At 39.2% G+C, this 72,089-nt stretch overlaps 1 protein-coding gene across 1 annotated transcript; it reads right to left on the reverse strand.

The window, feature by feature from the left end:
* Positions 1-1,098: 1,098 nt before the first annotated feature.
* Positions 1,099-48,083, reverse strand: vwa1 (von Willebrand factor A domain containing 1). Its single transcript, XM_002938850.4, has 6 exons — positions 47,548-48,083; positions 17,929-18,492; positions 13,834-14,112; positions 13,022-13,294; positions 3,933-4,199; positions 1,099-2,009 (listed from the first exon to the last, which is right to left on the reverse strand). Exons 1-6 carry the CDS (start codon positions 47,618-47,620, stop codon positions 1,975-1,977), a joined length of 1,491 nt encoding a protein of 496 aa, XP_002938896.1. The 5' UTR covers positions 47,621-48,083; the 3' UTR covers positions 1,099-1,974.
* Positions 48,084-72,089: the final 24,006 nt, after the last annotated feature.

Consider the following 72,089-nt stretch of genomic DNA (forward strand, 5'->3'; position numbering starts at 1 on the left):
CTGCTGCTGTTCAAAGAGCTGAGGGAAAAGCTCCATTTCCATTTCATTCCCAAGATGGCAGTCAATCAACATATACAAGCTTCACACTAGAATAGTTAGTTTTTTCAAGACACCTTCATGTTGTCTTCCACATGCTATATACTGTAAAGCAGGGGGCTCAAACTCAATTTACCTGGGGGCCGCAGGAGGCAAAGTCAGGATGAGGCTGGGCCGCATAAGGGATTTCACAAAAAATTGGCTTTCAAGGGATAATGCAAGGCACGGCGGGCGGGAGCTGCTGATTGCGGAAATGACGTTATGCCATCATAACAGTTATTATAGGAAGACGTTCTGTGTGCACAATTAGCTGCTAAGGAGGTTATGATAACGTCATTTCCGCAATCAGCAGCTCCCGCCCGCCGTGCCTAGCATTATCCCTTGAATCGCAATAAAAATCGTGATCCATTCATTGCTTTTGAGAAGGCGTTGGTGCGGGCCACAAAATATTGTACCGAGGGCCGCGAGTTTGAGACCCCTGCTGTAAAGGAGTGTATTCCATACATGTTTAGTTCCACAGTTATACAGTGCCTTGTAGATTTGACAGGACACTATGTTTACCTAGCCAGGCCTACACATGGCTGACTTGTCTGGTGAAGGGGTCTGCTGAAAGGAGTGGACACACTGGCACACTGGCAGCCCAACACAGATGGCTTTGATATTTCAGCAAGGAAGTTTAGATGGCATATTGGATACTGCACTTGTGAGAGCCACACATCAGCAGAAGTAGTGCCCAAATCCTGATAAAGAGCATGTTTGTTCCCATGACCGGATCCCTGTACAAGTTTGCTTCTCCACTTGCTAAAAAACACCAGGTAGCATTTCACCAGTCACTATGCCAGTAAACTTCCACCTGTGGTTCTTCAGCTGTTAAAGTGCTACAACTTGTACCAATGTACCACCCCCACCCCGACCTGAACAGCTGTAACCAACCTACAGATGGAGCACAGTGGAACTGAAGACGGTGTACTGAACACGGCTTGTGCATATCAGAACTAATGGAGCAGCCAAACATTAATGTGGGCACAAGAACTGGGATTTACCCGCAGTGCAAAGTCGCCCTTGCTGCATCACCTTTATTAGCATCTATATCATCTTAGTGAGTACAATAGGCCATTTATAAAACAATTTTCCTCTTCATTTTGCACTGTATGCTGGAGGGGAATTTTTCTGTAACAGATTTTCAGAATTCATTACCAGGGACACTCTGCCCCTGGGCCAGTGCTTTACGTAAATCTCAATGTACACTGTGCCCATGATAAATGCTTATAAAGCTTATCACAATCAACTGTGTCATTCCTTCCAGGTATGAAGTTAGAGCAGACAGACTGTAGTCTGTCCATGGGAACAATGAAATACTAAAATACTTCTGTGCAGTTGGTCCTGTACATGGGCAATGTTCTTTTGGGACAGATTAACATAATGGATGCTTTACATTTCAATACTGGTGGTGCCAGCATGGTCAGGGAAACACAGCCTGCCAGTTTGTCCACAGCTTGTCATAAAAGAAATGACTGGTGTGCGTTCCCTCATATCACTTCCTGCAAATAAAAAGTTCTATTTCCTTCCATGAAAATACCAGTTGTTGCACCAAAGCAAAAGATGAAATGTGCTTGTTTGGAGCCTTGACAGTTACTGTGAAGCCAATGTGAGACAAACGTGATCTTCGTGGTTCCTTATTAACGTATTTTGGTGAAGATGCTCCTTAGAAATTAGAAGTTTTGCTTGCAGATATGACATTACTTGCAGTGTCAAGAGTTCCAGGTTAATTGGACCCAACTGGCATCTAGAGACAGGAAATGGGCCTGTGACACGGAGCCATGGGTTTGTTTTCTGAATGAAGAATAAAGCAGCAACTTCTTCACTTACTCCTTTTGTTAGCACCTGTGCCTTCTGATCTCTAGCTTATAGATACATTGATGCAATAGTCTCCTAACATCACTTAGTCCTTGGGTAGTCCTTTGCAGGTGTTCCTGGAAATAAAGAAAGGGCAATATAAGCACTAATGAATAGTATATTTTTTGTATACGAATCACTTGTTAAAGGTTAATCTGGTCAGCAGATTTCTGCTTGATTTGGCCACCCACTGCCTGCTTTAAAGTATACTGCTCATTGGCAATCCTCATTCCAACAAAAATCTGGAGGATTTTTGGCCAGATACTGGTTAGGTGAGCCCTCCAATAGGGTCCAATACATGGGGCAATATGCTGCTGACTTGGAGGAGGTTGGTCTGTAGCTTTTATAGGCCCATTTAGGGCCATCTTTATTGTGCTATGAACATGCAGCAGGTGTATTATATGTGTCCAGTTTTAAATGTATCCTCGGGTAACTGTATCCCTTTATACTTGTAACATAAGGATATTATGAATGTTGTCTATTGATAGGGCTATAAAGGATATTATTTCATAGATTTGACAACCACTGTTGCTTAGCCAAGAATTTTCCACCTAGTCAATAAGCAACCCAAAGCCAAGATGACTGGGCAGATAGAAATGCATTACCAAAAAATGTAAGTTTGGCAAAGCCTTAGAGGCAGGGACTGTCACTGTGCTCAAGCTGTAGTACCCCTTGGCTGGCATAGTGAGCACTGCATAGAAAGTAATTCTATCTAGCCTACCGTATTTAATTATTATTGGTTTTTAAGGCATGCATTTTATGTATGGGGTGGACATGTGGCCTCTATGATTACTTGATATGCACTAAATAAATATTTGTCAGTGCCCTACTAGTGGAGTTATATTTGCGTCTCAGTCTATGCTATGCACCAGTATGGGTATTTCAGACACAGGAATACTATTTAATAATTTTAACTTTGGGGCTGATTTTTCCTTTTCATTTGTGTTTTTGTATGCTTTCAGAAAAAGCCATAGAGGGTAGCTGAGAGTGTCAGATATAATCGCTGCTAGGTGCTCTGCCATCTCACTTTGTCAGAAACTCCAATCAGAATTCCTTGCATGAGCTTTCAGCAACAATCCAAGTGACTACTTGACTGATAATGACTTACAGCACTGTGTTCGACTGCATTATACACTGATTCTCAGCTTCATTTTCTGAAGAGAAATTAATATTTTCATACTTGAGGAGCTATAGGAAAAATCTACATATCTCTGAGACTGAAGACACCCGTGAAAAGGAGACTGCAATATGGAATCTGATGCATAATTCAAAAATGATTATCATTATTATTCCCAATCCTTCTGCTTCCATTGCACTGGTGCCAATGGTGTCTTAGGGGCCCACTGGTTGTAGTATTTGAAGAGAGGAACAAGGAAGAGGCTAAGCTGGGAAACAGACAGGAAGGCAAATGAAGAGAAAAACAAAACAGAATGGCAGGCATCAGCATAAGTAAGGTTAACTGAAGGCAGGTACTTGTATAAAAGCACAGTCAGGCAAAGGCTGAGGGAAATTAGTAAAACCAGCAGACTTAATAGATAGGCAAGAAGGTTAACTGGCAAGGCAAGGAAATGTCCAAAGGTCAGAACAAGGGGGTTAACATGTACAAAATATACAGTCCAAGCAAAGGTTCAGGGCTGGCAACTTTCGGGCAGTCAGACAGGCAAGGATACCAGAATCAGATTATAATCAGTATTAATAGTAAGAGGAAGACCTACCACAGCCTGGCCTAACAAATTGGCTTAATCCTATTATTGACATCAGTGGCTTTTTTTTAAGTTTTTATTTTGATTTTTAAGGGGAGAAGGGTAACAAGGGAAACAACAACAAAACAGAGCATGGTGAACAATGAAATGTAGTAATAAGCATACATAGTCCACAATAATCAATTTAATGACTGCAGAGAGGCAATTCTACACCAGAAATTCGCTAACATCACTACTGTTGGTTTGAAGGGGAATATTAAACACCTCCAAGTGGCAACAACCACTTTTCTAATATACCTGGTTGTGTCTTAACAGTCTTGCACAGATTCTTCCCCGCACCATTCCCATACACTGGCATAACGCAGATCTCGCTTGTAGTTCCTGCTTCTATATCGTTCAGAATCACACTTTGAGTTTGGGGCCCCACAATGACTTCTGATGAAGAGCCTGCTTGCCTCTGGCACTTTATAAGGTAACCCTGCACTTCTCCTTCAGTAGTGCTCCATGTCGCTTTTACTTTGTCGGAACCAAGCTCTTCCAAACGTAGATACCGAATGTTGTCATCTTATGGAAATAAAAACTAGCATTATTATAGCTTCATTATAATAATAGAACCATAAAAATAATAATCATAGCTTATATGAAAAGCAGACATGTAATACTGGACAGAATATTTTGGAATTCTGCTTCTGGAGTCTAATTCAGAACTGGTGTTAAATACCTCTACCTGCAAGCTAGGGGTTTTAGTCTGTAGCTGCCCTCCAATTCCCAATGTATTAGGGTAATATTTCCATTACTCAATGGTACCACAGGGTAGGATTTTTAAGGCTTTTTTGGGTTGACGTTTCCCTTTAAAAAACAGTATTTGTTTAGGGCACCACACAACACCATATAAATCATTATTGACTATTCTGTTGTTGCTCCAAGAATATCTAGAACACAAATAAACCTGTATGCCTAGTAGGTAAGATAAATTTTAATATCTAGATCTATGATATATCGTAAGAATATCTTCTCTCAGCTCAAGTTCCATTCCCACTCATTCATTGCAGGTGAACTCCCACAGGCAAGTTATAAATAACTGATAAAAGCTGAAACACATTTCTTTTTATAGTTCAGTAGTAAACTGGGACTCGGAGCTAAATCACATGAAACATTATTGTTTAGAAGCCCAAAACACGGTATAGTAGTATTTCAAGTTAAAGTGGCTGACTGATAAATCATTCCCTTACCTAACTTATGTAATGCATTTGACCCCAAGCCATGGGTAATACCTGGTATCAGCCATAAAAAATTAATAAATGTAAAAAGGTTCCCCTTGCCACAGCAAATTATACCTTAAATATGCAAAAATGCATATATTGTATAATAATTTGCAATACTGTGGCAGTTATAAGAACTCATAACTAAATCTTATACAGTTATAGAATCCATTATCTGGAAACCCGTCATCCAGAAAGCTCCGGATTACAGGATAGTCATCTCCAAGAGACTTTATTTAAATCAAATAATTCACATTTTAAAATTATTATTTCCTTTTTCTCTTTAATAATAAAACAGTACCTTGTACTTGAGCCAGTCTAAGATATAAGTCATCCTCAGTGGATGCAAAACATTCCTATTGGATTTATTAAAGTTTAAATAATTTTTTTAGCAGTCTTCATGTATGGAGAAAGTATGGAAGGATCCCTTATCCAAAACACCCAAGGTCCCGAGCATTCTGGATAATAGGTCCCATACCTGTACCCTATCATAGACAAGAGAAGTATGCGGTCTCCATACCCTTTGCTTTGTGTTGCTCTAGGGTGGCACATACAGTGTTTGGAAACATATACATAAACCTGATAAAACGTTAACCAATTAGATCATTGATCTTTATTTGGTACCCGGTACCAATCATATCAAAGGGAAGAAGGGAGGAATTAGCGTCTACAGCACATATTGATGGCTACTGGCACTTGCCTATTATTGATACTCACTAAGGGAAATATTTTATAATACGCTTAATATGTGCAAATTGCTGCAAAAATATTGCAGTGTTACACAAATTTTTTTTGTAACAGTGATTTCTCAAGATTCAGAAAAAGAAGAATCCCAAAAAATGACAAACTACACACCTAAAACCTGATGTAATGCAAGTCAATAGGAAGTGTATTTTCAGCATCATCAGCAAACTGATGATTTATCGCCTTCCTTAAAAGTGAATGAAAAAACTGATTTCATGATTTTTCACCGTAGCCTAACATGTAGAAATGTACCTATTCAACGTGTTTTATTAATTTCCTAAAAAATGTCAGCAAGCCTGCTTTTGGGATTTTACTTCAAGTGTTGCATCTCGTAACAGTTACCATAAACCTTCAGTCTGAGTCCTTTGTGTCTGTAAGCCCTGTCTACTCTAACAGAAAGTTAAAATGATTTAAGAGGATATATTGGTTATTCAGTTTTGAACTGATAGTTGTATCCTATGTTCTATGTCACTAACACTCTCTATCTTGGGATAGGTGAATTGTGATTGGTCTGTGTGTCATAATCAGTGGTGATTCTCACTAGTTATAATGCTAAGCAGTCACTGATAATCCTCTATATATTGTAGCAGCGACTATTCCTAAAAAAGGTTGCTGGAACAAAACGCATACAAATCACCACATGTGACATCCTCCCATCAACAATTAATTCGGCTTTATTGATTCTGTAATTTGTTTGCTGCTATAATTTCTAACCAGTAAGATATATATATAGAAATATATACCTCTGTATACACCCCTGTGTGCATTTCACTTGCAAAGTTACACACACAAAGTCACATACACAAACATCATTCCTATCACTGCAGGAAGGATGAATCAATAATACTGCACTTTAATATATTCCTTGGAACTTTAGCCCTTATTTTACAGGATTATTCTGCTACATCCTTCTGCTGCAGGATGAAAAATGATCTATTCTCCAGAAGCAGCAGATAATGTTCTGCTATAAATGTATCATTCCTCTCTTTTCTTACTGAGTGTTCGGCAGACACACCAGTTGTACCAGTGCAGGGCAACAGTACATTACATTGTAATTACTTTTATACATTTTAATTTTTTTGGTGTTAATGTTCCTTTAAAAGCAAACATCTTATTAGTTGCTATGGGCTACTGCTACTAGGCAAATATTATGGATTTTATTATATATGAGGGCTGCAATATAGGGTATAAATCGAACAAAACAATTAGTGGTGTAATGTAATTTTTGACAGACCCTCCCCCCCCAAAAAAAAATTACAAACATTTACTTAACCATGTGTGCCTTATTGCCCCTAGCAGCACAAGATATTTTTCCCACTCCCTTACAGCCAACAGCAAGGGGAAGGGCAGGTTGACCACGCAACTGGCTCTCACTACTGTTTATGCCACTATACACAACTTCTTGATTTAGATGGGCACAAGCTGAAGGTCTTAAAGGATGACAAAACCTTGTTTGCCGTGGCAACTGCTGCCTGGCATTGCTTGCTACAGCCAAGTCTATTATCTAACAGGCTGGTGGCTGGTTGAATCAACTTGCTTTCATTTCAACTAAAAAGGGATAAGTATTCTTTACTAACTTTATCAAAACCATTGTGTTTTTTTACTGTTGGGTTTTATTTATTTTTTTTCATAAGTAATTGTTGTTTTTGGAGCTAATTTACAAAGTTTGTGGGATCCATAGGCTTACAGCAGGTTACATTCCCTTGTAATTACCCTCAGCTTGAGGAGGGTGGGGTTTGATTAGTTCACCTTTACAGACTGCATAAATAGAACCACAGGCAGTCCAGTGAGCTGCTTACTAACAGGCTGGTGGCTGGTTGAATCAACTTGCTTTCATTTCAACTAAAAAGGGATAAGTATTCTTTACTAACTTTATCAAAACCATTGTGTTTTTTTACTGTTGGGTTTTATTTATTTTTTTTCATAAGTAATTGTTGTTTTTGGAGCTAATTTACAAAGTTTGTGGGATCCATAGGCTTACAGCAGGTTACATTCCCTTGTAATTACCCTCAGCTTGAGGAGGGTGGGGTTTGATTAGTTCACCTTTACAGACTGCATAAATAGAACCACAGGCAGTCCAGTGAGCTGCTTACTAACAGGCTGGTGGCTGGTTGAATCAACTTGCTTTCATTTCAACTAAAAAGGGATAAGTATTCTTTACTAACTTTATCAAAACCATTGTGTTTTTTTACTGTTGGGTTTTATTTATTTTTTTCATAAGTAATTGTTGTTTTTGGAGCTAATTTACAAAGTTTGTGGGATCCATAGGCTTACAGCAGGTTACATTCCCTTGTAATTACCCTCAGCTTGAGGAGGGTGGGGTTTGATTAGTTCACCTTTACAGACTGCATAAATAGAACCATAGGCACTCCAGTGGAGCTTGCTCTGGTGGTAGGTGCTCTGTAAGTGATTGCTCTTTAAGTGGGACTCTGTAAGTGGAGTTATAAACTCAGGAGTTAAACACTAAGGGAGTTAAAAATAAGGTAAAACAAGGTATTTACTACAAGTCCTTACACCTATTTTTGTTTAACTGTTCTTGTAACTGGGAGAATGAGTGGTAGCAACATTGAAGGTCTGACACAGTGCACAGCCTGCCACATGTATGCAGTTGTGGAACAACAGTTCCAAAGTGCATACCTCTGTTGTGGATGTGAGCGAATTGCCACTTTAGAGGCTCGCGTTAGAGTCCTAGAGGAACACGTCGCAACACTGCGTTCAATCAACAATCTTGAGAGGGGTCTCTTGTTAACTGAACAAGAACTAGTGGGGTCAGATAGTAGGGGGGGAGGGGAGCAGCAAAAGGATGATAGGGCAGTAAGCTGGGTGACAGTTAGAAAATCTAGTGTGGGGAAAAGGAAAAGGGAGGCTGCTCCAGGGTTTGCGCATCCCAACAGATTTGCCAGATTGTGTGAAGAAGATGGGAGTGTGAACTCTGGATTGGCGGTTCTAGGTGAGGCTGATCTCTCTAACAGCCGGGAGACCAGTTTCACTAGTAGTGGTGGGGAGGAGAGCAGAGCTAGGCCTAAACAGATGGTGGTTATAGGGGATTCGATCATTAGGAAAGTGGACAGGGTAATCTGTCAAGCGGATCGCTTCAACCGGACAGTTTGCTGTCTTCCTGGTGCCAGGGTTCGGCATGTGGTTGATCGGGTTGACACATTATTGGGAGGGGCTGGGCAAGACCCGGCTGTCTTGGTACATATCGGTACTAACGACAAAATGAACGGTAGGTGGGGGACTTTAAAGAGTGAGTTCAGGGATCTAGGCTCTAAGATTAGGCAAAGGTCCTCCAATGTCATTTTTTCGGAAATTTTGCCGGTGCCGCGTGCAAGTTTAGGGAGACAGCGGGAGCTTAGGGAGCTAAATGCGTGGCTAAAGTCTTGGTGTAGGAAGGAAGGGTTTGGGTTCCTAGAGCACTGGGCTGACTTTTCCTTGGGGTACAATCTATACAGCCCTGACGGATTGCACCTCAATGGAAGGGGGTCTGCTGTGCTAGGGGAGAGAATGGTTAAGAGGTTGGAGGAGTGTTTAAACTAGACAAGGGGGGGGTGGGTGAGCTAGAATTCCATGGGAAAATTAGTGTAGACGGGGTAGGGGGACTAGCAAAGGGTTGTGGGGGAGGAGTGAGGGGGGCATATAGTTTATCAGATAAGGAGCTTCCGTTACAAGGAAAGCAGTCTCATAATTGCCTTAGCTCTAATTCTCCCTTAGCTAATGTAAACATCAGAGGGAGAAGTAATAATCTCCGCTGCATGCTGGCTAATGCGCGTAGCTTGTCGGGTAAATTAGGGGAGCTGCAAGCTATTGCATGTATTGAAAATTATGATTTAATAGGTATCACTGAGACCTGGTGGGATGATAAATGCGACTGGGCTGTGAATTTAAATGGGTATACACTTTTTAGGAGGGACAGAGAGATTAAAAAGGGTGGAGGGGTTTGTCTTTACGTAAAGTCAGACTTAAAGCCATGTAATAAAGACATTACCAATGAAAACGTCGAATCTCTTTGGGTAGAAATTTCAGTAGGGCTGAAGGTCACAAAGAAAATGATCATTGGTGTATGTTATAAACCACCCCGTATAGATGAGGGGGATGAGGCCCAGCTATTGTTGCAAATGGAGGAGGCTTCAAAACTGGGTCAAGTTGTTGTTATGGGGGACTTTAATTATCCGGACATTGACTGGAGTAATGGGGTGGCTAAGTCAGAAAAAGCTAGTAGGTTTGTAAATATGCTAAATGACAACTTTTTATTTCAGGCAGTTCAAGAACCCACTAGGAATGACGCTATTTTGGACCTGGTGATTTCTAATAATAATGAACTTATCTCTAACATTTGTGTGGGTGAGCATTTGGGGAACAGTGATCACAACATGGTCTCCTTTGAGATAATGCTGCAGAGACAGCGCTATAAGGGAGTAACTAAAACACTCAATTTTAGACGTGCAGACTTTGCCAGTATAAGGGCATCTCTGCAATGTGTCAACTGGGAAAGGCTTTTCATGGGGTTAGACACAGAAGGAAAATGGAACATCTTTAAAACATTGCTTTGTAGGTATACGCAACAGTATATCCCCCTAGTAAGCAAGGAGAGGCATCGCAAAGCAAAACCTTTATGGCTGAATAAAAGTGTTATTGTCGAGGTTGGTAAGAAAAAACGTGCTTTTAGGGCATTCAAGTTAGCTGGGACAGCAGAAACTTTCATCAGGTACAAGGAAGCAAATAAAGCATGCAAAAAAGCTATCAGGCAAGCTAAAATAGAGATGGAAAGGGATATTGCTGCTAGGAGTAAAAAGAATCCAAAATTATTTTTTAATTATGTGAATAGTAAAAAAATGAAGCAAGAAGGGGTGGGAACTTTATTATCACGGGGGGGTACGTTGGTTGATGAAAACGGGGAAAAAGCTGAAATTTTGAACTCTTATTTTTCATCTGTCTATACATCTGAGGAGCCAGATAATGAAGGCTTCCCTTGTAATATGCCCAGTTCTAGTAATTTAGCTACTGACGCATGGGTCACTCGGGAGGAAATTCAAAAGAGACTTGAACATGTAAAGGTAAACAAAGGTCCAGGGCCGGATGGGATTCATCCCAGGGTATTAAATGAGCTGAGCGCTGTGATTGCCAAACCTCTTCACTTAATTTTTCAGGATTCATTGAGGTCTGGCATGGTGCCAAGAGACTGGCGGATTGCTAATGTGGTGCCGTTATTTAAAAAGGGATCCCGTTCTCAGCCTGAAAACTATAGGCCTGTTAGTCTGACATCAGTAGTAGGAAAACTTTTGGAAGGGGTAATAAGGGATAGGGTACTTGAATACATTGCAGTTCACAATACTATTAGTTTGTGCCAGCATGGTTTTATGCGTAACAGATCTTGCCAGACTAATTTAGTTGCCTTTTATGAGGAGGTGAGTAGGAACCTTGATGCTGGAATGGCAGTTGATGTCATCTACTTGGACTTTGCTAAAGCGTTTGATACAGTACCTCACAGAAGGTTAATGATCAAATTAAGGAATATTGGCCTAGAACATAATATTTGTAATTGGATAGAGAACTGGCTGAAGGATAGAGTACAAAGAGTGGTTGTAAATGGAACATTTTCTAATTGGACCAGTGTGGTTAGTGGAGTACCGCAGGGGTCAGTCCTTGGGCCTTTGCTGTTTAACTTGTTTATTAATGACCTGGAGGTGGGCATAGACAGTATTGTTTCTATTTTTGCTGATGACACTAAATTGTGCAAAACTATAAGTTCCATGCAGGATGCTGCCGCTTTGCAGAGCGATTTGACAAAATTAGATAACTGGGCAGCAAACTGGAAAATGAGGTTCAATGTTGATAAGTGCAAAGTTATGCACTTTGGTAGAAATAATATAAACGCAAACTATCTACTGAATGGTAGTGTGTTGGGGGTTTCCTTAATGGAGAAGGATCTAGGGGTTTTTGTTGATAACAAGTTGTCTAATTCCAGGCAGTGTCATTCTGTGGCTACTAAAGCAAATAAAGTGCTGTCTTGTATAAAAAAGGGCATTGACTCAAGGGATGAGAACATAATTTTGCCCCTTTATAGGTCCCTGGTAAGGCCTCACCTTGAGTATGCAGTGCAGTTTTGGGCTCCAGTCCTTAAGAAGGATATTAATGAGCTGGAGAGAGTGCAGAGACGTGCAACTAAACTGGTTAAGGGGATGGAAGATTTAAACTATGAGGTTAGACTGTCGAGGTTGGGGTTGTTTTCTCTGGAAAAGAGGCGCTTGCGAGGGGACATGATTACTCTGTACAAGTACATTAGAGGGGATTATAGGCAGTTGGGGGATGTTCTTTTTTCCCATAAAAACAATCAACGCACCAGAGGTCACCCCTTTAGATTAGAGGAACGGAGCTTCCATTTGAAGCAGCGTAGGTGGTTTTTCACGGTGAGGGCAGTGAGGTTATGGAATGCCCTTCCTAGTGATGTGGTAATGGCAGATTCTGTTAATGCCTTTAAGAGGGGCCTGGATGAGTTCTTGATCAATCAGAATATCCAAGGCTATTGTGATACTAATATCTACAGTTAGTACTAGTGGTTGTATTTATAGTTTATGTATGTGAGTATAGATTGGTAGGTGTGGGTTAGGTGTGCTGGGTTTACTTGGATGGGTTGAACTTGATGGACACAGGTCTTTTTTCAACCCTATGTAACTATGTAACTATGTAACTAAGTACCTCTAGGTCCTTCTCCTTGGTGGATTTGCTTAATGCAGTTCCTTTAAGAGTATAAATGGCTTCTATATCTTTACATCTCAGGTGCATTATTTAACATTTATGAACATTAAATCTCATCCAGATTTGGATTGGATCCGTGTGCCCAGATCCTGTTGCAAGCATGCCCATCTCAGATGGAATTAACTGGCCTGTATAGATTATAAGCAAGATTACTTACAATGCCCACCCTGTTGCTCCCCTTTAATGTTTTATACAGTCATATTTCCATTTTATGCCATGACTTTACTAATACTAAGTTCCAAATCCCCATAGAAGATGTAGGTTATGCATTAAAAAAGTCATGGGAATACATAGCGAACACCTGACAACACTGGCAGCCTTTATATATGGGAAAGCTTGGCTTTGTGCAACCACCCACCAACACTTCCATATACTGGAAGAACTTGTGCACAATAAAATACTGCTTAGCTATTTTCAACCAAACATTATAATATTAAAAGAACTGAAAAAAACACCCATGGGAGGAACAGGTCAATATCAGTAATATTTTTAATATGGTTGCCAATCCCACACAATGTGGAACTAAATAACAAGTATTCATTAGTTACCCTTTCTATCATGTAGTAGCTCTTATCAGGCAGAACAAATATATTGTTTTTTCCATGGAGTTCTATAAAAACTTACTTTCTTCTGTGCAAGCGATGGCTGATAATGCCTTCTCCCCTCCAGATTTGTACAAGGCAGCCACTGTGACCAAGTAAGTGGTATTGGATTGGAGGTTTTCTAGAACGGTACTATTCTGGCTGCTGTCTACATCCACTGTCTGAACAATGTTGCTCGGAAGAGGACCATACTGGATTTCATATCCAGCCACACTGTCAAGGGTTGGCCCCCAACTTACACGGAAACTGTGAGTGCTGGGTTCAGATATTAATATCCGAGTTGGACTGATCATCTCTGCAAGGAAAATAAAGAGCATAATAGATTAACATAGTAATAGTCATCCCAATGTAATTAATTCCTGCACTGAAAGACCAAGGGGCAAATGTGAGTTTAGAGCTTAATACACAACATAAATACTCACCCACGTTCTATTCATTCCGATGGGATTTTTAGAAGGACATTTATCAATAGGTGAAGGTTAGAACTCATCATTTGATAAAAACACTTCTAAAAATCCCATAGGAATGAATAGAATGTGGGTGAGTCTTTATGTATTAAGTCCTAAACTCACATTTTGATAAATCTGCCCTCAAGTTCTTTGTCCTGTTGAAGGCCTGTTATTGGCTTCTAATGTGGTCACTATCTCAACACCCATTCTAGTAAGACAGTGTTGATAGGTTGTATTTAAGTACCAATCATTTATTCTTATATTTGTCTAGGAAATTTTTAGACCACAGAATCAAAAAGAGTAGAACAGAAAGAAATAAAAGTTATTAAATATTAAAACAAAGAATATAGTTGAGTTATTTATTCATAATAAATATTCATCTTACCTGGCAGAGTGGAGACCTGGATAGTCTGAGGTTGAATATATTGAAGATTAGATTCAGGGAGCAGTGTCACCCGATAGGCAGTATCTGGGGTTAAGTTTTGAAGCGTAAAACTAGTCTGATCTCCCGACAAGGTTCTGCTGAACTTCCTCTCTGGGTCAGACACAAGTTCATACTCCAACAGGTAATAGCCGGTCTCTTTGGACAAGAGCCTTGGCCATGTTAGTCGAAAGCTTGTGGTTGTTATATCCTGAGCATGCAGTCGCCTTGCTCGTATCAGTTCTGTGAAAGGAGAGAGATATCAAATAAAACACATAACACTAAACGGCTAAACTCCACCGGAGATTTTGTTGTATGGTGTCACATTGGCAAAACACATGCTATAAGTTGGATGTAGTTGCATGTGTCAAAATATAATGGGACTGATATAAAAATGGCATATAAAACTGCATGAAAGATTTGCCATCTGACACAACACAATTGTCAGAAGGTTTAGCCCTAAATTGGATACCTAGAGGAACATACATTGTTGCTTAACTAATACCTGCAAAGGGTAACATAGATGTTCCTAGGCTTGTTCTCAAGAAAGAGGAATGACAAACAGTTCAATCAAGAATAAACAAAAATAGTTTGATATAGTCAAGTAATTATACCTATATCTGTATTTTAACTTTAGGAAGAACAATAGCTTAATATATTTAATATCTTTTATGCAGGAGAGCGGTAAGAAAGAACTACTGTATTACCTAAATATAAACTCTAGATGGCAGCATTGCATTTGTTTGGAATTCAGATGGGACTACTTTACTGAGCGGCATTTTAATGATGGGACCCATTATTTGAAAAGAGTATTTGAATAAAATATTGCAGTGTTCAGTTTGTATATTTTAATTCTACTTATTTTAGTTTAGAACATTCTGTTCTCTGCATATTAATTGCTGTTCTACTGTTATTCTGTTGTCTTCCCTTCCCTGTCTTTTTAGATGTATTGTCTTCCACTTCTGGTTTTTACCTTGTTTTTTTTTTTTATTTTTTACATTGTCTTTCTCTCCTGTTCTGCCACTTCATCTTCTTTCTGTTCAATCCTTCCCCACACCCTGCCTGCCTATGGAAATACCTACGGTGAAACTAGCTCACTGTATTCATTTCAGTTCAGTATTCATTTTCCATTAAAAAGGCAGTTCACCAGAATTTAGGATGATGACAATGAAAATATACAATTTCCTTCTGGTCTTTGTTTTTTTATTTTTGTTTTCTACTATTTCCCATTCAATTATGCCTTTAACCTGAACTTTATCCTGGCAACCAGAGAGCAGATTTAGTATTACTTGAAAAGTTAATAACATGGAAAGTTAAACCACAGTGTCTTGTTACAGAGGCCACTGGATAAATACAGCATTTTGAAACTGGCAGCTTCGAAACTAAAAATGGCAAAACCAGTGTATTAACAGGTGGTGCTGTTCGTTTAAAGGTAATGAATTATGCTTTAACAGAGGCAAACAGTACAATAATTTCGTTTAGATGCACAATATTTCATATAGATCCAGTATCCCACGCCAACCAATTAGATGCTTGCTTTTAAACAGGCAACCAGAAAATATTACCTTCAGGTTGCTATGATAAACTAAAGAAAACATTCTGCAAAATCATTTGGCCACTGAGGGGCACTGTTGAAGTCTATGGATGATATTTTATTATACATTGGCAAGTTAAAAAGAATGGCAGCTCTAGTTGCATAGAAATATACAGGTAACTAAAGCTCACTGTGCAGAATAGGTTTTAAAAGGGTTTACCATCTTTTAGCATGATTTAGAAAGACATAATATGCAATTGGTCTTCATTTTTTTATTATTTGTAGTTTTTAGTTATTTCACTTTTAGTTCAGCAGCGCTTCAGTTTGGAGTTTCAGCAGCTATGTGGTTGCTAGCAACCAAGTTGCTTTAGCAATCAGGGAGTGGCTTGAATGAGAGACTGATATATGAACAGGGGATGAGCTAAGCTGAAAAATAAGGTAAAAAAGTATCAATAACAATAAAAATGGTAGCCTCGCAATAGTTTTTTGATGCCGGTTCACTGACCCCCATTTGAAAGCTAGAAAGAGTCAGAAGGCAAATAATAAAAAAAAGCTATAATTAATGAATAATGAAGACTAATTGAAAACATGCTAAGAATTGGCCATTCTATAACATAGGTGAACCACCCCTTTAATAGCAGCCAGTCACTTGTGAAGCACAGGAAAACCCAGGACTTTTGAATTTACTATTTTTCCTTTCAGATCTCTTTTAATTCATATTGTGAGGAAAATATACCTTAGTATATAGGCACAAGGCACTGCGGTAACCTAACAAGAATTCTTGGGAAAGCTCTGTCCTTTTATTCCCGTAAGCCCAGATTCCAACCACGATAAGGGTATCTTGCTAAGGGTGATGGCAGACCGAATGGCAGATTGCATTCCTTGGCATTAGAAGCTCTCTGAATGAACAACTGGCCCCTTTATTTGTAATAGACTTCATGTAAATGCCCCTGTGCCGGCAGAGGAGATAAAAAGCTTTGATGCCAGTGCCACTAGACCTACTAATTTGAGTCTTGTTACAGAAATTCAGTATCATGTCTGTCGGAGCACTGGCGTGCAGAACTAAATGCCCACATTCATTGCAACCCTCAATTGGACCCAAAAGAGCGCTGGTTCCCACAGCTATCCCCTAGTGGTGTAATGTAACAGGCCATTAGAGCATGACTTTCAGATTCTGACTGGGGTGTATCGCATCTCAGTGACTCAGGAGCACATTTATGTTTGCAATGTCACAGCTATGTGCTTATCAGCTAGTACTATAAAAACAGAAGCTATATCCAGCAAGGAGCAGCTTGTGTTACTGAGTAACAGAATTCTAAATATAAAATGTAATCTTACATCATTGTGTCATACCTAGAACCCAAAGCACATCCAAGCTATAATTACCTTGCACAAAGCTATGTATACAAACTGTGGCTCTGGAAAACCCAAGAAAGCTTTAGTATATGGATAGGGATCATCCCAACTCCCAACATTCCTCTATCAAATGACAAAGCGGAGGATTGTGGGACTATATGGTCTCGCCGCATACTTACAATCTGACCTTACTAACATACCTTCAATATGGACAATAATGGCCATTCTATCTGGCAATATCTTGTTCCCAGAAATAATGAATTATGCCTATATACAGGGGCTGATTTTTGAAATATCAACCCAAGGAATTCTGAAAGATTCCCTGCAGTTCAATAATTTTCCCATTTAACTAAAATATTTCTTGCTACACATTTTCCTAACAGTCAAGAACATTTTATCCAATGGAAACATTAGATTCAATACCTGTGTCTGTTTGTCAAAATGACTTTGACTGCTTTGAGTTTTTCTGTGGAGAGATGGAGGTTAGTGCTGCTTAGCAGCAGCCATGCATCCTGACTCCTTGACTTTCATGCAGAGAGAAAGAATTCAGGCAATAATTTTCCCCACTGGAAAATAAATTTTTCTTTCCTTATTCCAACCCACATACAGGCTTTGTAGACTGTGAGTGTATGCAGTTCGACTGATCATAGGGTAACCAGATCACTTGAATTCAGGGTCTAAAATATCCAGATCACTGCCCTACAACATGTATTTAGTAGATATGTCCCTGAATTTTCAAGTGATCTGGTCATTCTACCTGATCATCTATTAGTATGTGAGTTTATTCTGCTCCCCAGTTTAAATAAACAGTCCCCCTTTACCCATTATAAAGGCATTAAAACCCCAGGTGTCAATATATATTGCCTACCCTGCCTCTATTCCTAAGGCACTTCATAGATTTTTTTACTTTACTTTTTTCCTCCCTCCTCACCATATTATTGAGCAGCCAGTATCTGGGCATGGGTATCACCATTCTTGTACATAAACAAGATTTTGGCAAAAGATTTTCTTACTAATAAAATGGTACCCCCTACATGGCAGAAGGTGAAGAACCATTTACCATGCTAAACAGAAAACAGCAGATTATACTGAGATTATATTGAACATTAGGACATATCCATGCTTGATATAAATAGGGCTTCTTCTAGGTGGAGAAGCTACTAACGTACCAATGATAGAGTCTCGCAGCTCCTTGGTAATGATATGAAGGTCATCTACATCTACAAAGTGAAGATGAGTGTCAGAAGGTGTGCTGGCTGCTGCTGACAGCTCCAAATAGTTCCCTCTGCCGGTGCTTACAATAAATACCGTAACGCCCATGTCCTTCAAAAGCTGCATAGGCTGAGAAATGTCATCAGTGGACAAGCCATCTGTTACCCACACCATGACCTTTGGAACCTCTGCCCTAGACCCACTCCTCTCATCAAAGAGGTTCTCCTTTATGTAAGAAAGAGCTTTGCCTGTATTTGTATCTCCCATACGTTGCTTGATATTCTGTATGGCCCTTTGGATCTCCTGGCTAGAACCATACTGGTTGAATGGGAATTCCAGAACAGGGTTGGTGCTGATATGCACAATGCTGGCTTGTACATCTTGTGGGCCAAAGGTAAATGGTCGCAGGAGGTTACCAATAAACTCTCTGACCTTGGCAAACTCATAATACGAGACACTTCCTGAACTGTCTAAGAGGAAGATAAGGTCGCCCTCGGAGTCAGGAACAAATCCGGCAAGGTCTAAAATTCAAAAAGAAAACAAAGCAAATTACAGTAACTGGAAAACTAATAGCAACAGCAACAGTAGCATCTATTTAGCATATGGTTCAGTGAGGCAGACCAGTAAAATTCCATTGCTGGGGATATGAAAGTATGTTATGCCATTTTAATGCCCATAATTTTCTGTTTGGTTATACTGTTTCACCACAAGTTATAAAAATGCGTCACCTTGGCATCTTATGGTGTTATTGGACACAGTAGACTGGAAACATCATTCTAGCCTAATCTTTGTTAGGTCCATGACACCCATCTCATTTAATTTAATTGCAAAAACTTCAAACATACTGGAGTGTTTTTAAGTAGGTGACTTATAGTTCCTGAATGTAGAGTTACTTGGGGAGTTTTGATCAAAGCCACAGCATGTACAGTGGTCCTTAGATACAGGCTGTTGAGTTCAACTCAGAGCCATCCATTGAAACCACTGTCTGAATGAACACAAGGGACTAATGGTTGGAAAACACCAATACTAATCATTACATGGCTACCTATTAACTTTTATATTTGATTTCTGTGCTGGAATGAATCATTCCATTGCAGAAAAGACATGGTTATATCCAGAATAATTGTTATTGTTAAAGATAATCTTGATTATGACTCAGTAAACATTCCTGATGATTGTAAATCTCTAGTCTTATAACTTAATTAGAAAGTCTGAATTTCTTCCTGAGTATGCCAGAAAATGGAAAACATTTTTGCACCAAATAGGAAAGCTGTAGAACAAAACAATCAATGGAATTACTGGATTTTTTCCAGCTGCTCTATACTTGAGGGCTCATATGTCCACAAGTGTAGTTGGCAGCTTGCATTTTACCGCAAAGTGAGTTGCACATAAAATGACGTTCATTAAAAGTACGTCCCTATAGCTGTGCTTGGTGCCTCTCAGTCCCTCCTGCCTTCCGATTCAAATTGTGTGCTGCTGTAACTATTGGCACAGGGAAACCTTGGAGGTACCCCCATCTCCAGACCGGCCAGTAACTCCAGGGTTCCCTCAGCACCCTGTGTCAGTAGGGGCCGAACTCTTGCACTGAAAAAATAGAACGCACACGTAACCCCAGACAAACATTCTGTGCAATTTTGCCCAATTTGTGATAATGCACACATGCAGTTTGTGGCCATTTTGGCAAATCAGACACAACTGCAGTAAACGCAGGGCAACTGCATCAAGAAAATGGCGTTTGCATCTATAATGATGCTGAAATTATGGAGGGAAATGGTACACTGTGGAAAGAAAACATGGCAGTTGTACTGAAAATTGTGCTTTAGTCACTGCACTTGCAGATATAGATAATCTTTTGGTTTGTTTTGCATGTATGTGAGTACAGGAAAGAAATGCACTCCACTGACCCATCAGAACCTTTTCCCCTTAACTACAGTACATTAGCTAGATTGAATGCGCTTAGCGGAAACCTTGCTTTTTTTTCTAGTTTTCAAAAAAATAGCGGTTTTTCCACTGCTGATATAATGAATCTGAAACAAGAGCCCCCTGCCATACATTTGGCACAAATGGCTACAGTCCCAAGAAAAGCATAGTCTTACAATGTTGCTAATACTACACTATACTAAAGTATTTGCCATGTAGAGACCCACAAATTGAATGTAGTGCAGTGCATACAATTTTTTACGGCTGACACTTCAGTTCCTGCAAGAACAACAAACTGCCTGCATTTAATGTGTACAATAACAGTTAGTTGACCCTAAAAAAATATAATATTAAAAAACATATATGTGAAAGTATATTGTTTACAAACTTCATAATAAAACTAGAGTAAATCAGTTTTAATGGATGACACTTCAAGTTACTGTGTATAGGGTTGCAACCTGGCTGGTATTTTACCAGCCTAGACAGTAATAATGATACTTGTTTTCAATGTTATTAATAGAGATGATAGATGACATATACATACAATATATCATATGATATAGGAAGGACAGTAGTTTTCCAAGAAAATGTAGCAACCATAAATGTCTATTTAACCTGATACTTCACCTTTAAAGTAAAATATATGCTTCTTAATATAGGATTATGGTTACCCTACGCACATAAATTCCCCATTACACATTTCAATTGGGTGCATGCTGCAGACAGCACTAGTTTCTTTGCAGCCATGCACAATGCACCTTTTTTGTATATATGCAGGTGTAAAGGGTTAATGTGAAAACCCTAGAAAGGGTTTGTTTTATACATGTTTTCCCTTAAATAAACCTTACATATTATATGAGGTATATGACAAATATGCTATTCAAAATTATGGGGTATGGGAACAAAAAGTGTCCACAAAATGTGAAAAAATATGGACTAGAAGTAGAATGTTGTGGAAGCCGTTTTTTTTTTAAAAAAAATTGCCCCATATAAGTAGCCCATGTATTCTCTCATGCTTAATGTCCATGGGGTTGTCCCCCTGGCTGGTAGCTAACTCACCCATACTTGTACTTAGTGCTACTAATAGAGAAGATAAATATTATAGGGAGGTTAACATTTTTTCCAGAAAGCTCAGTCGCTTTCTGTCTATTTAACCTTGTTTTGATGTAGATTCCTTTACAGCTAAAAAAGTTCTAGCATATTGGATGCTGAATTCCAGTTCATTAAGCTTCAATCAATTGTAGCACATTTTGTCATTGAAAAACATAAAAGATGGAACAGACACTCGGTTCGTAAGTCCAATCTGACAGCATCTTTTTGCACACAGGGGCCGCCACTGATGTGAAAAAGGAAAAAAACCCATAACCCATAAAAACAGCAGCTCATAGCCAATATGCACTTAATAAACTGAATGTGATGAAACATCAATAATAACACCTGCTCTGCTTTTATAAGATACAGACGTGCCACAGAGATGCCTGAAGCTTTAGGAAATATAATTTTTCTCCTGCCTTCCTGTGTGTTGCCTTGCAAGCAATAAACTAGCCCAATTTCCTGAATTTCACACAGATAATTACTGGTGTCATGGTAAAATCAAGCAAAACCTACCCCCTTAATGGCTTATGAAAATGAAAAGTTTTTTTTTAGTTGCATGTCAAATGAAATATTCCATAGCAGGGTAACCAGTCACACTTTAGCCAACTCCGCTTGGACTTTTATCGCAAGTGGAAAACCACCAGTATAGCACAACAGTGTTGGATTTATATATACCAGGGAAACCCTGGAGCTACTGCCACCTCCTAACTAGGTGGTAGCTACAGGGTTTCCTTTGTGCACAGCTTAAGTACTCACAACACACAGTGGAACTGTACAAAGGAAGTGCCCCCCTTGCGACTGCGATATTGCTGGAATTCTGGGATAACACTTTGTATTGTGGGAAAAAGTGGTGATTGCACTCAAAACTGCACTTTGCTTACTGCACAGTTGAAAAGGCTGCTACTGCCTTCTGCTTGGTGTCCTCCTTTTTTGTCGTAAAAAAGTATGCATTTTTGTATTGTACCAAAATTTGTGGGTGCTGAAGGCTCTAAAGCTTTCAGACCCAAATCATGAATAGATATTTTTACATTACAAGGCAAGCTCTCTGCCCTTGATCCCTTACACCACAGTGAAGTGACAAGTGGGGTTTTGAGGAGAGGAGGGGGCAAGGCAGTGACATGTGTGAGGTACATTATATGCACCCCCACCCTTGTCACCATAATGCATCATATTCATATTGCTTTTTCAGGCAGCTTCAGTTACAGAGAGCCCAACTAGGGGTAGGCAGGTATGTGCCTAGTGCTCCCTCTGTTGCATCCTTGGTGCCTCTTCTGCCTATGGCCCTAACTAAATGGCAAAGGTTTGTTAATGCAACATGCCTGACATCTAGGAACACACTCTAATATATTTAGGGCTTCTGCATCAGATAAATAATTTTATGTGTAATGGGTTGAATGGCTATGGCACAGGTGCCGGGTGGAAGTCAAAATGGCCCAGTCTGCTTGTCACTGCTTCTGACAAGAATGATTGAAAAAACACCATACTGAAAGCACATGGAGGAGTCACAATCCTTGGTGCCACGTTGCTCAATCGTTTATGTGCCAAGGTCTGTCTGTACCACTCTGTGTGTGTCCTACACAGGGTTCAATTTTCACAGCCCATCCTGCTGTCAGATTCCAGTTTATCTGTCCAATCTAAAATAATATATGCCAATACACCTTGCCTATGTGTAAGGGATAAAGCAGGATCTCTTCACTCCCTGCAGATCCAATAATTTAGGCTGTCAAACCAAACAATCCAAATCACAGTTTTTGGCCATGACAGTATATGGTCAGTCTTACAGTATCTATCTTCTTGGCTCACAGTTTGATCACTCGGATACCTGGAAGGGAGGCCAGTATATGGCCTTAAGAAGCATAAAACTTGCTGAAATATATTAAGGAATAAAATTATTTAAGGTCACCAAATACATATATACAGGCAGGTTTATTGGTTCCTGATAAAACTGATACTAGAGTGTGCGTGTGTTGTGTGTATATGACTGTAAAATTGTAAGCTCCACTGGGGCTGGGACTAATGCAACACATCATAACTAATACTCAGACAAGAACAAATACGTATCCTGAGGGGCCCTCTCTGGACACACCCAGGAAACCTGGCAAAAAATGAGAAGCCGCCATCAGAGGATCCAGCAGAGGATTAAAACTATAGAGCCTGGGGAGGTCTCTTGATGTATCTGTCTAACAAGCATAGGCTGGTGCACTCTGACGGGGGGGGGGGGGGGGGGGACTCCCTACCTCTCAGGCTTGTGTCACTGGTTATGGAGTCAGTATTTTGAAAAATGATATTCTACCTGTGTCTCACATCAATTCAGCAGCAGCTGGGGTACCAGCTTTAGCATAAAGTCATCTGGAGACAAAATGAAGGGGAATGGAAGTTCAGCAAATTATTCAACTGATATTTTAGGGTCACAACCTGAAAACTTCTGAAAAACAGCAGGGGTCCTCAACCTTCTGAGTCACAGTCAAATGTAAAAAGACTTGGAGAGCAACAATCATAAAAATCATAAAAGTTCATGGAGGTGCCAAATAAGGGCTAAGATTGGCTATTAGGGGCCTCTATGGACACTATCAGCTTACAGGAGGCTTTATTTGGTAGTAACTCTTGTTTTTATTCAACCAAAACTTGCCCCCAAGTCAGGAATTCAAAAATTACCTGGTTTGGGGGCACTGAGAGCAACATCCAAGGAGTTGGTGAGCAACATGTTGCCCCTGAGCCACTGGTTGGGGATCACTGATCTATAATCTATTATAAAACTATAGGCTAGAAGGAAGAGGATCTCTCTCTCATTACTACCCCGGGCTGGTGTGGTTTTCTCCTAATGAGCACCAGCCAGGGGAATAAAACAAATGATTACAGTCATTGGGGGGTTGCCTAACATTTTGGCACCCCCCAGTGATTTTAACTTTCCTTCTCCTTTAAGGCAATAAATAAAGAAACAGAAATAGCCTATAGTGAAGCAACAGCATGCTATATTTAGCCCTTCAAGCCAGTCAAAAGTTATAGAAGTTGAAAGGTTTGATGGTGGGCCATGGGCCATTGCCCATTTATTAAATCAGCCCAGGCTAGAAACCAAAGATCAAACCTTATTACGTCCTCAAAATTTCAAGGCAAATATGAAAACATATTTGTTTAAGCTACTGAAGGGCACAATGGAGTTGTTTCCTCTATATTACTAAGCTCTCTTTTCTGAATGTCTCTACTAATAAACTGGTTCAGCCTCTAAATTCTGTAGTGATGCAATCATGTTTCCCAAAATAAAATGAAACTTTTCACATTGTTTTCAGGCAAAAGCACAAACCGTATTATTGGTCAATGGTCAATTTTCCTTTGCGACTTGCTAAGCTACAAAATTAGTAAAAAAAAGATATTGAAAAAAAGGCAGAATAGGAACATTCCTAAAGAGCCATGACACTGAGCTGAGCCCATAGCAAGCAGTCACTTCATAACCTGCACACATCCCATAATGCACCCTGTCATCACATTTACACCCCTCACAGCCTTCCCTGATTGCATAACGCAGGCAACACACGTGAAGCAGCTCCTCTCATGCTGAGGCTTCTATCATCACTGATTAGTACTCCCTTATATATTTTTCCAACTCTGTTTTCCGCACGCAGAGGATTTCATTTTTATTTTTGGCGTCTCAGGTTCTGATGGCTGCTTGCTATAAACTATTTCTTTGTAATGCGCATACATTTCCAATGGAAACTTCTATCTTTTTCTAGAAGAAACAAGGTGATTCTAGGCTATGGTAGAACTCCAGCATCCAAGAAGGCCATTAGGGATTCACACAGATAAAATAACAAAGGACACTTGCATTTCATGCTTAGCTGAAAAAATCAGCACAATTTATCATGTTTTCCCACAATGTGTAATTTTCCCAGAATTCCAAAGACGTTGTACACAACGCATTATTATTCACTTGCCACTAGGCTCAAGCTCTGTGTCAACTGTGGGGCAAAAATTGCACCTATATGCAATACCCACCCCAAATGCGTTCACATTAATATATCATACATATGCAGTATGTGTACACCATTCACTTGGCACAAAATAATTATCACCCAGGAACAGACAAAATGGGAACCATGACAGGGCCCCCTGCATCTATATCAAGTCAGCACTGTGCTTTGTGCCTGAATACCTTGTTGCCACTAAGGCACTAAGTACTAATAAATGAACAGGGCAAGTAGCCCATAGCAACCAATCAGTGGTTAGTATTTTTCAGCCAGCTGCAGGTTGCACACTGAAAGCAATCTGGAAGACATCTGTTGCCATAGGTTACTGCCCGTGTGTGAATGTGCCCAGCGTTTATAACTGACCTCCAGTTGTGCTAAAATATTGATGCTAAGATGTGTAAATCATTTCTGCATGGTGTTTTTAGAGATACAAATTTGCCAGTGTCTGTGAAGGGGATTCTGGGATTCAATAACAGCTGGAGGACCAAGTTAGCACAACTCTGGTTCCATGTAATTTCCCTGCATTCCTTCACTGCTTGGAGCTCTTTCTTAAAAAAAACAGCCCTGTTAATAGAAGTATTTAATATTCCTAACTTGTCTAGATATTTTTCTTTATCACACTGCACAATTCTACACACTGCACAATGGATTCTTTGATATCCTGTTCCATTTTCCTTGCCAGGTGGTCCCACATTTGCCTGCTGTGATTTTACTTAGATGTGTTTTTTTACAGTTCATTTTATTTTAAAAAATAAAGAACACTTTTTTGTTGTTGCTCAGGAAGCAATGACAGCTGTGATTATGGATAAGGGTCCTGGGAAAACAGAAGAAAAAAACATCTACAGAGCATACTGCAGTTTGCAAGGGATGCACTTTTTAAATAATAATATAATATAAGTATTGATAAAAGGATCCTAATGTGTGGAGAAACAACCATAGGCAAACATTTGAGGCTCAATTATATAATTTCATATAGCTAGATGCTAAGATACACACAGGAATGAACACTCTTTTCTGGCCCAACCAATAATTTGGGGTAAAGTGACAGACTAAACCCACTTCTCTTGTATTTCTGCTGCCCATACATTTAGGAGCAGATTTATCAAAACAAGAGTTCAAATCCCGAATGGGAAAATTCGGATTGGAAACGAAAATTTCTGAAGATCGCAAATATCACGAAAATGCTTACGATAATATCGTATTGGCAACTATAAAGTCACAAAATTTTCATACCGATCCAATTTTTTCACGCTAAAAATACGGAAAAGTCACACAAGGGACGAAAAAAAATACAATTGGACCGATCGACCGATCGACCGAACGCCCAGAGCGTTTGTGGATAAGTAAATGTGCCCCAATCAGGCTGATTTGATAATGCGGCCCCAGGCCTAATATTAGGATCTTAAAGAGGTCCCAAGCAGAGAAGCAGTCAGCCACTTCCATGGCTTATTTCAGTATTCTTATGCCATGATCTTCAGGCTAGCCAGACTCTGCAGGACCTGATTAAATATCAATTTGAGAACAGGAGACAATCATTTTGGTCCCATATATGGGATGAACTCCCAATGTGGTCAAGAAAGGCCAACTCAATAATTCCAGTCTTCTTATGTATAGGAAATACAGCCCAATTAAAGCAGGAACAATGGGGATCAAAGATACAATGAACTGTTCATTCATTTGTATTGCTACAAGGGTGCTCAAACACATACATTCCCACTATATTAATTGCTTATTTATGGCTACCGGCATGTATATGCTTATTTATGGCTACTGATGTGTATGTTTAGTTATACTGGCTGGCAGTCCTTTCAGATATTATTTCCCTCAATAAAAGTTGCATAGCTACAGCATTTGCAGGCTGCATTCTTTATTCTTAAAGACAGACTGAATGCTGTTCTGCTGCACTTACTCTATAAAGACTTCTACAGGATCAGGCGTTTGCTTTCAAAGCCAAATGGCTACACATTGAAAAACAGTTATTAAAGAAATGGAAAAAGGCCACTTGTAATGAAACAAAGACATATTTGTATGCCTCTCCATGGTATCTGCATGTATGGATTCTGACACCCAAGGACAGGCAAAGCAAAAATCAATAGCTAACCTTCTCATACGTAAGCAGAACAGATAGAATAATATGTGCTGACATATGGCTTTATATAAGTAAACATTATGTATCATGTGTGCTACCTATACAGATATAGATCACTGAAAATAATACTTATCATAAAGGGGACCTCAACCCAAACACAGCTTTTTGAAAAGTAAACATAATTTCAAGCAACTTTACATTATACATCAACAGATTCAAGGGATGACAGGGTCATTCTTCCCCTTTACAAAGCCCTATCAATAATATGCAGTGCCAACTTAGTCTCTTGTTCTCAAAAGGAAAATGACTGAAATAGAGAAAGTAGACAGAGTACTGACTAAATGTTATGAAAGGTTTAACTTATAGAAAGGTTGACCAAGATATGATGTAAAACTGAAACATAAAGGGTCCATACAAGAAAATCTCTAAAGATTTATTCACAATTAGCTCTTACTAAAGGACGTAAGGGCATCCCTAGCAGAATAATGTTTTTTACAAAGCTTTTCTCTATAAATTCTGACCAGTTTTGTTAAGTACAAACAATGTTTGGTGCACATGAGCACGGTTCTGTACAAATATGTACAGCTGGGAGGTATGCACACAACTGCATCTGTGGGTGACCCAGGAAATCCAGAATAGATTTTAATGGATCGTTTGGGCAAAGCAACAAAACAGTGTTATGTCAGTTTGGTTGAAAATCATCAAACTGATTATTAGCCTGTGCCTGGCCAGCTTTAATGAATACAAAATTCTTTTATGTTCCTTCCCAGAGGGCCTTCAGCAGATAAAAAAAACAAGCAGCTACATTCCAAAATGATATTTCACGTAGGATTGACATAGGACTGACATTTTCCATACAAAGTACCTGCACATGTCTCTCCATATATGTGTTCCTTATAGATAAACTTTAGAAAGGAAGCCCATTTGGCATATCATCTATGGAAGGAGTGTGCCACTATGGTTATTTTAGGAATTTTACAGGGTGAAATAATTATTTTCTTATAAAAATTCTCAATTTTTTATACTTTATTCTGTGGGTAAAATGCCTAATTTCATGCAAGTAAAGTAAATAACATCAAGCCTGAAAATAGGAAACAAGTGCCCTAAGGGAAAGAATAATCCCCCCCCCCACAGCCTCCAAGTTCTGGTGCAAAACAACCAGAGGGTTGCAGATGAGACATCCCAGAGGTCCTTAATCCTATTTAACCATGTGGCCCTTCTGGTGCTGGGGCCCAAGCCAGGTGCTTTTACTACTCTATTCTGAATATCAGCCCTGCCTTTGCCCTTAGACAATGCGATAACAGAGCAGAGTACTAAAGACTGCCCCTGGAAAGAAGTGTTTGATTTTCTTCCCCAGAGGGGCCTCCACAAGATAAAGAACAAGATAAAAATGACCTAAAAAGTAAGCAGCTACATTCCAAAATGATGTTTCACATAGATAGAATTAACATAGTATGACTTCATACAGGATGCCTGCACATGTGTCTTAGTAGATGTGCTGCTTATTGGTAATTAAACTGCAGCACTGTAGAAAGGAAGGCCATTTGGCATAGCATGTATGGTAGGAGTGGGCCGCTATGGCATTTTAAGAATGAGTTTATTTGGTGAAAATATACTTTAGTCAGTGAGAGTCCTCCTTTTATGCAAGAAAAATGAAGAGGAGGCCTACTAGGAAGAAACCATTAAGCCCTGATATTGAAAATAAGGGCCCCAGGGGAAAGAATAATTACATAAAACAGTGATGTCAGCTCCATGACCTTCCAGCTGCTGAACTGCAACTTGCATCTCCCCCACAGCTTCCAGGTGCTGGTGCAAAATAACTGGAGGCTTGCAAGTGAAACATCCCAGTAGTCCTTAATTCTTTCATCTATGCTATTTAACCATGTGGCCCTTTTGGTGTTGGGGCCCATGCCAGGTGCTTTGTCTGCTCTATTCTAAAATCAGCCCTGCCTCTGACAATGCAGTAACAGAGCAGAACACTAAAGACTGCACTTAGTAAGTGTTAGGAGAGCCTTGCCATTCTTTACAAACTACTAACATAAATAATGGATAAATATTTATTATACTTGACAGCACAGAAATCCCTTTTTTTCTGCCACTCCATAACTAAAATGCTTTTAGTGGGCTCTCCAGACAACAAACGAATCAGTACAGACAGGCAGCAACCCTAGGTCATTTACAAAGACCTTGGAAAGAGATGCAAGAGCACTAAGGGATGTAAGAGTGTGCCCCTTAGTGTTAATTCATAAATCACTTCTTCCCTGCACTCTGCACCACTGGATTAAAAATATCAAATGCAAGAAGCAGAGCAAAACATCAAGGGGTCTCAAGCTATAGGGCAGTCAGTAAGGACCCTGCTGCAGCCATTAGCTATGCTTAGGGAATGTGCAGGGGCCGGTGGGGTAACACATATGTGCTGCCCTCCTACAGCCCCTCATAAATACAGTGCTGATGAATGGCAGCTGGACCATTACATGCTTGACCATTTTATATGCACCCATTTAGGGTAAGGCCCCATGAGGTGGCTTGTCAGGCTGACAATCCACCTGTATGCTTGGGTGCAGGTAGATTCAATGCTTCCAGGTTCAGACACAACAAGATTTTTCAAGTGTACGGGTGAATTTTCAGCCTGCACTTATACACAATCTGCCTCATGGGCCCAAAGTGGGGAAACATCAGTGCATTATGCATGGGGGTTATCTGTGCATTAGTAATCTTATTATTTAGCATAGAGTAGATTCAGTTTCCCTGTTTGCCTTGTTAAGGTTAAAAAAAAATAAAAAAAACGATGGATTTGTCATGATTGAAATATTAAAAAGTATGTCCAGGAGAATTTTGAAACAGGAGGGTATACAGCTCCTTTACATGCTGTCTGCGTCTGTTCTTCTGGAGTCAGAAAACATTAGTCTACAGTTAGTTGCACTATGACTGCACCCAGGCAGGGCTCCAGGGAAGGGGGGGCACTACTCTTCTTACAAGAACTCTATTTGTACCCAGGCAGTGTAGAAACACACCACACTCAGATGCTGCATCAATTAATTTAGCTGCAATATTTGGTGTATTTGTCTATATGAAGAGCATATTAAAGTGATAAAAGAAAGAAAGAAAGGGATCCGTTGGTTTCTGTTCCAGATCAGTGCTTTGGAAAATGAAGCACATAACTAAACATTATGATACAGGTGAGCAATAGGATAATTAATGTTTCTTAGATGGCAAGTACCCACCACTGTAGTCTTCAGATAATAGCACAAATCCTGTTTAAGAAACAGGGAGGGAAAAAAACTAGCAGAATTTAATTTTGCAGTGGTTTCTTTCTTGTTTGAATGCAATGAATTTCTAATCTGTATTTATCCAGTAGGTATTTTAGACTGCCTAGTTGTTGCTGGTTTTATATAAAGAGCAATATAAGGCTTATTACTGTATTATCATTATCTACAACACAGCAGATGATTTGAAGGTGACTCCCCCTACCACCACCACCATAAAAAAAGTGGAAAACAGTCAACGGCTGCGGAGGCAGGAGTAAAATAGAGAAGGCCTTTCAATCAATGTTTGATTGCTGTCCAATACTTTTATTGCCTCCAAGACTCTCTTGCTAAGCTCAGAATAGATAGGAACTCAAAGAATACAGATATTTTTTCTATAGCACTAAACTGACTTTATCTTAAAATGGCAAATAATTCTCTTTAGTAGTTTCATTTTTCATGGGCGGGCTGGAATTGTTTTAGTTGATTAGTTTATTAGTTATTAGTGTTTGTGCCAGTCAAGAGCAAGAGGTTGCGCAGTGTAGGAGATGCATGAACAGAGACTGCTAGAGCAACCACTGAAAATATGGGCAGATTATATGTGGGACAGTATCCGCTGCCATCTGGAACATGTAATGGCCCAAGGGGGAATGTACTAAAGAGAAGCATAGTCAATGCCCCCAGTTTCAGGGAGTCAGCACCTCACCTACTGGATACATCTGCTGTGCTCCTGCTTTATGCCTGGCAATGACAGCAAGGGGGACTCATCAGTTGATGTTGCCTAGTCCGTCATTTACTTGTAATTCTTTCTCTGCAGGTATATAATCATAACAGTTCTAGGCCACCATAGCCATATCTGACCTTTGATTGTGCTCACCAGACACCTTGCATGTTTCAAATTTCATCAAGGGCAGACAACCAATGGCATCTGTGACATCTCCCTGAGTCCCCCCACTACTACGTTTTACTGGCCTGGTGCAAATTTACCCATTTTTACTTAAGGACTCTGTCTTTGTTTAAACAAGGCATTATGCCCTATAATTGAGTTTTATAAATCCTGGAGAGATTCTGCTAACCTGCAGCTGATATGAATTGTCACTTATACACATAGCTCAATGAATCATGGCCTAACTCTGTAAAATGTTGCAAACATGGGAAATTAACAGATTGTAACAATATTTCTACAATTTTGCACCTGGATTGGGGGGATATGTTGGCTCTTTTGCATGAGTGACACACGTTATGGAGTGTAACTGTTATAACATGACCAGCAAATGCAACATTGTCTAGCAACAGTGATTCAATTCAGCGGAGCGTGCTGTAACATTGTAACATTCTTTAACCCCTACTGAAAAGCCTGAAGAGCTCATAAACGTGTCTGTTAAAAAGGGGCACTAAGTACTTTATACATATGCTGTCCTAACATGTTATAGAAAACTGGTCTATAAAGTGAGCATTCCTACAAGTACTGTCAGATTGAGCCAGGGGACAGCAAAGAGCATAGACATGAAAGTCAAGGTTCTCGGGTGACAGTAGTTTATGTAAACTACAGGTTTGTCTATTTAAATAAGAGGTGCATGTACATTGGTACAGTCCAACTAGGCCAAAAATGCCTGACCCCCTGCTTCCTCTAATGTTCTACCCTTGTGCAATGTACATTCATTATCACTATCATTTCAGTTCAGTATAATAAACACTTTATCAAGCCAGAGACAGACATCAGTATACTTTTGCCCAGTTATATACATCACTTCTTACTTTGTGGACTTCTAAAGCTAGGTCACCCTGCTGTCCCTATCCGCTGTAGCCAACTCAGGTAGTTTTGAGAGATGCCCAGGGTGCCCACACTGAAGCAGTTGAGCTCGGCTGAGCACATTTAGAGTAATAAGGAGAAATGTTGCATTGTCTGCTAAGGTTACCATACTGATGTAACTTTGCGTCTATGCTAGTAAATAGGCCATTTGGCTTTCGCTAAAGAAAAAGACAGCAAATTTATCGGGGTGAGAATGAGGCCAGAGCTACAATCAGAATGGAAGTGGGTAACAAATCAATGTTTTACCAGGGAAATACACTCTACAAGTTAATCATTACTAAGGCAACCAGAGAGTAAGCATGCATCCCCACTAGCAATGTTCACTTTACTGCGTCACAAGTCGGTAATTCATTCACAGCTATTACTGCAAGACATAAACAAAAACAAGAACATTTAGTCCCAAAGCAATGGAAAATGGGGGAGCCCAGTGAGTAGAAAACAATAATGCTCAAAAAAACAAACTATACTACTAAACAAATGAAAGCCAGCTCTTTTAAATGTTTCTCTTTTTATCATAATGCTTTGCAGCCAAACCCCAAAATGCCTCTATGTTATATAATGAATAGATAGGTGTGTGAATAATGCCTTATAGTGCAACACACTCCTGGGACTTTCTTCCATAATTCCCCAAATTATTATTAGTGACAAGCAAGTCAATGTAGAAATATATGTACATTTACACCAAAGGGGAAACGTCATGGAAAAACTAATGGAAAAAATGAAGTTTTGCATAATATATCTAAGTAAAATGTAAGTAATATATTTATAATTACTATTCTCTAACATCTTCAGCTGATATATATTGACCCCTGGAAGACATGATTTATTCCTGTAGACTGTGGCGCTGCCCCTTAAGGATTTAGTCCATTCCCAAGTTGTCTGTGGTGCAACTGTTGCTGAAAGGGTCAGTGTATGTTCATGATAAATGGAACGCTATGATGAGCATTCTTGCCATGTTTCCTTAAAGTCTTGTGTCTCCACAGAAATAACTACTCTTATAGATGTCTCTGGAAATACAAACAACTGCTTATATTGTATGTGACATTATTTATCCATTTTTGCATTCCTGGCTGAAGGCAAATACAAATGCTTGCATTGTGTGCCATGTGACAGCCAAGCTTTTAGTTATTTGTCTAATACATTCAATTGTTTTCCAGGAATTCCCATTATTTGTTGTTTGTATGTGGGTAAATATCCCTAATACATAAACCATGTCATCACTGCTCTAATTAGGCTTCCAGGTTGTACATATAGAAGTAAAATGGCTCCATCTCAACAGTCACTATAGGCGGGTGAACAAAGGCCACATGACAGATACACCCATAATTCACCCAGCTGTGTGCTTGTGTTGATATCATTTGTTGGCAGGGCACCTGAGGACAAGCTAGAAATAACACTTCAGCAGAACCGAAGAATATCTGCTGTAATATAAATCAATCTCTTTTCTTGCCCTTACCCACCTAGAACATGGCAGCTGGACACAAGCTTGTTTTCAAGGTGTGCCTTCACCTATACTTCACAACTTCAGTAAAATTTAAGAATTCAAGGCCATGATCTTAGTGCATGCATCAGGGTATTGAAGAGGTTCAACCATAGGCAAGCTAGAAGCCTTTAGTCACCGGTTTTGTGCGAGGCCCTCTCCTTAGCACTTTTATCCTAATCAAGAAAAAGGGTCCAATAGGTATTATTAGAAATCACCAAGAATGAGGTCCAGGTGCACATGTCCCAGACCTTACAGCTTAAGGGTGAAGACACATCAAGCTTAGTAGCAGCTACTTATTCATAGTTACTTAACACCAGAAAATACCCTGCTATAGACAACACTGAGAATTGCCTCTGCACATGTAGATGATCAGCATTGTATACAGTATTTCCGTAGCCGTGACAAGTAGCTGCTACTAGCAGCTCCGTGTGACTTCAACCTAACAAATGGTATTTCACCAAGAAGGTCACCTCTTCTTAGCACACCCAAATCTAACTTCTTTTACTTTCCATGGCACCACTGACTCCACTGGCACTTGAAAGTGCTTTTTTTCTGTTTAAGTGAATTTTTTTTTCTTTGCCTGGTAATAAACTCTTACAACGCAGCTGGCTTCCTTCGATTGGTACATACACATGACTGCCACTTCACCTTATAGTTATGTGCTAGAGGCCATATTTCCACTCCATACTTTAACCTGTCAGCATGTGTCAATTTTGAAAATTGGATATGACTAGTTGTATCATGCAACTATTCAATTTTAGCATATATCAGTCAGGCCCAGTGAAAAATAAACACTCCAATAAGCACTAATATTGTACCGCATTTCACCTGTACAATCTGATTGCATTGTGTGAACAGACTGAAAGTATACACTTTTTATGTAGAAAAGAATGAAACAGCATTTCCGATGACCTAACTGAATAAAGCCTGCAGTGCAATGGAAGCCAAATGGCAGCTGCTACACACAGAAAGCCAAACTGAAAGCCAATAAGAGACTGACAAATAGCTTGGGGGGACTTTTGCAGCCCCTCTTGGCTGATGATGTCACACATAAGCTAATGTGATCATCATCATCATTAAGTAATTTTGCATTCGCAATAATAAATATCAGGCCTACTTGGTCAAATTGGCCAACATTTGTTATCACTAACCACGTTCCTCTAGGAATAAGAATGCTAGGTAACTTCCTTGTTACATTAGAAATCATATCCCAAGTGCACGGTAAGGTTATTGGCACATGGGGAGATTAGCCGTCTATGATAAATCTTGATACCATAGGCAACTAATCTGCCCAAAAAGCCTTTCCACCGGCAATAAAGGGAATCACCGGTGGAAAGGCCTATGCGTCACTTTGATTTTCCGAAGTTGCCTTCAGGAGGAAACCTGGCACGAATTCAGAGAGCCAAAGGGACGCGTAGGCCTTTCCGCTGGCAATTCCCTTTGTTACTGATGGAAAGGCTTTACAGGCAGATTAGTCGCCCGTGGTTGCAGAGATTTATTGGGGGCGACTATTCACCCCATGGGACATTACCTTAAGGGTCACTAATAGCCTTTAAGCTATTTCTTTCTTTCAGAATGTGGGCTGATTACATTAGGCCCAATGCAATAAAAGGCATTGATTTCGCCCAGTAGGAGTAACCAGAAACAACCAAAGATGTTTGCTTTTAAAAGTAAATTATGCCTGCTGATTGGTTGCTATGGGTTACTGCACCCGGGCAAACTTACTGCCTTTTATTACACAATGCCCTAAGATGCTTAAATTTTTCTCTATAGGCTGGAGAGCTTCTATTATCACTGGAGGACTTGATGCATCTGCCATATTGGCTGTACTGATGAGTGAATCTGTCCCATTTTTCTTCACCGGGAAATTTACAAAATAATTTGCGAAACGGTGATAGTGGCCACTGCACAACTTTTTTAGCGTGAGTGACTTTTTTGTTTACATGATTGACTTTTTTTATGCAAATTTTAGCAGCAGTTTTACAAAAAAATTTAACTGTGAAATGCAGAATTTCCCATTAAATCCATGACTGGTGCAAAATTTTGTTCATCACTAATTATCTAATGGAGGAAAGTTTAATCCCACCCTCAAAAATGCTATATGAGAAATAATTGGCCCACTGCATGTAATAAGTTGGGCAGCACTGATCTAAGGCAATCGCTTTTGCTCAAAATACACAGAAATAATTACATTTGTCTGTATTAAAGAAGAAATGTCTTATAAAGCTTTGGGGACAATTTGCCTATAATTTAGCTTGCTGTGTGTTGATATAAAGTAGATGCATCCCTAATATAAAGTTATGGAAAAAGGTGACTAAACAATCCAGTTAATTGTTTTGTGGTGTTCTGCACATTAAGATTAATAATACAGAGTTACAGATTTATAATTATTTAATACTGTGTCTTATATTACATCATTAGTGCAATTCTTTTAAACTGTGATTTCTATAGGTCTTTCAGCAAAAGCTCATTTGTTATAAATAAGATGTCATCCCAACAGGCAGTATTTAAAGCTTTCTATGTGAAAAGCATCTGGCCTTTTCCGAACAGTGGCAAATGCCAGCAACATTTTTTCCATTATAAGTGAAAAGTACCCTTCAGTCACTGCTTGTGCTGGCAAGCCCTGAATACAAAGCACTTCTGTGAGGCTGATGATACAATGGCTGGCAGAGTTAACCTTTTCAATGCAAGGCCATGTGAAGGTCCTTCTATGTAAATGGGCATGTGCCATTCTATTTAGAGAGCAAATTGAAACACTGAAGATTTCGTAATGTCCAGATGTTTCTCTGTTTGTTTATTAGGAGTATGCTGTTATCACAGCTGCCTTCTTGGGATGCAATAAAGTATGTCTTTTGCTCCCTATACCCTCCAGCAAAGTATTCCAATATATGCCTCTCCATCTGTTGCTGAATTTCCGCTTGCAACATTCCCAGCTGAAGGCCGCCATGGGATGCAAAAGTTGTAGTACAGCCTAGGGATGCATCAAATCCAGGACTCAATTCAAGAATCAGCCAAATTAAAGCACTTCAAATTTGATCTTATTTTTCTGATCATGACATTTTTGGGGGGTGTTTTCTTTAAATCTAAACAGGAATAATAGGGTTTGTATTTGATTATTTTGTTTGACTGATTCTCCTAAATTTGAATATACATATTAAGATTTGTATCCATTTCAGTATTTAGCTGTATGTTTTGTGTGGGACTTTGTATTCTGCCTATTTAGAAAAATTATGGATCTGGAGCATTTCATTGTTTAGCACAAGCAAAACAACTTGGTAGCCACACTGCAGTAGTAAATGGGGCTGTAAAATAATTTATGATGTAATTTATTATGTTATTAATTATTCCTACCAGTCGGTAGGGCGTGTTCACTTACCCAGACGCAGTGAGCAAGGTGCAATTTTCGACACAATCACCATTTTTTCTCAAAATGCACCTGTTTTTCCCTGAATTTATGCACAATTGTGGGTACAAAGTGGGCATTGAATTAGTTACAATAGAATTGCGGCTGATTTAGCTGCAACTGCGCCTGGGTCATCAAAATGGTCACAACTGTGAGTGCTCTTCATTGTAAATTGACCACAGTTGCATTAAATATTTTCACATTCTGCCTGTGGTAATTTTTCTGTGTTTGGGGTGTAAATGCTCCAGGAACCCTGGAGATACTGACTGATCAGGAGGTGACGGTAGCTCCAGGGTTTGCACAGTGATGTGCATCAATAGCTGCAGCAGAGAGTATTTGGATTCAAGTACCTTCAGTGTAAGTGCTGGGAAAATTGCAAGTTGCCCACTCCATCTGCAGAAATGAGCCCTACGGTGTCTCTTTTTAGTGCCCCAGTAGAGGGTTTATGGAAGCATGCACCACGCTACAGTATGGCTGTTTTTATACGGTAGAAGCAAAAGGAGAGCTTAGGGTATCGCAATCAGTAAGTAAATCCCAAAGTAATGTACTGTAGTTTCTTTTGGTATGTATGGTGTCTAAATGATCCTCATCAGAAATAATTTCCTCTGGAAATTGTGAAATGTTAAGCTGCACATAAACTACGTGTGTGGGCTCCAAATTATCGTCCTGATAATTTTCATACCATGGTGATCAGTCGTTTAGTCGATTAGGTTAGAAAATTTCGGTCAGATACCAATAAAATCTGTACGTGTATTGCGTATCTGATGATATCCTTAGGGGGCCTACAATGCATTTCCAGGAAGTCACTTTCTTAGATTGGTGTCTGCCAACTACTTTATGTTGTTATTTGTAGGGCTTTATCCTACAATTTCAGTCTGAATGTTAGATTTAGATAGTTGCATTTAAATGCATGATCAATATCCGACCGTATATACATTGGAAGAAGACTAAAATCTGGATGTGTATGGCCACCTTTACTCTGCTGCAGGAAGTAAGCTGTGATATACTGCAGGGCACTTGTACCAACAGGGTTTAATTCTAAACATGTCAATATCATTAAGACGGGGAATATAAAAGGGTGTGATTTAGGGTGAAGAAACATGGAGCTACTAGTAGCAGCTACTTATTCACGGCTACTAAACGCCAGAAAATCCCCTGCCATAGACAATACTGAGAATTGCTTCTGCCAAAACACACATAGAGACAATTATCAGTAAATGATCAGCATCATTTGTTTTAGTAACCTGCTACTAGTAGCTCTGTGTGTCTTCACAATGCCCGATCTCTGCCATCCTCACTTAGTAGCTGTTGGCAATTTGTCCTTATCTCTCACTTACATCAGATCTTACAGTTCCGTTCTAAAATATATAGACCTTGCTCTCTGCCAAGATAAACCAAAGTGACAGCATTTACATTGTGAAATGGACAATGGGTGTTGTTTAAGATACATAAACTGTTGTACAAATAATAAAAACATATATTAGATTAATCCAGTATTTATTAAGGAGAATACTATTCTTGCCAGGTTTATATTCTTAATGGTGACACAAAGAATTCTTAATCGAAACAGATATTTTCAAGGTGACATGTTATAATACAGAATCTGGAATAAAATTGTACTTTAGTATAATAATAGTAAATCATAATAGCAATTTAAGTATAAAGAACAGAAGGGATTGTCAGCAAAGACATGTAGGGCTGCCTAACCAGTTCCATTCTTCCCATTAACATATATCTATTCAACTACATGGCTTCCTAAGGACTGTTTATGACCCCCCGTCTGCTAAAAAGCCCCATAGACTACTTTGTATGACATATTTGTGTGACATATGACATAATTTCAATATAATTTAGCCCTAGATTATGTAGTATGAAAAGTTATTTGTCCATTATGTAAAAAGTTGAAGCACACTGACTTCTAAATAAAATACAGTTCTAGCCCTGCCAAGAAATCTATGCAGTACAGAGTAAAGGGAAGAAGGAAATCCAGGATTTCAGAGCTTTTGTCATGTTCCTTTACAAAGAATGTATGCAATTTATCTTATGCTTATTTTATTTTCAGTGTGGTTGCAAAATCATTCCTTTGCAACCAATAATCCACAATAGCTAGAGGTTATAGTTTTGGCATTCCAACCATGTCGTATATTTTATTGAGTGAGAAATATACAGGCAATAGTCATGAGCAAAAGTTTAGGTTCAGGACCTAACGGGCCCTAACAAAAGTGTGTTTCCCATTAAAGATGAATGCTCTGTGCCCCATATCACAACTGATAGGTTTTGAATATGATGTGTTTTGTTTGAAGCCTTAACCTTATGTTCTCTTTTTCAGTAATGTATTCCTGATGATCCAAGGGAACCAAAGAACAATTCTGAACACATGGCACCATAGGAGAGAGCGCTGATCAAAGCCAAGTGTGTATGAGTAATCAGACAGCAAAAAAAGGAATAGAGAATTGGACATGCATAAAGTAGGGAAATATGATGTTGCAAATCAAGAAGAGAAATCATTTAATAGTAAATAACTGATTTTTTGTATGTATGTAACAGACATGTAGTTCCAGTTGTCAACACAGTTTAATCAAAAGGTTGAAAAACCTTCTCCTATACCCAAATATTAAGGATATTTATGGAATTAGTTTACAGGCCATTTTCATTATCCTTTTTTTATACAACCAACATATTATGCAGTTATTGTACACTGCTGCCCAATGGAGGTTACAATTTAAGGTCTATATCACATTTACACAACCAACAATATATATTATTATTATTATTAACATTTATTTATAAAGTGCCAACATATTCCGCAGCGCTGTACAATAAGTGGGTTACATACATTGGATATACAGAGTAAAATATAAAGCAATCAATAACCGATACAAGAGGTGAAGAGGGCCCTGCCCAAAAGAGCTTACAGTCTACAAGGAGAAAGGGTTGAGACACAAGGTGCATATTTGGTTCTATTATATTCAGTTATTATATTCAGAGTACTGACACATTGCGTTGGACCAGATTACAGTTGGTGGGCATTATATGACTTCTTGTATATATATGCTCTGGGTCAAGTACACTAATGGATTTTTAACAAACAAATTTCCACCAAAATCTATTACAAAAAGGTCTGAAAGTCCACACAACTGCAGCTAGATTACACATTCCAGCTTCATTTACATCTGTGTCTCCTCTATCCAGTTGTAGATATTCTGGACCCACTGCAAAATCTGGAGCTCCCAAATCTTGAAGGTGGTGTATGTTTGTATGTATGTATGTATAACTTTATTTATAAAGCACTACGCAGCAATATACAGTCTTACAGTGTATAAAATTACACACAGGGAGGACACATATTATAATAAATACAATAGATAAGTATAAGTGCCATGTAGTATGAGAGACAGTATTAAGGAGGTCCCTCCCCTTTAGAGCTTACCATCTAAGCTGTTCCACTGAACATCAGTCAGGACCCAACTAAGTCATCCATACTCCTTGACCTCTATGTAGTCGCTACGTCTACTGTCCTTGCACCACTGTCTCTATCTGTAGTGATGTCACCATATCCTTGTGACTACCTGCACTTGCCTGAGCATCCATTTCAATGAGAGGACAATAAAGCTCATATGCATGGCTACTCATGAATACGTTCAATTGCCCTATAATTCCATTTCACCTAGCTAGTTAATAGGAGAGAGTGTGGAGTGGACACATCCATTTTTTTGCCCTGGAAGCCCATTTGCAGAGCATTTGAGGTCTGTAACCAGGTCTTACACTATGGCCATGGTCCTGAGCAATTGTGGTAGCTGCAGAAAAGTAGCAGTAGCTCTTGAATAAATCAGGAATAGTTGCATCTTTGTGTAACAAAAAATATATCTCATCTTCCACAAGGCACAGCTTCCAAGGAATGTCTCTCCTAATACCTTCACTCATAGAGACACAATCAACAAAACAATGTGTAACTTTAAAAATTAACGTGGCCATACACTGAAAGTTCTGCTAGTTTAGGGAGGTTGGGTCACATTGATGGGATGCAGGCCATGTGCTTCTCGCCCCCATGGGATTCTTAAACCTGCCCAATCAACAGCTGTCAATTTTGTCCAGATATCAGTTGGGCAATACAGGGGTGGAAAAACCCCAAATCTCCTCAAAATGCTTTCTCACCAGCAAGTAAATTGCCACTGGGAAAGCCTACACAGTGTTTTGTTTTCCAAAGTTACCTGAAGTTTTCTTTGAGGATTTTTTTTCCCACATAAAAGCAAAGAAATTGCCTTTGTTCCCTTAATGCTTGCAGTATTGTGTACACCTAGGTGCCTGCTATCTTTACTAAGAAACATGAGAATTTAGCAGTAATGCTCTTGTTTTATTTTGCAGTGTACTTTGGCCACAGCAGCAAATTCCTCTGCCAGTGAGCTGCTAGTGAATCACAGAGTTTATAAAATCTGCGTAGTAAAATATGATGTTAACAAAATGTGACCAATAAACCAATCGGCTCAACTTGCTTCTGTTCTGCTACAGCTGGAACAGTAATTAGAGCACCTATTACAGCTAAGGGCTCTGGCACACGGGGAGATTAGTCGCCCGCGACAAATCTCCCCATTCGCAGGCGACTAATCTCCCCGAAATGCCATCCCACTGTCGAAAATGTAAATCGCCGGTGGGATGGCATACGCGTCGACTAATCTCCCCGTGTGCCAGAGCCCTAAGACACATGGAGCTACTAGTAGCAGATACTTGTCACAGCTAAAAAAATAGACAATTCTGATAATTTATTGATAATGGTCTCTATGGGGCTGATTCATCAAAGTATGAGTTTGAATCCTGAAATGGGTAAAATTCGGATTAGATACGATATGTCAGTACATAGTTACATAGTTACATAGGGTTGAAAAAAGACCAGAGTACATCAAGTTCAACCCATCCAAGTAAACCCAGCACCCACAACCCACACCTACCAATCTATACACTCACATACATAAACTATATATACAACCACTAATACTAACTGTAGCTATTAGTATCACAATAACCTTGAATACTATGCTTGTTCAAGAACTCATCCAGGCCCCTCTTAAAGGCATTAGCAGAATCTGCCATTACCACATCTCTAGGAAGGGCATTCCACAACCTCACTGCCCTCACCGTGAAAAACCCCCTACGCGGCTTCAAATGGAAGCTCTGTTCCTCTAATCTATAGGGGTGATCTCTGGTGCCTATAATCCCCTCTAATGTACTTGTACAGAGTAATCATGTCCCCTCGCAAGAGCCTCTTTTCCAGAGAAAACAACCCCAATCATTTCCATTAATTTGTCTTATACTGACAAGATACCCTGTTGAGGGAATGAATTACAATGAATCAGCATTAGGCACAAAAATCTAGTTCAACGCCACATACAAATATTATTTGTCATTAAAAGCAGTGTCTGACTGTATAAATTCTCTGCACTCCTGGCTCTGATTCCTAAAACAATAGTGCAAGCCAGCTGATTAATGACTTAAAAGAGAACTAAGTCTTATTACATTGCTTAAGTGTCAAAAACAAAGAAAAGAAAGGGATAAACCAATACTGCTTTCATCATCAAATATATTTACAAATGACTTTAAACCAGTAGAATTCTTTAATGAAGGTATATTGGAAAGTTGCTTCGAATTAGATTTTCTTTCACTATGCAAAACATTAGTTTATAGTTGGAGGACACCTTTAAGAAGGGAACTGGACATTTGCAGTGCTCTTGGCAGGTAGAACATTCCAGGGGCAGCATGGGAAATAATAGATTTCTCTGATGTCATTTCATATAGCAGAGCCAGTAGCAGGTTGAAGAATAGGCTTTTGGAAGGGCCTATAGGGTCTATAGTGAGGTGATAGAGCTGTAGTTTCCAGTTGACACAAAATAATAAATAACTCTGTATTCTTGATATTCCTTTGCTCTGGGTCTGCTGTCTTTGTTAATGCACCATTTGCATTAACATATCAATACTTCTTTGAAAGGCATTTTGTTAAACTCATCTCATGTTTATTCTGTAGTATGTACAAACCCCAATAACTTAATAAATTGGCAGTGTTTGCCCCTAAACATTGCATATAAGCAGTGTCCTGAGCACCTTAATAAATATAGGAGCCACTATAGCACTAATCCACCAGCAGGCTACTAATCTTTTTCACATACTCAAAACAAAAGTAATTCAGTCGAAGAAACCCCGTTTCAACCAAAGTAGATAATAATTATGAGGCTAATGGTACGCAGAACTTATTTCTGCCGGTAGGGAGTACCTGAGTGGCAATGTCAGTCATTTCCCATACAAACACAATGATGAGGTGTGGGTTACTCGCTGTGGGTTTCATTGTAGTCAGTGGGCAGCTGCCCACAGTCATTGTCAGTGTGTAACAGCGCAAAAATCATTTCCTAACAAGCTGCAATTTAAACATCAATTCCTTATGTGGAATAGCATAGAACTTATAACTGGAGTCTAGATCCTGTTAGTTTATCTCATTAAGAATGGAGGCCCTACCTATATTTACCCAATAGCAACAGGGTGGGGAAAGAGTTTAGATGGATCCTCTGGGGAAATCGTCACAGACTTACATAGTTACATAGGGTTGAAAAAAGACCAGAGTTCATCAAGTTCAACCCTTCCAAGTAAACCCAGCACCCACAACCTTTACTTACCAATCTATACACTCACATACATAAACTATATATATATACAACCACTAATACTAACTGTAGATATTAGTATCACAATATCCTTTGATACTATGCTTGTTCCAGGCCCCTCTTAAAGGCATTAACAGAATCTGCCATCGCAATATCACTAGGAAGGGCATTCCCCAACCTCACTGCCCTCACTGTGAAAAACCACCTACACTGCTTCAAATGGACTTGCAAGATTAGACTGTGATGTCACTCCCCACATTCTATAAAGTGCACCATGGATACCTGGTGACTTGAGACCTGGGGTGCACTGATACATACATCTATGTAGGGATTGGTGAGGGAGCTGCCACAATGACTGTTATGAAATGTTAAGGGCCCACAGTGTCTTTCATGAATAGCTTGTGGCCCACAGTGTCAGTCGTGAATTCCAGTATTCCATTAAATGCTGGGGCCAAAATATACCATTAAGTGACTGTTATAAAATATCCGTCCATCTAGCGCTTCTTTGCTCCTGATGCTTCAATTCCAACCATGTAAAAGGGGTGTGGTTTTGTAAAAAGGGAGTTGTATTTTGGGGGTGTGGTTACAAAGTGGGTAAGTCTAATATTGTCCCCAGTCATTTCCCTTTTTCCAAATGTTGGGAGCTCATAACCTCAGGTCAGGGCAATACTGACATTTGACTGAAATTTGTTGGGGGGGGGGGAGGCACATATGGTATGTTTGCCCAGGGCCAACCAATTCCTTAAAGGCTCCCTGGACCCTGGAGAGTAATACATTTGCCAGAATCTTGGCCAAAGCTGCTTGCCCAAAATCTTATCTAGCAGATCCTACACAACTCTTCCTAAAGGTAAAAAAAAGACTTCCTTTGACATATATGATCATTCAGTTGGGCGTATGTGAAAAAGGTGCATAAAGATATATGTTTATATATGTATATACAGTATGAGTATGAGACACCATAAGACTAGTATGAGACCTCACATGATCTGCACTAAATTAAAATAAAAACAGTCTGATTCTTGCAGTAATTAAAGGTTGTTACTGAACAGACATCTGCAGGATCAAAGGGAGCTGCTAAAATCCAGTTTATACTCGTTGCTTTGAAATCAATGAAATAGAAATAGAAATTGGCACTAATAGCAGCGTTTGAACTGACAAACAAAAGGCAGACAAACGTTCATGCTCCTTTGTGCAGACTGGCCCAACATATGATACTGCTGGATTCACACACAGCAGCCACAAGCCTTCTCTCCTCATACACATAAACACATTATATTTGCAAGCTCCCCATTAGTTGTTGATGTGCTACATAAGCCAAGAGCAAGGGCGGTTCTTTCATTTACAGGAAAGAAGCCTCACACTGTATAACTGACAGCAGGAAACACAGACTCCAAGGACAATATAGAGCGGATTTTCTAATCCCATATTTGCACTTGGTGGACTTTAAGCTGCTTGCAGAACTATATGGCACATAGAAAGATTGCAAGAAGAAACTCCTCAAGTAAATGATTAAAGGTGGTGACTTTATAGTGCGTTGTGTTGATAAGCCTTTACTTCTCTTGTAAAAACAGCTTTGCTCTGTGCCTGCCTGTGTGGCATGGTGAATAATGAAGTTCATGCTTCACTCTAAGGAAAGGCAACACCAGGGCTGCCATTAATGGTGGAGGGGTTTGGCATAAAGAGTGGGGGGAGCCCCTTCAGCTGTTAACTAAAGCTTTCTAATCTCTCATCAAATGTGGTTATAGGGCTGCAGGGTGAGCAACATTGTCAGAAAGTTTTGCTGTCACCATCTCACTACTGTACTTGTTATTTCATAGGAGCTGTCCCTTTCCAGTTTATGTGATCTTGTGCAACTATAGCACCTGCTTTCCCTACTATACCTGCTATCTCACAGCCACAGTCCCTTCCCAGAGGCTATTATCCCCCCACTGATACTATAGGCACCATCTCTCCCTACTATACCTGCTATCTCACAGCCACAGTCCCTTCCCAGAGGCTATTATCCCCCCACTGCTACTATAGGCACCATCTCTCCCTACTATACCTGCTATCTCACAGCCACAGTCCCTTCCCAGAGGCTATTATCCCACTGCTACTATAGGTACCATCTCTCCCTACTATACCTGCTATCTCACAGCCACAGTCCCTTCCCAGAGGCTATTATCCCCCCACTGCTACTATAGGCACCATCTCTCCTACTATACCTGCTATCCCACAGCCACAGTCCCTTCCCAGAGGCTATTATCCCCCCACTGATACTATAGGCACCATCTCTCCCTACTATACCTGCTATCCCATAGCCACAGTCCCTTCCCAGAGGCTATTATCCCACTGCTACTATAGGCACCATCTCTCCTACTATACCTGCTATCCCACAGCCACAGTCCCTTCCCAGAGGCTATTATCCCCCCACTGCTACTATAGGCACCATCTCTCCCTACTATACCTGCTATCCCACAGCCCCAGTCCCTTCCCAGAGGCTATTATCCCCCCACTGCTACTATAGGCACCATCTCTCCCTACTATACCTGCTATCCCACAGCCACAGTCCCTTCCCAGAGGCTATTATCCCACTGCTACTATAGGCACCATCTCTCCCTACTATACCTACTATCCCACATCCCCAGTCCCTTCCCAGAGGCTATTATCCCACTGCTACTATAGGCACCATCTCTCCCTACTATACCTGCTATCCCACAGCCCCAGTCCCTTCCCAGAGGCTATTATCCCCCCACTGCTACTATAGGCACCATCTCTCCCTACTATACCTGCTATCCCACAGCCACAGTCCCTTCCCAGAGGCTATTATCCCACTGCTACTATAGGCACCATCTCTCCCTACTATACCTGCTATCCCACAGCCACAGTCTCTTCCCAGAGGCTATTATCCCACTGCTACTATAGGCACCATCTCTCCCTACTATACCTGCTATCCCACAGCCAGTCCCTTCCCAGAGGCTATTATCCCACTGCTACTATAGGCACCATCTCTCCCTACTATACCTGCTATCCCACAGTCCCAGAGGGTATTATCCCACTGTTATTATAGACACCATTTCTCGTTGCTGCACCTGCTACATGCAGACACTGGAAACTTATTCCTTATCAAAAGGTATACTAACACAAGTCGCAACAACTCAGTTTGGTTAGTCTGCTAATTGGTTATTATGGGTAACTGAATTTGTGCAATGTAGTGGGGTTTATGCATAAAAATTAGAAACAACTGGCATGCCCTACAGTGCTTTGGTACCCCTTAAAGAGCGTTCTGGGTGTTCTGTATGTGAAGTTCGAGTTCCTGAACATGGACAGTTTTATTTTGAAAGTAATGGAATGTATTGCTGTAGCACCTAAACTCTTGTGCTGCTGCTACATTTAAATAACTGCCTACTAGCAAATGATCAGAAAGGCGCTGGATCTCAAATTTTCCTCAACCCCTTTAAGAGTACAGTGCCTTTAGGAGTCACCTGAACTGGCACAGATTTTGCACCAAAACAGGCACAATGTAGAGTTATAATAAATAAATTGAACACTGCCACACGGGAAGTTCTGGCTTTAAAACTTCAGGTCCTTTCACTAACCCAGCCACAAAATGCATTTAATAAAAAGCAGTAAAAAGTAAGTACTTTTTACTCCCCAAAGAATTAAGAAAGGTTTCAGGAAGACTGGGAGAAAGGTACTGTATATTATTGTTTTCATGGGAAGCTATCGATACTCAGCTTTATTCATCTTTTGTGCTTCGATCTCCTGAAAATATTTGCCAAGCTCATGTTTCACATTGTCTCCAGCCTCTTTCTCTGCTTTTGAGCTGGGTAGTAGGTAGAAAGCACACTCACATTTACTGACCATGCCGATCAGAATAGGAAGAATGTGTTAAAAAGGTAGTTTATTTAAGAATAAGTGATAATTATATTTGACTTACCTGCATCAGGTATGGTCTGGGTTACAGCAGCCAGGAAGAGGGAGTGCAGATAAAGTACTAGACAGACAATCATAGCAGAGACAGTGCAGGCAGAGTAACTTTATCTCTGGTGCCCAAACTTGTCCAGCACAGGCATACTAACTCCTAGGGTGCATATGCAGCAATAAGGGACTCTTCCCCTGCATCCTACTCAGTGATCCTTTGGGGGCATTAATCAGACAGCCTTAATTCTTCTTGTATTCCAGCCTGACACCAGCTCCAGTACAGCTGCCCTGCCAAGAGCCAGCAACACCCAGTTCTGCAGTAAAGTTCCCTTCCTTGAAGGTTTAACCATGTGAGGGCAGGAATGTGTTTACTCCTTCTGGGCACTGGGCAGAGCAGCCCTGGCACCGATGCCTTTCTGATGTGACACAAAAAGTTGTGCCCTGGATCTGTGCTCTGTCTGTGCACGTGTTCTAAAGAGCAGAATGAGCGAAAAGAAACAAAAACTTCTGCACACTTATTAATACACTCCCTCTGTAGGAAAGGAAAGATTCCACCAGGTCCTACTGCACTCTTCTCACTATCTGGGAAAGGACTCACAAGTCTTATCCTGCGGCACATTTTCATTTCACACTGAGCCAGCTGTACAGTGTCAGAAGCTCTGGCAAGAATGGGAGAGCCTCCTTGCTGTATTTTGCCCTATTATGTGTCAAATATTAAACAGACAAAACATTAAAAAATGTGCATTTCTAGCATTATACTGTATATTAAAATGTATACCGTATTTATTAACATGCAAAGATATGTAATGCGGTGCAGTGGCAATGACTTCTGACCTGCTTATTATTTAGCTGAAAATGTTCTTACTTACAGGTGTTTTTTAATGCATTTACACATGCACACTGAGTGTGTAAAAAATAGGTATGCACCAAATCCACTATTTTGGGATTCGGCCAAACCCCGAACACTTCCGTGTTTATAAAAAAGTCACCTGATTTTAGAGATTCAGATTAGGTTCAGACAGACACATGGATTTGGTGCATTTATAGTAAAAACATATACTGTGTTTATATGGATTTTTTTAAATGTATTTTTATTGGTTCTATACTATTCTATTGTATCTTGAACATGCTTTAAGCACTAGAAAATGCAGCATGATGCATCTAAAATAATGCAATGAAATGCAAATACAACGCAAGTATAAAAGCTCATGAGTACAACCAGGCAGAATATAATAGAATCAGTAAGGCGAATGCCACACTAGGCGTATGGCATATATTTTCGGCAAGCGGAAAAATGCTTGCCGAATATAGCGCCATACGCTCCTACTTGTGCCTGCACCAGAATCAATTAGATACGCTCGGGTGCAGGCACATGTAGCCGAAATATGCCTAAAAACGATAGACTTTGCATTATCTTGTGTTTTTATGCGGATATCGGCTACATGTGCCTACACCTGAGCGCATCTCATTCATTCGGGTGCAGGCACAGGTATTTTCGGCAAGCGTTTTTCCGCTTGCAGAAAATATACGCCAGATGCCTCGTCTGACATTAGCCTTCGCTTTAGGTGCGCTCAAACCTGTGTCTCAAACACACACAAAAAAAATGCCCGTTTGTAGGAGCTATTGGACAAAATATAATGAAATTTGGTGCAAAGGCATGCATTTTCACATTACAAATATTTTTTCTGAATTTGTTTACTTTCCTTTGCTAATAGATAGGGGAGCTTGGATGAAATTCCTTCCAATACCTCAGCTGTTGACCAATAGGACACGTTACACTGTGACTCTCTCTCTCAGCTATGGTTCAATTTATGAACACTAACTTGCAAATTGGCAATAGCAACTAAGCACCTATCTACTATAAGCTGGACAATGAAAGCAAAGACCTGATTGGTTGAGCTTGGCAACTGCACTTGTGCAATGAAGCCTTTTATATTTAAGAGAAAGTATTTGCCATTGCATTATACATTACGGATATATACTGTATAAATAATAAATGTGCTGAATTGTCCCAAAAACATCACTAGGACCAGCCAGATATTCTGCTTTCCAAGGCTCTGAGTAAGAGTGGACAGCTCCCGATTCTTTCAATCAGCAGCTTTGGAGACAGGGAACCTTCTGGTCCAGCAAATCCTACCTATCCACTAGTTGGTTTTGTTGGTACAACATGTGTTCATGGGGGTCTTAGACAAATTACCTGTACAGGTCCCCAAAGTTTATGATGGCTTCCCTGTCCTAAAGTATGGTCTTTCTCACCAAGGTAGGTACACAAATTTCACTGATGATGGGCTCTATGATGAGCAGCATTTTGATTGTATAATTATGTGGGAGGGTAAGGGCAGGGGTACACAGGGAGATTAGTCGCCCAGCGACAAATCTTCGATGTCCCGGGCGACTAATCTCCCTTCAATGCCATCCCACCGGCTAGAATGTAAATCGCCGGTGGGATGCCATACGCGTCCTGCAGTCGCCCAAGTTGCCTTGAGAGTTGCCCCACTGGGTAAAATCAAGGTTCTACTGTTGCCTTTTTCATTGAGCTCCTCTTGTAGTTAACAGTTTTACTAGATGTTATTAACTGTGCATTAAAATAATATACTTGTGACTTTACCAGTACATTCGTAGTTTCAGTTAGTTTTGCTGTGATTCTACTAAATTTCTACACACAAGTAGGTTGTATTCCACATCTGTCCTGAGTTAAGCATGAACAGTTGCATCATAGGGCTCTGCCCCCTTACTACAAGGAATCCATCTACATCATCCATCAAAGGCCAACTAAACTGGGAAAAAGTGTGAAGATGTCCTCATGAGAACAAGAGAAATAAGAATTTGTCTGCATTTTTGCAAAGTTTGAAACACAAAGACCCCGTGAAGCAGATGTTTTTAAGGACCCATAACATTCCGTTTGTTTTGTGCTGCCATATACAGCAGAACCCTTCCCGAATGTAGAGAAGAATCCTAAACCAAAGAACTTTCCTAGAGGTATAAAGTTGCCACTCATGACATACTGAGAGCTGCTGCAACGGCATTTGTGTTTAAACTTTGTGTGCTACACTATATATAATGCATTTTGTTAATGTGGTTTCAATTATTTTATGTAGTTGTATTACTGCGCTCTGTTGTTTTTCTGTTTTCTCTTCCTTCCACCATTTTGTTCTTGGTTTCCCATACTGTGAAATGTTCTCTGTTTTATCCCAGGGATATTCACTAGTAAACGTTCTTACAAGTTGCTGTGCTGAGAATTCCCTGTGTGATCATCACAAAGCCCACCTCTGCCAACAAAACCCACAGTTGGATGCAGTAGAAAACGTTTTAGGACAATTGCTTTGTATCAAGGCTCTGAAATGCAAAATTCCTGAACTTTCCTATGCAGTCTACTGTGTTCCACTTGGGGAATATGAAAGTGAGCTTTTAACAACTCCCCGCTGCCCAACATGTATTCATAAGAGGTAACACTCACATCTGGTAATCCCTAGGCTATCAGGAAATTGCAATTTAAAGGATATGTCAACCCCTAAAATATTATTAGTCATTTGTAAATGTAATTGCTATTGAAAGCAGCATTTGCATGTAAGCAACGTTGCAAGTGCCAGGCTCCTACAGCAAGATAGGTCTTCAATCTGCTGTCTTGGGTTACATTGTTTTAAGAGTCAGAGCCACCAGGGCAGTGACCTTTTTTTCCCAGTGTCTAGGCGGCCCAGTCCAACCCTGGATCATGACCTACAGGTACTGTATATCATGGCCTGAACAGTAGAGAGATAACCCACATATAGTTTCATTAGATCAGCCACCATGAGTCAGGCATAAAACAAATGTGTACAATATCTATATTTCTTGGCTGGAGTAGAATCCTTTTACTGAATGGCTAATGGATATGGATGAATATGCTTGGATACGCCATGTTCTGGTTTTAGCTTAGTAGAACCCATTTTGTTAAACTCAATTAAACAGCAAGATCTGGACCTACACATGTGTCTGATGGTGCTTTGTGATTGTGATTTCTTTTGTGATACATTTCTTTTGCAAAGCTTTGTGTTTCTTTTTATAATTTATGTGTGAAATTTTACACTTCTAGGATCCTTTGTGTGCACAAGATTACAAGGCTATGTTTGCATAGGCCTCAATGGGTGTGTGCACTGTTTGATTTAGCTTGCATATCTGTATCAGCTTGTCTGCTGTCCAGAAGTCTTTTGTCTTCTCTTCCAGCTCATTCATTCATTCATTCATTTCACTCGCTGTGCATGGTATTGTATAACATTTATACAGATTGTAGAGAAACATTTATTTTATTGTTTATTAAAGTTTTGTTGTTTTGAACTTCTTTAATGTCTCATAATGGGCAAGATTCAATTGGACGAGATTCAGGAGAATTCAGAAATCTCCTAACTCAATTCAAGGTTTTCCCATTAACTTTAATGAAACCATGGGATAGGCTGTCCTTATCAAATTAAATCTGCTCTAATGTATCTGAATTTATTTATCCATTGATGTTGATGTTATCCACAGTGCCAGCCACACTGTTATACTGTACTCTCACATATGAACCAATATATGGCAAACTTTTCTGTAGTCTTGCATTTTAAATGCATTTCATTCCTAAACCTTTTCAGTTCTTGGGTACATGTAAAGGGACAACATGCCAAGTGTTTGCCAGTATTGAAGCTAAATAAACTTGGAATAACAACCAGGGGTAATTTAGACATGGGGAACACAACGCAGGTTTACTTCTGTTTTAGGTAAAGGAATAAAAGTATGTGTGGCATTAAATACTGTAGGTGCATCACATATGCTCTAAAGACTACAAAATGTAACCTAGGAGAGAGGTGTCTAATGCTGGGTGTTCTCACAAAACTTGATTGGTTTTATGAAGTGATTCACGGCAGTACTGTAATGGTATATGCTCTTCATGAGTCTTGCTGAGGGGTTCATTCACAAGTATTTTGTAAGTTGTCAGTAGTGGTTTCTACAAACAAAACAAAAAAACACTTTACTGTTCTAGTCTGCTGCTTTAACCAGCCAAGCCCTTAAAAGCCATTTATACTTTCATGATTTGAACCCTGGAATTATTCCCACAGTGTTTAAAATGCTTTCACACTGACACTGTCAATGCCTGCTTATGTATGTGTGTACCCTTTAGCTCCCACCATGCGGTTAGGAGCTCTCCCCTCTGATGCAATAGGGGTCAAACACCTTTTATGGCTCTTGCATAAGAATAAAAACATTTCTTATATAAAATAGGACATTTGTTGCCGGGAAATTGTTTATTTGAAGAAGCTGAATGAACAGATAAGAACCTTAAATGGGAAAAAATACATTTTCACTTTTAGACATTACTGGCTCTCTACTAATATTAATATATTGCCTGATACATTTTTTGGGGGTGGGTGAAGCAGTGTTCTGGTTGGTGGGTATGTGAATGGCTCAGACCCACTTTTTACACACCATGATAAATATACCCCTAAGTGTAATGTTTATTGTTATTGTGCCAGTACCATGTTTCTGTGTGTGCCATGTTTATGTCTTTAGTTTTTATCCACCTGTCAATACACACACAGGGTAATTTCCGGCATACTTTTGCATTTTTGTAGGTGAAAATACTATAGGGCTCATTACTAGTGCAAAATGCTTCGCTTGTTACCCACAATGCAATGTTTTTCCCTTATGTTTATTCTAATAGAAGAACAGGGCTCACCAATGTATAACGATTACAAAGAAAAGTTTATTTTATCTTAGTCACAAAAAAACCCAATCTGTTTTGACCCCATACAGTGGGGCCTTTGTCAGGGGCACATGCAAGGCCCCTCCAAAGATTTTTTTCAGGGGGGTCCAGCATCACTTTGTTACACTGCTGGCATTTTGTGACAAAACATGAAAAGAGTTGCCTCAGATGCAAGTACCCAGCGCCGGATTTCAAATCCAGGTGCCCCGAGGCCGCCCCCCATTCGCGCACCCCCCCCAGCGTGCATGCGCGAACATCTCCCCCCCCCTGCGCCTACGCAATGCGAGGTCATTTAAACTACCATACGGAGCAGTGGGGAGAAGTCCCCATTGCTCCGTATGGCTGCAAATTGTTAAAATTTCGCAGCGGCAGGGCGGCATGCCGCCCCTAAAATTGTGCCGCCCTAGGTCTGGGCCTTTGTGGCCTCCCCACAAAGTACCTTTAATCGTTTTTGCATGACAAAACACCAGTTGTGCTTTGTGATTGAGTCCTTATGCGTGACAATAGCCTAATGGCAATAACGAAAAATGAGCCATAATATAATCTGTGTGGCTCACACCCAAGAATACTGTATTAATCTTTCTTTTTAAGGTGGAATGTTGGAAAGCACACACCTGCAAGGCTGTAGAAGGGTTAGCATAGGTCTACATGATTTCTTTTTTCCTAAGTGCCACTAAAGAATAATGTTGGGAGGTGCAATATTTATTGTTCGTATATAGAAATGCACTTGTATTGTTGTCCATAAAGACTAAATTACTTCTTGTTGAAACCCTTTTGCAGTTGAAGGTACACAAAGTTATCAGGACTAGCGGCCACACAATATAATATTATTATTACTTCCTTTTTTATTTTTTTTTTGAGTTGAGAGTAAAATGCAAAGGATTTCCTTGCAAGAAGATCCAAATATGAAGGTGCTGACAATGGTCAGTGAGTCCTACTCCCAGCTCTAGGCCAAGAAGGCAGGTGCACTGAAAGGCCCTAAGTCAAGTGGGCTCATTTACAACTGAAACCACAGTTGCAGTAAAAAATATGAACACAGTCATTGCACAGATAGATAAAATTTATTAAGAGGTGCTTGTGATCCAAACATGTTTCTTGCATTTCTGTACAGCTGACCTTGGTCTTGAAGTCTTTGTCCTAACACTTTAAACTGCATTTGGAAATAAGGCTTCTGGTCTCTTTGAGTTTTTAGCAGAGTCTTTTAACTCCATTTATTACATCAATACTAACTACACAACAGATTGGTTATTGGTTTTTTACTTTAATTGATCCCAATACAAACCAATGCAAAATAAACAGTTAACTTGTGACACTTGGGTTAGCAACACTAAGCTGTGAAAATGAGCTCTCTGTGCAATGATCCTGTTATTTTATGCTCAACAAAATCGGCCTTATATGGTGTAACCTAGAGACAGAGCTGGAAATAACATATATGGTTTGTTCCTTTTCTTGCCAGATTTTACTATTATTTCACATCTCCATAGCACCTGGCTGAATTGTTTGCCTGCTGTTGCCTCAAGGCTCAGATTAGTAGAAAGGCAGAGGGAGGGTTCTGCTATGAGCATGATCATGAAGCACAGACCCAGGTGCAGTAAATGTGTGAACTATTCAGGTGATCGTGCCTTGGATGACTTCTGGAAAGATGACAATATCCAGGCCTTAAGGTGGTTGGATTGTGGTATGGTAGGGTGCTTTTTATGTCTGACATTGTGCATTAGATGACTTATGGAAAGATGACAATATCTAGGCCCTAAGGTGGTTGGATTGTGGAATGGAAGAATGCCTTTTATGTCTGTGCATTCTTTGGCATGTCTTTGGCTACTGGGATGCTATTAGTGCAATCTGTTCATTTGCTTTCCCTTCGGATACTTGTGGTAAACATTAAGCAGACAATTATAGAGGCCTGAGATGCCTACAATTGGCCATGTCCCACACTGTATCACATAGCCACTCATTTCTAAAGAAGAGACCGGCTGCCATTGGCTGTTACTTGTATTCAAACAGTAATATATATTTTTTAACATTGTTTATTTTCAAAATTGACGGTTGTTATACCACTATGTTTGATAGGAAAATAATAATTATTGGCAATAATAATTGGCAATGTTTGCAGAATTTGACAGTTGCAGCCATACAGTATTCCTAGTTTTCTGTATTTACCTTCCATTTAATTTTTATAACATCTTTTCTAATTTGTTGGGTATCAATTATATTCAGTAGAAATAAATAATTAGAAGTACATGTCAAACACTAAGAGCTCAAATGGCAGAATTTATAGTTATATTATCAGTAAATCTCTGAACTGCTATGGCTCATTGCCATTTGTCAGCAATTGAACAAACTAAATATTGTGTTGTACATGAATTAGGTTGTGTTATTTTCCTATAAAGTTTCTTACATTTCTGACATAAAACCATAGGAAAGTGGATATATCAGGAGTCTTAATAGAACCATTGATGGGTGGGTCATAGCTCAGCAGCCTATGGGCTCAGGGCAAGTTATACTCATTGCTGTAGGCACAAACAAAATAAACTCAATATTATCATTTTTCCACCAATATGGATTCATGTGGATTAATGCAGCTTAGTTACTAGCAAGTACATGGACCAGTATTGTTATAACAAAAAGCAAATACTTTTAAATTAAAACATGGCCTTCCCATAATTTGGGGGAATAAGTGGAAATCAGGTTTACAAATAAGAGAGCCTATACATTAACAGTAAAGTCACATGAAAACAAGGGATTTCATTCATTAGAATTAAAAGCTAAACTCAGGCTAACTGAACCAAAATATGATTTATTAGATATTATTGTGATCTGGACAAAGCAAAGTTTATATTGGCCTTTTTATTGTTGCCTCAGCTTTTAGTACCATCTACTTAGACACCTTGTGCATCAGTTTAACACCTTTGTTTCTTTTATGCATTCAAACTGAAACCTCTAATTTGTCATTTTGTCTGTTCATTAATACCCATTGAAGTACTAAAGCCATTCATAGTTACCAGGAACCATAGGAACCATACAATACACCATTGGGAGAACACACCTTCATTCCAAAGCTGTTCATAATGGGGCTTTGTACAGTGCAAGGACTGATGAAACATATGAAAGTAACAATGCGTAATGCTAGATGGTAGGCTTTGTGTACTGGAGAAAAAACGATCCGCTTAAAACAAATTATTCATCAATCTAGAATAAACTGAAAAAAAAATCTTTAGAAATGCTGTAGATAAGTAAAATGCATTGCATGGAAAACCCATTCAATTGTTTATTTTACCAAGTATTATACTCACTTTCAGGAATTATCTGTTTAGATTTTGAAATGTTGATGTTTTGAGGTTGTATTTTAACGTAACCAATCACAACTACAAGTTCTGTATCCACCTTACGATATACAATTGAATAAATTGATTATATTCCATGGTTAGTAGAGCTTTCTGTATTGGTCAAGATCCATTTGTTTGGTAACTTCACTTTTCCTGATTTAAACACCCACAGGGGGGTCCATATTGGGCTGGTCTGACCTTTAGCCCTTGGTCAATGCCTAGACCAATCAGAAGGCTTATGCATGCTCACCAAGTCTCAGTAAATGTAGAGGATATAAGTAATCTGTATAATGAAACATTATGGAATAATTTAAGGAGTGCAAAATGTAGAATTACTAGGTAGTCTAGTCACTTACTCCCTACCCAAGTTGGTGCATATTTAGAATACAAATAACAGAGCTTTCTTGCTCACCATACCATATGAAAGCTTGATCCTGGTTGCTCACACCAAAAGTCACAACATATCACAAAAATTTGGAGATACCTATGCAATTTGTGTGTACCATCTCCTCCCTTGGCACCTTACAGAGTAGGAGGATTCAAACTTAAGACATAACAGACAGTATATACAGATACATTCACCAGAGTAGATGTACATAGTTACAATTTAATATTGGCCAGTCCCAGTTTAGGAACCAAACATGGCATGAATTAATTTCTCAGCACTATGGTCTACAAATTCTACGTGGCCCTTACAGAGCTGACATAAAAAAGTGTTTTAGCAGAAAACAAATGGTGTTTACTGAATATTAAAATGTTCCTTTATCGCTGTACAAGGTTAGAATAAACAGAATGAAACTGCACCAGAGGAAGGACCCTTGTGGACTTGTTTGCACAGACGTGAGCTCTCCGGACGATTCCTTTTACATTTTGATCCATTATTTTGGAGGTGGGGACCCCATACCACTGTGTAGAGAGCTATTATATAACACTTGATTGCAGTAGTCCCTGTGGATAATTTCGGACTGATTTAATACACAGAATGCCCCCACAATACAAGACACAAAATGTATATAAACTCTTTGCCGTCTGCATTGAAAAGAGAAAGGCACTTAAAAGCAATTAGACTGCAAAATCTAAACTGGGGATTTACAGATAATTCAGTGCTTTCACGCAATTTTCATAAATAACTTTAAAGCCATTATCTTGTCTCTGTAGTGGGAGGATGTTTAGGTTTATCTCAAGGTTGATAGTACCTATATCTTTCTTCACAAATATATTGTTTATCTCCTATGGGATCTTTTTTAGAAACAACAATTTCATGACATATTAGGCTGGAGGGGCGTATTTAGGGCTCTGCTACACGGGGAGATTAGTCGCCCGCGGCAAAACTCCCTGCTCGCGGGCGACTAATCTCCCCGAGTTGCCTTCCCCCTGCCATCCCACCGGCGAACATGTAAGTCGCCGGCGGGTTGGCAGACGCGGCGGCGCGATTTCGCGCAAATCGCCGAAAAAGACTCGCGAGGCTGCAACACACAGCCAAAGCTATAGCATTCTTTCCTATTACTTTAACAAGCTGTGTTGTAAATAGTTGAAGAGGATTCCAAGCAGATGATAAAGATCAAAAGACCAAACTAAAAACATATATACTGAAAATGTCTGTCTGTCAAAAAAGTATTTGCATATGTGTATATAGAGAGAGATAGACAGACAGAGACAGAAAGAGACACAGAGAGAATGCACACAAGAGAATTATGTGGCTTGTTGGCTTGTACATTTTCTGCTATGTCCTTAGTACAGTGATTTTTAGACTTTTTTTTAGGTCAAGACCCCCTTTGAGGCCCAGCATCTGGACAAGGGCCCCAGTAGCTCATAACAATTCACAGATATATGTAAAAACCACTATATCAGCCATTCAGTCATCATTCCAGTAGTATCAAGAACAGTAAATAATGCATACTTCAACCTAATTTTGCCTACTGCACCCCAAATTTCACTTTAGCTGACCCTCAAGCTTTTGTTTATGCTTCACCCCAAAATTTCACTGACCCTTAAAAGTCAGAACCACCAGGGCAGAGAATAAAAAGGAACTGGAAAAATGCTTTAAATTACCATTGCATTTGCAAATAACATTAAAACCACAGAAAATATTTAATAATTATATTTAAATATTAGAATTATTAGAAATCTTTCTTTCATTAGTCCAAATTTCATTTTTGGGTTTATATGTCTTTTAAAGCTGTCAGGTGTGATGGTAGGTTTGCTGTCTGGGTTGCAGACTAACCAGCCAGTTTTTCCAAAACTAACATTTATATATAAGAAGCCATAACATATATGCTTAATGAATGATACTGGCGGCTGTAATTTAGCTCAGTATACTGATGACCCGATTAGGCTTTTGTCTCTAATCTGAAAAAGGGAATTCTTTAAGCGTTAGCAAAGTACAGATTTATCAGCAGCAAGATGTCATTGAGCAGCGCACACAAAGGAATGATGCATTGGTAGGATCTTAATCACTGACCAAAAATGAATTGTATGAAGCAAGAGATGAGGAAAAATCTGAGATCATTTATTTGACTTTTCTTGGTAGGGTTCAACAAAGAATAAATGTACAAAAAGGCACAGCAGTTGCGGAACATTATACAAAGAGCAATTGATTTAATATGTACTCACAGTCACAAAGGCTATTTTAAAGCTCTTACATTCTCCAAGTTAATGAAGCACTAGAATGAGAATTTCCTTGGCTGAACTCTGGAGTTTCCATCAATTCATCTTCTAAATGAAAACTTGCCTTCTGCAAAGCGCATGTCACACTGCCAACCTCTGCTCTGTGAGATAAATGCATCTATGGGGTTGTCTGTAGAAACAAGTTCTCTAAATGCAATAGTATAAATGAATGTCCCTGACTGTACACTGGCGCAACACTGGCGCAAGGAATATCTCATACGCCCAAATGGATTCATTTACCTTCAACAGGAAAGAAAACATCCATGCTCCCACATATGTTTCTTGACCATATTGTGACCAGTTAGAATATGACAGATAGAAGCAGAACAAAGGTAGATGAAGAGACAGGAACAGACAAGAGCAGGACAGAGCAAGTGAAGGGACAAGATTAGGTGGAATAGACTGGAGTAGGAACAGGAGCGAGAGCAAGAGGAGCAAGAACTAGGTACAGGTATGGGATCCGTTATCTGGAAATCCGTTATCAAGAAAGTTCTGAATAGTGATGGGCGAAATTGTTTGGTAGGCATGGGTTCATGTCGAATTTCCACGTTTGCCATTGGCAAATCTTTTCGTGAACCGGCTGCAAAAATTTGCAGCAGGAAAATTTGGTGTGTGACCAAAAATTGTCACCCACATCAAAAAAAATTGTTGACGCCAGCGATTTTTGGAGTTTTGTGAATTTTTTTCCGTTTCGCCAATCTTTTCAAATGGGACAGATTCGCTCATCACTAGTTCCAAATTACGGAAAGGCCATCTCATATAGACTCCATTATAATCAAATAATTCTAATTTTTCAAAATGATTTACTTTTTCTCTGTAATAATAAAACAGTACCTTGTACTTGATCACAAGTAAGATATAATGAATCCTTATTGGAGGCAAAACAATCTTATTGGGTTTATATAATGTTTTTATTTCAATGTCATTTTTTAGCAGATTTAAGGAAAAAGCCCAGGTCCCAAGCATTCTGGATAACAGGTGCCATACCTGTACAAGCCAGTGTTCAAGTTCAGGCAAGGTCAAGGTTTAAATACGGTGTGGCAATCTCTGACTGGCTGACCAATAATGCTGCTGGGTTGGTATGGGAGTGCAAGGTGAATAAATAAGGATGTGAGTAAATTAGAAATTAGAGAATTCCCCAGCTGATCTCCTGGGCTAATGGTTAAGGAAAGGGGCTCCAGAACCTGTAGGTTCTTGGCTCAAATCCCAACTAATCCTAAAAAGTATGACTCATTTTTACACACAAATGAGCAGCTAGAAATAGACCAAGAACTATGATGCATATGGGTACTAGCTAGAGATAAAGAAAAGATTTTTAGAATTACAAATACTGAGTATACAGCCCCTCCCTTGCCTTCATATGGGAGAGTTATTCCTATTAGTCAACATTTTTCCTTGAGTGCAGCTGTATAGCTGGCTAAAACCTATCTGCCAGATACACAGAGTTCTTATATATATATATACATATAAAGATATAGATATAAGTTCAATACTATATGTGATCGTAAATGACCCCCCCCCCTATGTAAATGAGACAAGGGGCAAAAGTGTTCTTTTGTACAGTAGAAACACCAAGAAATACAAGTCCCCTAAACGCACCGACTTGACTTTTAATAAGGACATTATTTTTAGTTATAATTACCAAAGCTTCATCAAACAAATGGAGACTTCAGGCTGAATGACGAGGAGCTAGTCATAACAGAGGATGTCTGCTATGATTTGAAGATAAGGGAATATAATGCAATAAAGTTAGGACCCTCACATCAAAGTATTTTTCTATGTATTGAAAACAACTGGAACTGTGTGACAGTTTAAAGTAATCATTTTTATTTCTTGGTGTTTCTGGGCTTAAGACATCAAACCATAGCAAAACAGCATTTTTAAAGTTCTAGCTAGCCTGTGGGATCTTTAAATTGCTTCATTTGGTTGTCTGTGCAGTTGCTTTATTCCCCCTCTCTCCTCTGGGTGCCATTTAGCAGTTCAGTTTTGAATAATATTTTGGGAGGCACAGTTTATCATTCTGAAGACAATTTGAGATGGCTTTTGATGTGTGTCTTCCTTTGATAAACTAAATATAATCTATAAAATAGAAATTATGTTACAAAAGGTAATACTTGCTAAATATAAACATGCGGAAAATAATAGGTTAGACAGGTGTCCTCTTAAGCGATCTTGCCTGTGATTAAGGGCATACCCAGATACAACCATTGGCCAATTAGAGTGGTGAGCATGTTTGCTCGGAATCTGTACAGTTGCATGAAGTTTCTTATTAGAATTCTGCACTTTAATGTTTGGAAATGAGCAATTTATTTTAACACAGAAATGATTTTATTGTTTATTGATTTTTGAGAGTGTTACAAGGCTATTCAGCCCTATTGTATATTTAAGAGAAAACTTAGTTGCTCTCTAATGCATTAAAACAACCCAACTCTGGAAGAAAATTACAAAATCTTATTTTATTCCACACAAAAATCCTTACATGAACTGGAGAAAACTAGTGGTAGCTAAACCTGTGCATATTTGGATTTCAAGCAAATGATTATCTTATACCTATGAGTTGAGGTGCATGCAATATAAGACATACACATTCAGCCAGTTTAAAAATGTGTACCATACTGAATAGGGAAAAATGAATGCCAAGCGGAGAACTATCTAAGGTGGAGAGACAGATAACTGGAAGAAAGTATGGACAACTTTAACTCCATGGGGGGAGTTCACAAAAGTGGTGATATTGAGACAAAATAAAAGTGGAGATAGATTTGTCGGATTTTCCACCTAATTCACAAACCTCTATCTTCACTTTTGTGAATTTGTCTTTTAAACAGACAGTTTTCAGATTTTGTCATTTTCCTGACATTTTTTAATGAATTTGCCTCTAGCTCTTAGTAAATCTGTCGGTGCTATCAAACCCAGTCCCACAGCGACAGGAGCCTTGGAATAAGGATTTTACCAGCAGGATTTTGCATTTCATTTGCCATTTATCATTTCACTTTGGGGCATTTCCTGAGGGGTAATTTTAGTTTGCCCAGGAAAACTATACATCACTTTTTTCAGGACAAGCTGGGCTTTCTAATGATTTCTGTGTAATTCCACTTCTGTAACAAGATTTAAGGGTCTAAATACCGTCTTCTCTAGCCCCTACTCATTACTGGTCAGCAGCAACCCGGCCCCCACACCAAAATGCCCAGTGAATAGAGGCCCAACAGGACTAGGGCCCACCGGGTTTTAATCCAATGCCCTGTTGGGCCAGTCCAACCTTGTACCCCAATATCCCAGTTTGGGTGCCAGTGTGTATGGGCTGCTTGCTGATCACCAAGATGGCGGCTGGGAACAGGTGGGGGCAATGCTGTCAGGCAGCTCTGTAGTTCTGGGGCAAATGTCAGCGAAGTGATTAAAGAGGGGGCACTGCTGCTAAAACTAAAAATTTGCCTGGGAGGCTTTACTTTTCCTTGAAATAAAAATGTTTACAATATATTCACTCAAAATGTTATTGCCTCATTCATTAAGCTAAAACTGGCATAATCATGCAAATGTGAGGTAAAAACTTTTTATATATAAGATATAAATTAAACTTTTTTTTAATCAGTGTTTTACTTGGTTATAAAATGTTAATGAGGCTATTTGCACCTACTGTTCTAGGGTGAGACAGAAACTTGTCTGCTAATCCCCATTAATATGTTAATGATCCCCCAATGGGGCTCCTACTGGAGGTGTAAAATGGAGATGGGTGAAATAGAGCAAAACAGAAGAGATTAGAATTGGTCTGACAGAATTACACTGAGCTTTACTCCATTTTGAAAACGTCGGGGAAAAATGTCGGTAAAAAATGTTGTTAAAACGTTGTATAAATGTCGTTTAAACGACAAATTCACAAAAGTGTCTGTAAACTGTGTTTATTTCACCAAAAATGGAAAAGTGGCGGTTGAGTCAGAATTTTGGCACATTTCTGTTTGTGAATCTGGAGAAAGGGTTTTCCACCAGTTTTTCCACCACTTTTACTCCAAAAAAGGGCTCTCTCCACTTTTGTGAATTCCCCCCCATGAGTCCATTTCTACAGACCTTAATGATCCTATGTTCCCTGCAGGCAATATTATCAACGTCTCCCAAGACATGAACTTAAGAGAAAAAAATGATCAATAATTACAGAAATTGTAGTGAAAAACCTTGATCAACCCCCAGACAAATTCAAATGGACCTTTAGGCACAAGGTACAACAGTGCAACTTTCAGGGGGTTTGTGGTAGGATACCCAGGAAAAACCTGTTGCTCAGGGAGAAACATTAGAAAGTTTAGTGGCTTTCAACAAAACACACCTGAACACCTACAGTCAAACATCCCTACAGTCACACATGGAGGAAGTTATAATAATGTTTCAGGGTTGCTTAGCTGCCCTGACAGATGACTGCCTTGTAGGTAGCAATTCAAATGGAATTCAAAATAGGCCCTGGCATTTTATGTACAAAGAGGCCCAAATCAGCCCATTAAATAATGACTGTCTATAAGAACTTACAGCAGCCCCTCTGGCATTTGCCAGAATCCACAGATTACCGGTCCAGGCCTAGTGCCTTGTGTCTTGTGTCTGGGATATCATTAAATAAGGAGATTACTAAGGTAAGAAACCCAGTCAGAAATCTGGGTCAGTGTTGCAGAACATGGGTCATCCAGCAGCATAACCATACTTAAATAATCACCTATGAATGGTAAAAGACAAAATGCAGGACTATTTTGGAGTGGCCAGCAATGAGTCCAGATATCAATCCGATTGAACACTTGTAGACAAATCTAGAAACTGTATCCAGGAAAAGGTATTTTTCAAATTCAGGAGAATTGGAATACTTTGCAAAAGAAGGGTGGTCCAAACTGTCAGTGGAGAGAAGTAGAAAGCTCGGTTTAATACAATAAGGGGAGATGCAGAATACAGTCTTTGTCGGTGTTGATTTTAAAAGATAAATAAGGTGCTGCTTCTGCAATTAAGTTTTACATTTTCTTAAAGTTTGCAGTAATACAAGTAAGCATATACAACAGTCTGAAAATTTTCGGCACAAGCCCTTGTCAAGGGGGAATTCTTCTTGACAAATGCAGATGTACAAAACGTATTCATGGTTACAGGATGCACTAGATGTCAATTTTTTTATTCTGGAATGTGTGTCTAGAATTTTATTTCATCATTATTTTCTGATTTCATTATTTGACACATATTATATGTAATTCATTGTTTTTGATATGCCTTCTTATTGAAATAATCAACGAAAGAGGAGCAATCGTTGTATGCATGCTTTACAAGTAAAACTAATTTATTCACCACTGCTGCAGAACTCATAAAGGCAGGGATAGCCACAGAGATAATAACAGCAGATATAAGCATGTACTGATTAGAAAACAATAAGTTTGGGGCCTTAAGTTAATGGCGCTTCTTTATTTCTTTCTGTCATTACAAGGATAGGTGAGCAAATCTGCTGCTCATGAATCAGAAGTACCGTATATACTCGAGTATAAGCCGATCCGAATATTAGCCGAGGTACCTAATTTTACCTAAGAATACTAGAAAAACTTATTGACTCAAGTATAAGCCTAGGGTGGGAAATGCAGCAGCTACTGCTAAGTTTCAATAATCAAAATAAATACCAATAAAATGACATTAAATGAGTGGGGTATATGTTTTTAAATATTTATTTAAACAGTAAACTAGCTCTAGTGGAGAAGAGGGTCAACAAAAACAATATGGTATCAACAATGATACCTTAAGAGTACTACCCCCTTAGCTCAATCAGCAACCCAGCTAAAACACAAAGAATTAAAATCCTTCAAAACTATATATAGTTTATATAGAATATAAAGTGCAATGTCTAGTGCAGAATGGGACAGGTGAGGATGGTAGATGAAGATGAATTTGGGAGCAGGCCAGGGCACTGGAGGGTCTGGTTGTGGGTGGCCTAATTTGCACACAAAAGACAGAGGGTGCTAGTCTGGAGGGGCCCATGGCACCCGACACAAGTATAAGCTGAGGGTGACTTTTTCGGCACATTTTTGGTGCTGAAAAACTAGGCTTATACTCGAGTATATACAGTACCATGAAACTGACTCTCTGCAACATGGACAATCAACACATCACATGTATCACAGATATCTGCATCGCAAATCAGTCTGCATCCATTCCCAGACTGAATTTGAATTTTGTGAAACGTGCAGATTATTGTAAAATTCAGTTGCTAGTGAAACCACATACACACCTTTGTAGGCTGTGGCACAGGGGCTGACCTGCCTATACACTTGCATCTTACATATTCAGAGTTACCATTACCTCATGAAAGATATACTGTATACAGAATTGCTCTTCATCCAGTTATGCGCCTTTGTCTATTATGTGCAGTTCTCAGTAAATCATTTCTTTGACAGAAAACAATTGGAAAAAAGTGCAAAATGCCAAATAGCTGGATTTATGTAGTCACACAGATTTGGGTTGAAAAAAAACAAAAGACCATCATGTTCAACCCTTCCAAATTAACCACAGTGAGGGAGTTATTACAATAAATACAAAGTATAATAATAAATACAAGGTACATTTGCAATAAGTTAAGAATCAAAGGACAAGAGAATGGTGGTCCCTGTCCTGTAGAACTTACAATCTAAATGAGTTGCTTTATTGCAAGAATGCCAAATCTTAGTTACAACAAGCCACTACCTCCAGTAAATAAATGCCCACATTTTTTAGAAAAAGGTGTTGATTTGCAGAGAAATTGATTAAAGATGTAGTGTAGCTCTTAAGGATATTAAAGTATTGTCCTATGTTTCCTATATACTATGTAGGACAGGATAAAACAAGTTTATAAATCAGCGCTGCTGTCCAACTAGAGGCCTGGGGGCAGGAAGTGGCCTGCATTTTACTATAATTTGGCTATGAACGTTTTGTATTATTGATATTTGGCCCATTCTATACAAAAAGTAACAGCAAGCATTGTTCCTGTAAGTACAGTGCAATTCACTGAATATATTTCTGATTCATAGTTTAACACTGTAAGTATTGGCAAACAGAGTATTGTATTTTACTCAAGTTTCTAAATATGCACATTGTATTCGTTCAGCATTCAAACTCTTTGTATATGAAGAATGAATACAGTGATGGGGGTTTTCTTCTCTTAAGGTCACATATAGATTCTCAAGCTATTGACTCTTGTTTGCTTATACTTTAGGTATGTTTGAGTATGTACCTATCAATTAATCAGGTATTTAAAGAAATCTTTGTGTAGTATGAATTGTTACAGCTGGTTAATTGTAACAGTTAGGTTTAGCTTATTTATTAACTGTAAAAAAATGTGAAATTCAATATATGGGCTGCACTAAGTCTAGTGCCAGATAAACAGGGAGCAATTGATGTATTTGGTAGACTAATTGCTAAACATTTTACAGTGCAATACAGTTACTAATACAATACAACAATTAAGGAAAACAGGAGAGGGAGAACCCTTGACTTATGGAAAGAGGAGGGGAGATGAATATTCTTAATAAATAGCGACCAGCCAATTGGCTTGTTTTTTTTTTATAATGGTGAGCATTCCACAATATTAACTTAAAATATTTTATTTATTGTTCAAGTGGAAGTGGTGTATTTTATAGGTTGTCAGGAAGGCGTTCCCCATAATTAAGATGGCCATATGCAGTGATGATCATTGAATTCTGTAGCAACAAAGGTAATGATATTGCCCTATCACTGTTGGTCTCAGTCAGTCCATCAGGAAATATAATCTAGTCATCCTATTCCTTACTTTTTCATGTGGGGATTATCAGGTGGCAGTAAACTTGTATTACTACTTCCAAAGTAATAGATGAACTAGATTGGGCAAGAATGTTTAACTGTGGTCGACCATTGCTGCAGTTGTATTGATACACATGTGCTGTACACACTGAGGTCTGATGCATGTACAGTATTTATTATGTAATCAAACTCCTCATTTAGGTGACTGAATAAGTGTCACTTGGCTATTGATGTGTGTAGCTCAAATGCAAGCTCAGCCTTGGTCATCTCCCATAGACTACATTGTAATCAAATAATTCACATTTTAATGATGAAAATGATTCCCTTTATCTCTTTAATAATAAAACAGTACCTTGTACATGATCCCAACTAAGATATAATTAATCCTTATTGAAGCCAAAACTATTCTATTGGGTTTAATTACTGTTTAAATAAATTTTATATTAGACTTAAGGTAGGAGATCTGAATTACAGAAAGACCCCTTATTTGGAAAACCCCAGGTTTTCATACCTGTGTGCATAAACTTAATGTCCCATGAACTGTTCATCTCATTAGGCACAAGTGAATGCCCCTGAGCTGTTAAACACATATCTCTTGCTTCCATTTAGGAAGTTCAGTTAAATATTTTTTGCCTTTTTGTTGCTGATATGTTTGAATTCCTTGGGCTTCAAGGGGGAAAGAAACGGTGATATTGGCAATCAACTGAAAGAACACTGATCCTTTTTAAAATACATGGTCATTTTTCTTTAATGCTATAGATATAAGTAATAAGGATCAGATAGATGATAAAATGCTGCATATATAGATTTATTTCAATAATTTACGAAACATATAAGCAAAATTATCCTTGATTTTGCTCTCTAGGAAACTTTTCTTTCCTTTTCTTTTTATAGTTGATCCACTGGGCAAAGTTACTTTGGTTTTGTTTTGTTTTTCTCTATTTTAATTACTTATTTTGTTTCTTTGTAAGTATTCTATTTTCTTTATTTCTTATCTTTTTGAAGGACAAACTGTTGAATGTGACTCATCATTATTTATCCTACATGTTCATTAATAAAATGTTTTAAAAGAAGAAAGAACACTGATGTACAAAAAAAGGACATAATACCTGCAGGCTATACTTTTGGCAGGCACTATTTACTATAGTCAGAAGTGATGTGCATGTTTTTGCACTACAACATTTCCCATTATGTACAAGGTTAATGCAAAGTTTGCTCTTTCTATGGATAATTTGGTATGTTCTTTGGCCTCTCTCTAATCTACTTTGTAGCATTCTTGTTTCATATCCCTTTGTATCACATGGGAAATCTAAGTCCCATTTACAACCAGGCTATGCTTAGCTGAGCACTGATACTTAGCTTTTGAAACAAAATATTAAAGCAAGTCAAGAGAAAGGACCATAAAGATAAACTCCAGTAAACATAAAGATAAAATCATGTATTTCCTTTTTACTGTTTCACCAAGACCTTAGTATTTATTTCCAAGGAAAACATGTAAAAAGTCTTTCCGGGACATGGTGGGCCAATAACCCAGAGCAGGACATTCCTCTGATATATTGTTGAGTTTGTATTTGGCTTGGCTCTTTGCCAGTCCCAAATGGCATGGGTGGGAGCATGCTATTATGAAATATGCCATAGGGGCATCAGTATGTTACGCTGTCACGAAGTAGAAATCTAATTGTTTGTCAAAGGCCTGAACAATAAGTTTCATTCATTTTCCTGCAATAGATACATCCTCCTCAGTTCTTGGAAGCAGCATCATGATTTATAACCCCATTAGATTTTAGCACTTTATTTTGTTTTTTTTTTACTGGGCGTTTTGGCACTTTCAGTTTACTCCTCTGGGTCTTTGTATCTCTGAATGTATGCTAACATGCACTGCAAGACTATGTATTCATTGCTTTGCAATGCATAATGTGGCCATTCATGAAACACAGGGTGCAGCCCTTTTTATTTATGCAGTGAAAATTTCAGTTTTTTTTCACAATCCAACCAGAAAAAGGCAGGGGAGAAATGAATAGAAGCTGACAGAGCAGGAAAGAGCAGAAAGGAAGGTAGCACATTATTAGAAAGGAAGCTAATAGAATAGCGGAAGAGAAAGGGAATGAATTACTAATCCAGTATCTCATAGTTTGTATAATATATTTTTTAAAAAGACAGATTAGTAGATAAACTGTAACTACAGTAGCTGTTAATGCTGCACAACAGATTTGGTATAAGGCTTTAAGTTTAAAAGAAATATATATATATATTTGCCACTGGATATGTTTTGAAAATGAGTTAATCACCAAGGAACTACCCAGGCTGAGCTCTGATTGAAGAGTTTCAAGCTGTCAACATAGTTACATAGTTAATGTGGGTAGAAAAAAGACTGCTGTCCATCATTTTCAACCCTGCCATATGACCCCGAGTGAAAACATGCAGTATATACAAACACACAACCAGCTGTAGCCCTGGATATTACTGTAGCTTTGGATAACATGCCTGTCAAAGGAGTCATCCAGCCGCCTCTTAAGGGCCTTAATGGAATGTACTATCACAACATTACCTAGCAGGGTATTCCACAGACCTCACCTTGAAGATCCATTTTAGCTTCTTCAACTGAAAGTTCAGTTTCTCAAGTCTAAAGGGGTGGTCTCTTGTTCTTTTCTGTGTGAAAAAGATCCCTGCTATCTGTTTGTAATGTCCTCTAACTTTTGAAAAGATAATCAAATGTTCTCAGCTAAAAGTAGAAACAAGTATATAAAGTATATATCAACAACATGGTTATCACTTACAAGTGCATTCTTCTATGCTTAGACTGTGTGTTCTTAAAGGAGACTTATTCTATAAAAATTAAGAATGTACCAGTGAATTATACTCCTCTAAATATAGAAGGATTGTGCTTAAAAAAGTTGTGTTTCTGACTGATTTATTGAGAAATTCCACCAAAACCACTATTCCCGCCCATCTGTTCCACTTCCTGCTGGCTGAATTCTCTGGATGAGCTGGGGAGCCGGCGGCTCTCAGTACACTGCACTGTAGGATAGGAACCAATCAGCAGCTAGGCTGACCTGATAGGGAACTGAAGCTTGTCTGTGCTTGTGTGAGTGCAGGGCTGTGATTGGCTCTCCCCCTCCTACTGTGCTTCTGGCAGGGACCATTAGGACACGCCCACTCTTCATTTCAAACATGGTCAGAGAAGTGATAGGATCTATAGGGAGCTCCAATAAAGGGGCCATTGTTACAGATAGGGTTAATTTTAAAGTGGACCTGTCACCCAGACATGAAAATCTGTATAATAAAAGTCCTGTTCAAATTAAACATGAAACCCAAATTCATTTTTATATTAACACATCCAAACCCATTATAAAGGCATTTAAAAATCACAGCTGTCAATCATATATTGCTTGCCCCGCCTCTATGCCTTAGGCATAGAGGCGGGGCAGACAGTAACTTTAGCTTTCCATTCAGCACTTCCTAGATGTCACTGCACATCTCACTTCTCCCCTCCCTCCTCCTTATCTAACTGTGTAGCCAGTGCATGGGCCTGGGCATCAGGTCCCCCATTCTATCACATAAACAAGATTTAGGCATGATACAAAGCTTGTCTTCATAACAGTGCCCACAAAATGGCAGCTGCCTGCTTGCTTTGATTGAGTAATTCCAAGACGGAAGGAAACAAGATTTTTATTATTTATAAAGAGTAAGTAAAGTTTATTTTGCTCAACTAACAATATAGAAAATAATTTGGACTTATTTCTTATGGTGACAGGTCCGCTTTAAGCGCGAAGGGAAACCAGAGGAAAAAAAATGCTAATTGACTTCAATGCATTTTGCTTGAAAAGAAAAAAAAGCAGTGAAAAAATGCCCAATGACTTTGATGTGTTTTGCAAATTTTTTGGGCGTTGGCAATTTTTTCAGCGACACGAAATGGGACAGATTTGCTCATAACTAGTGCCCACAACTAACACTAAATAATGTAAGTTTTGGAAGTCAACAAAATATGTGGCTATGTTGTCAACATATTCAGAAATATGTCAGATAAGGTTTAGTGTCAGAAAATGCAAAGGTCACATTATCTATTAATGAAAATAAACATGGATGAATATACACAAATCAGAGAGGGAAATAGGTTGTGGAACAATGATACTATTGATAACAAACATGACAGTGACATTTAGCACTTATGAGGTGCTGAAAAATCTAGCCAAGTGATAATGTATCAAAATGTGGATTCTGGATTCTGTACCACGATTCACATTTTATAAGGAACCAAACAAATCAATACAGAGCTACAATAGGATGGATGATAGCAATGCATGGCATCAGTGTGCAAATGTGGCCATACACTGAACTGCATGCTATCTGATTGATCAGCTAGTGGGTCAAACAGAAGAATACCATACAAGAATTTATACAGGTAGGTATATGGCCATATTCTGTTGTTACATTTGTTAAAGGACAATGAATGGTTAATATCAATTAAAAGTAAGTCTAAAGGCATTCTTTTTAAGTACTTACTGCATATCTAAATTCCCAGATCCCTGCTTGCCTCTCTGAGATATGGTGCAGGCAGCCTACAGCAGTGTGAAGCCTACAGTGACATCACTGAAATCTCTCTCTCCTTCCTGTAGGCTGCTTCCTATTCTCTGAGCATGTGTGTAACTTGATCCTGTCTCCTGTTCTGAGCTACACATGCCCACCAGCCAATCAGAAGCGGATCTGGCAGAAGGGAGGGGGGGAGGGAATGAAACATGTGCAGTATGAAGCAAGGAGGGAAAGGAAGGGAGAATACCTTTTTAGAGATGGCTGCCTGTTCTAGAAAATGTGAAGTAAGTGTGACTGAGTAAATATTTGATTAGGTGAGCCAAAAGTGTGGTGTTTTTACTAAACAATAGGAGGACTATTGGGCAGTATGCTTTTTAAAGTTTGACTTGCATTCTCCTTTAAGCATAACAGCCTGAATGATTGGAACTGCTATGGCTCCTCTTCCCTTCAGAGAAAAGATCATTGTAGATCCAAAGAACTGTATGTGAAACAATGGGGAAAACAGCAGGTAAAAGCCATTGATAGTCTGAAAAAACCAAGCCATGTATTTAGGTTTACAGTCCATCA

This window comes from Xenopus tropicalis, chromosome 7 (genome assembly GCF_000004195.4).
Source record: "Xenopus tropicalis strain Nigerian chromosome 7, UCB_Xtro_10.0, whole genome shotgun sequence".
Taxonomy (NCBI): domain Eukaryota; kingdom Metazoa; phylum Chordata; class Amphibia; order Anura; family Pipidae; genus Xenopus; species Xenopus tropicalis.

What these genes read in the sequence shown, in the direction of transcription:
- vwa1 (XM_002938850.4), bottom strand. Translation starts at nt 47,620, where the DNA reads ATGATTGTCTGTCTAGTACTTTATCTGCACTCCCTCTTCCTGGCTGCT. An exon ending in GCTGCGAGACTCTATCATTG is followed by an intron (nt 14,113 to 17,928) that starts GTACGTTAGTAG and finishes CTCCTTTCACAG; the next exon opens with AACTGATACGAGCAAGGCGA. An exon ending in GACTGTTAAGACACAACCAG is followed by an intron (nt 2,010 to 3,932) that starts GTATATTAGAAA and finishes CTTTATTTCCAG; the next exon opens with GAACACCTGCAAAGGACTAC.